Genomic DNA, 71,647 nt, shown 5'->3' with positions numbered 1-71,647 from the left:
AGGATTTAGCTAGGGATATATTTGTGGCGGGCCGGTGAGCACCCTTGGCACCTCCCCATTGGTGGGGAACTGGGGTCTTTCAGGAGCAGCAGGCTGCCGTTCGGCCCAGCTGCAAGGTCAGACGCCCTGGGTAGGGAACCCCTGGATAAGCCGGTCTCCCTCTGCTGCCGTTCGTCGGGTGGGGGAGCTTTTCAGGGGTAAACCACTCCACCTGGCCAAGCCAGGTCGCAGCCATTTGACGGATGGATCGCACCTGGGGCAGCGGGTGCTCGCCCAGACAGGTCAGGGCGGGGTCCCAGTGAATGGCCCCAGGGCCTGACCTGTACCGCTAGTTAGGCCCCTTGCCGTAATTGTGTTTTGCTGTTTCATTTAATAAAGCGGCCCATTTTACCCAAACCTTTGTGTCTGACTCTCATTCCAACTAGGGGGGCAATGGCATTGCTACAAATATACAAACTAATAGATACACTACAACAAACGTAATAAAAGGGAAATATTCACTTGAACACGCTACATATCAAGAGGAATAAGAAATTAGACATACATTACTGAATATCTGAGATTAATTGTCCTAGTTAAGCCTGAAGTTTCCTAAATGTTTCTAAATGTTCTAATTTAAGAAGGGGGAGGAGAAATTTTCACCTTAGACATGTTTGTGGCTCTGGATAAAAGTGTCAGTTTAGCCAGATTTTTATTTGGCATTTTAGGCAGGATTTGAGGTCAGTTTAGAAAAAGAAAGCTTGTTTTAGTGAGATAAATAAGCATCCTGTGAAGGGTCCAACATACCAATGGACTGTGAACAGGAGCTCTGTGTATTAAAAAGGGCAGCCTGGAACCTGAGAAGTAATCCTGTTGGCTGTGGTAAAAGGCTCCAGTTAAACCTTACATGTTAAGGAAAACTGTCTGGAGAAAAGGGGAACCAAATCTCCCCTCAGTTATTATTTTAGGTTAACAGAGGCTCAGTTTCAATGTATTAACTCTCATTGGGGAAACTCGTAGCCTCTGGGGGTGAAATTGAGACTCAGTTTCACTTTATATGCTAAAGTATTCCACCTCAAACCTTTACCCTGTTACACACTTTATTTCTGTTAAATAAAACGTTGTTTATCTCAATCTGTGTTTTGTCTGTCCAGTCAAATACCCATGAAAAAGGGATTTATACTTACCTCATAAATAATTACAACATTATTCCAGTAGGGTCTTCAGAGAGCATATAGTTTACCAACTCTTTAACCTAAGCTTGAAACTGCGGGTGGCTGGGGTTTAAAAAAGGGAAAAGGAGAGACGAGAGGGTAGGGTCGGCCATTTTAAGAACAGAACCTCTGCAGTTGTCTCAGAGCCTTCTTTAATAATAATAACTGCACTTACATACAGATCTTCTAGACAGATTAGTGCCCATTTAGAGCATTATCCCCACAATACACCTGGGGAGCTGGGGCTGAGGGGAATGGCTTACCCAAGGCCACCTACTAAACTCATCGCAGTAGTGGAATTCAAATCAGCAAAGTGCTGATTTACAGCCAAACCACTTAACCTTAAGGAACTTTTTGTTAGTAACATGATTGACCTGGGAATGAGTGTTGTACCTTCACTTAATGCAGCTATATTTCTCTGCTGCTAACCCTATGTACAAAGACTGGGGTCCTTCTGGACTTCCTGCTGCTCCTAAATTGCCAGGGAGAATTTTTAACCAGTTTTGGTTTGATCATCAGCTGTGCTCCTTGTCAGACAGAAGAGATCTGGCTACAGTTACTCATGCCTTAGTGACATCCTTACTAGATTACTGTAACAAAGTCTACACTGGGCTGCATTTGAAGAGTGTTCAGAGACTGCAGCTGGTCCAAATTCCAACAGCCAGAATACTGGTTGGTGTGAGCCACTGGGAATATGTAATTTCTATCTTGTTTCACATTTCCTGATTTTCAGTTTCCAAGCCCAAGGCTTATACTTCTGAAGGATCACTTTATCTCATCCAATCCATCCTGGTCACTGAGATAATCTTTGGAGGCTCTGCCCTGTATGAAATACACAGAATAACTACAGGAGAGCTGTTACTGGACGTGGTCTCCTTGCAAAAATATGATTTATGGGGGAATTAGCAAGCAAGGAAGACGACTATACGAGAGGTGGTAACTGGGATCTGTCACCTTTGTATACCAGGTCCCTTCTGACAATAGAACAAGCGAGTCTGGTGCTTAATATCAAACAATAACTTTTATTGAACACAAGAACTTCATGCACATGCACACAATTTACTGGGGAAAATAATTACACAGAGAGAGAGAGAGTCCTGGGAAATGTAGCCAGAAATTGAGAATAGACAGAGGGAGTAAGTATATCTACCTATCCTGGAGAGTAGTCCAGTCCATGGAAGAAGAGAGTAGCTTTGAACGCCAGCATCCTTGGCCAAGAGAGCAAGAGGCTTAGGGAAGTGACCCTAAGGGAGAAGCCAGAAAGCTTGCACGATTTGAATGAGGCCAGGGCTTACCTTTATAGGTAAAATGTGCCCTGAGGTGGGAGAACCCACCTAGCAGTCAGAACAAAGACTCCAATGGTCAGTTCCTGGGTTAGACAAAAGGCTTGATTGCCTTGATGGATAGCTTCCAGGGTGTGTGAATGCAGATGCAAAACTAGTTCTAGTGCTGCACAAAAAGGACAGTTTTCTGATGAAGTACACCAGAGCTAGGTTGTTTCTAGGGAGGGACCGCATTGTGCCAGGAACGACTGTCTATACTTATTAATGTCATTTGATTCGCTCCTCAATCATGGACAGGAGATCTTATCACAGAAGGAGGGAAAGGAATGTGCTAAGTGGGGGGTGACTCTGCGAGGCCTTTGCTGCACTGGACACCGGTGGGGCCGGGATGGCAGTAAATCCAATCAAGCCGCAATCACTCCACATTCCAAGGCATCATTCCTTGCGTGCCTGGTTCTCCCGGGCAGGATTTAGCAATGGCAGAGACTCTCTGGTGGCTATACAGTAGCCATTTTAAACTCCAGAGGCTTGTACACTTTTAATATTACACGCAGCTATATGAAACTGTTGTGCAACTGGCGAAGGCCGGGCTGACTGCTTACAGAGTGGTCCTTCTCTGTATCAGTACCACAATTCTAAAATGCCTTTCCAGCGGAAACTGACCTGCCCCTATTCATTTGGGTTCTTTGCTCTGTGCTGAAGACAGCCCTTTTGAGTGGGGCTTTAACGTACAATGACTGCTTATGCTGCAAGTTCATGCTACTGTCTGGAATTGTTCTTTTTGGAAAATTATCACTATAGCCCTTTGCTAGTTTCAGCTGGTTAAAACTAATACATAAGCAGGGGATGCACTTGGATTGCAGGAAAAATCCCATCCCCTCTCCCACTTACTGGCTGATTCCGCACACATTGGATAATGCACTTTCAATGCACTTTATCAATCGTTTGAGGTGGATTTTTTGTTCCACACACAAAAAAATCCGTTCCAAATGATCTATAAAGAGGATTGGAAGTGCATTATCCAACGTGTGCGGAATCACTCACTGACTGGGCTGCCTACTCTCCAGGACAGCCACTCACTGGCCAGCCTGACCGCCTGTTGTTCAGCCATTTCCTCTACATGGTGATTTTTTTTATTTTTTTAAGATTTTTATGCAAGCCTGAGATATATAAATATCTCCCTGCTCTGTACATGATCCCAGTGTGCAGATTTAATGATCTGCACACCGAGGCGGCCCAGGTTCAGAATCAGATATATGATTGGGACCTGCAAGGACTTGCAGAGGACATCTAATTTCCTCTTCCCCTACAACGTGCTCTTTCCCTTTCTTGCCCCCATAGCCTCTTCCCCCCTTCTTGCTTCCTCCTCTCCTTCCTCCTCACCTTTGTCTGACCCCCCCCGTCATCTCCCCGCCCCCGCCCCCCCCCCCCGGCAGCCTCTCCTCTATGGCCCAGTTACATGGTGCCAGCTGAGCCAAGCTCAGTTGCATAAGGAGGAACCTGCAAGGAATTACAGGTGGTACTTCACTTTTCCCTGTATCCCCTTCCCCACACTAATTCCTTTTTCCCTTCTCCTAGCAGCCTCCATATGCTCAGCTTTCCCTACATCCTTCTGTCCAAGTCCACTAAACTTGCCTTTTATCTACCCCATGTATTCCCTATTTTTCTTAATTTACTTCATTTATATACTGCCTTTCTCCACAATGCAGCTTACAACATTCTCCTTGCTTCCATATTATCCTTACAGCAACTCTGAGTGGTAGATTAGGCTAAGAGTGGGTGACTGGTTCAAAGTGAGCTTCCATAGCAGAGTGGTGATTCAAACCTGACTCTCCAAGATCCTGTTCTGAGACTCCACCCACAACATTGTTTCTCCCCCCCACTTGGCAGTGGGGTGTGTGTGCTGTTGCTGTTAAACAGTAGCAAGCAACTAAACCTAGCTGGATCATGCAAGTCATCTGGTATTAAGTTGTCCTGTGATTGTTTGTAGGCCCAGCTTCAAGAGGCCCTCCCTCAAAGGCCAAAACATCCCTGGAAATGCCCCTGCCCCCTCCCTCAGCCTTCTCCTGACAGAAACCAAGCCTGAAATACTAGCTAAACTGTTATGGTTTTCTAGCATCAGCCATTGAGGCAGCTGATTAAACCTACAGGTGCTCCTTTTATCAATTTGGGGGTTTTTTTAAGCCCACCAATGGATGACATTTTTTTTTTTTTAAGATTTCAGATTTTTCTGTAAACCTGGGAAATCTATCTTGCCTGTTCATGGCCCCTGTCTCCTTAAGTATCCTCAGATCAGGACCACTTGGTTATTAGTATATAAGATAGTACGCTGTGTATGTTATAATAGTGGTATATTTATATTGTTTTACATGTGCCATGACCCACCCTGGGGATTCATATTATGAAAGGGCAGGATGGAAAAGTTTTAATAAATAAATCAGTGCTCTGTCAATTCTTTAGAGACCTTGATTTCTTGTAGTACAGGATACAGTGTTTTGATTTGGATCTTGGAATACCATGTTCATTTCTCCTCTCTGCTATATTTACTGGGTCACTAATTCACAGGATTGTTGGGAACTCCTTGGAGAAGGGATGTGAAATGAATAAAAGTAAAATAAATAAACCTTCTGGCTTACCTATACATCTGGCTTAACTCTTGTAGATTTAAAGTTACCGAACTGCCAATGATGAACAGGCAAAATCATATTAATCAAGGCTCACAATTGGCTTGTTTTGTACATGCTAAAAACTCTTCATACACTGTGAACTTGTTCAAGTTATGCTACTACATGTTCAAATTATACACTGCATTATTCTTTATGGATCCCAGTCCTGTCCAAGAAAGACAGGTTGCTATCCATTTGCTTGCTTGTTTGCTTGCTTACATTTCCAGTGAATCGAGCAGCAATCAAGTTGCAAAATTAAATTAGATTACAATACACAATTGACCAATTTGAAAGTATTCAGATTTAACACACCCCAAAGTTAAAACACAAAGGATCAGCAAATTCTCAGCTAGAGCTGTGGAAAAGGTTCTCCCTCTACCAAATGCCCTCTGGAACAGTATTGCATTACATGCCTTCCTAAATGTAGCAAGGGAAGGTGCCTTCCTTGCTTTTGCTGGCAGGCTGCTCCAGATTACTGCACCCACCACAGAACAGTCCCATGATCTCACTGTGGCCCTGAAGACAGTATTAAAGGATGGTATCTTAAGGATGGTGATGTCTAAACAAGCATAAATACCACAAGGGAGTATACTAGGAGATGTGGCTCAATAAGTAGGAGGGTCCTAGGCTGTAAGAGGCTTTAAAGATAATAACCAATACTTTGGATTGGACCTGGAAGTGAATAGGTATCCAGTGCAGTTGACACAGCACTGGAGTTATGTGTTCTGTGCACCTTACCCCAGAGAGGAGCCTTGCTGCCACATTCTGTACCAACTGTAGCTCCTGGGAGGTCTTCAGTGGCAGTCCCACATAAAATGCATTACAGTAGTCCAATCTGGAGGTTACAGTGGCAGGAATCAGCATAGCCAGGTCAGCAAGATCTAGATAAGGGGCCATCTTATGAGCAAGATGTAACTGAAAGAAGGTGCTCCTAGTCCTAGCAACAACAATGGCCTCCTTATCCATTAGCTAGGCCAGATCTGGAGCATCCTCAAGCTCTTAACCTGATCTGCCATGGAAAGGTTAACTCCAGCTAAGTCTTGTAAATCAGTACGAGCCAAATATTCTGCCTTCCCAACCAGCATCACCTCCGTTTTGTCTGGATTAAACTTCAGTTTGTTTATTGTCAGCCGCTTGTTCACAGCCTCTAGATCATGACTTTCACAGTTGCGTCCAGAAGATTGGACAATGAAATATAAAGCTGAGTGTTATCAGCATATTGGTCACAAAGCTCCTGATGATCTCAGACAATGTCTAAAACAGATATTAAAGAACACTGGGCATAAAATGAACCCTTGAGGTAGCTCACATCAGGCCCTAGCTAGCTGACTCTGCTTCTCCTGTGGTAACTCTTAGTTACCTGCCAACAAAAAATGAGTAAAACCAATGGATAGCTGCCCATTTTACCCCAAATATTGATTGCAGTCAGTCCACAAAGATTTCACGAGCAACCGTATTAAATGGTGCTGATAGTTCTAACAATATCAGCAGAGATGGATTGCCCTTATCCAACTGTAAGCTAAGATCATCAACCAAGGCCACACAAGTACTGCTCAAGTCCCGAATCTTGGCCTGAAGCTAGACTGGAATCGGCCATGGGCATGTTCAGCACCTAGGCGTGACTATGAGCCACCATCTCCCTGTGAGTGGAACCCCAGGGCAGCTGAACTCCACCATAGCAATCCCCACACACCGTGCATGAGGATGAGCAGGGAGTGTTACCTGTGATGAGGCAATGGCTGAGGCAGAGGAGCCAGTGCCAGCAACGCCCAGGCCAGCGCAGAGTGAGCCTCAGGCGAGGAGTAGGCCACGGGAGCTGTCTGTGGTACTGGAGCACCCAAGGTCAGGAAGTAGTCTGTTGCCAACAGGGCCCAGCCCCGTGGGGGAGGCACGGCAGCAGCCCAAGAGGGAGGGGGCTGTCATGGCAAGCTTCCCCATACAGCTTCTGCATGCTCAGTCAAATTGCTTTCCATACTCTTTTGAGTTCTGCATGGTGAATGAGAGCATCTGCTGCAGAATTGACTTCTCTGAGTTTCTGTAGTTTTTCTCTTGTGCACAAGCCCCAACTTTTTAATATAATAATGTTAAAAGACTGCTTTTTTAAAGTGCAGGTTTTCTTCTGTATAAGCCCTGGCCCTGCCTTTCATCTTCCCCTTTATTCCCCTATGTCCTGTTACACAGCAATGTGTAACCACACCCTTTCTGCCCTTTCTTCCCCCACCCTCCTAGCCCTTATCCTTTAAAAACAATGTTATTTTTGTTTTGTGTTGTGGTGTGTACAAACTAACTTCACCGACACAAGCTATTTAGCATGACATTTTGTGCAGTTTTTCATGTATTTTTAGTCCAGTTTGCCCACTTCCCCTCCCCCCAACAATAACGTTGCAACATTGCAAAATTGCTGTTTTAAAAAAATAAATGAACAAAAACCCTTGCAACACTAGGGGAAAGAACGCTGCAATGGTTAACCAAAAAAGAGCCCTGAATCCTTCTTAATATTTTAAAGCTTCCTTTCCGAACACCTCACTCAATCAATACACATAAATGTTGTCATGGTGTGTCATGTGTTGTGTGTTCATGATAACTTCCCGAGTATGAAATGAATAATCTTATCACCAACAGAAACTATTTAGGATGGCGTTTTGTGCAGGGGTCTCTGTGTTTCCTATATTTTTAGTCCAGTTTTCCCCCTGATTTTTTTAAAACAACACTGCAACATTGTTGTTAAAATAAAATTAAAATCTGCTTAGTATTTTAAAGTTTCCCTCCAGAATGCCTCAGCCAATTAAAACACAGAGGTATTGTTAAATTCGGAGCTCAAATACCACCTTCCAATCATTGTACAGGATGGGGTAGAGGTTAACCACAATCCCCTCTAGCATCAAAATATTACAACATTGTAATGCATGCACACACACACACACCCCCCCGAGCAAACCACTGACATCGTCTTTCTTTAGAAAGGCTGCAGTGGGGCATTTTTCTAAGTGCAGAAATAAAAACTAGATGGTACTTTGACTCCCTCAAATGCAGAATTACAGAAGCCCAAAGTGGATCTGATCCTCGCAGGCTGAATATCCAGCAAACCCGCTGTAAGTGAGCATGCAGAAAAGCCCCTACAAAAGGTATCTCTACTCTTTTTTTCCAGGAAAAATTGAACGGTCCTTGCCAAAATATTAACCCATGAGTTACAAGTCTAACATATCTATTTTTTCTCTTATTGAGAGGAAACCTGGCTTTTGTCTCCTCTCTTAGCCCTTTGGACCAGGCCAAATATCAATAATCTGTTAACGATTAAAAGTTTCTAACTTAGCCCGCTGGTTTAACTCAGCATTTTGCCAACATAAAGCAACATCTCTCTAGCTTGGAAGAATTACAGTCTGCCAGCTGCATCCCAGGTGGTTGTGACATACAAAATTACCCACAGAAGTCATGTCAGCATCTCTGAAAAGAAACCCACCACGCAGCAAAAATTTATAAATGATGCTGTTCAGTACAATATGGTCTTTATGAGTGTTTGTAGGAAAAAAGGTGAAAGAGTTGAGCATATTTAGACTTGAAAGCTTTGTGGTTGACATGTCTGGGGCAGGCTTCCTACTCCAAAGCAATTCACAACAAAACAGATTAGCAGATTCTAGGACACTCGTTAAAATAAGTTTTAGTAGAATAAGTTGGGTTTAGTTAAGGATGGGCTGGACCAGTCAGACAGCCCCTCCTTTCTTTATTAACAGAGTGCTCCTTCTGAGCTTCAGTGCAGCAGCGTGGCCTAAACTAATATTTACCACACTATCTTACAAACTGCACAGAGAGCCTCTCTTTCGAGTTAAAGAACCAACAGTGGTTTATTTATTTAGAGAAGTACATTAACTTAAAGAGAAGAAGTGACTAACTAATCTAGCTAACTGGGACGGGTTCAGATTGATAACAGGCCATCTGCTTCATTTGTCCCAGGAGGAGATACCACGCTGCTTCTCCTGGTGTGTGCAGGGAAAAGGGAAGAAGAGAGAGGAAGGAAGGAAGTTCCCTTGGACTTCATTCTACCAATCAGAGAAAGTGAGTGATAGTAGAGTAGCCCGGAAGGAAACTGATACTAGCCGATCTATCTGTCTAACTCTACGGTTCTTGCTTTCCTTTTGTTTTGTTTGTAGTCTCGAAGGTCTGAGCCAGAGACATCACCAGTCCCTTTTTCTAACAGAATATACCTGTTTAGGGGGTAGTTTGAGGAAAGGAACTTCTTTAAAATGTACTAGATTATTATAACAATCTTTCAGGGGTATGAGTTATTTTGGTGAAAGCTCTCATTTTCTTCTGTTGAAATTTTGCATGCACTAAAGAGATTAGCATTGTTAATGTTTTCACACATGTAAAGTGCTTTTCCCATTTTCCTTAAAATATTTAGAAAAAAGATGAGAAAAAAATCCTTATAATATCCCCAATATAAGCACAAAATATAAAAAGGTGTATGTGTGCTGTGATGTCATTAGGGTTGCAAGGGACCTGGAGTCCCTCGACTCCCCAGGTCCCTGGAATCTCCCGGCAGGGGATTGGTAGCCATTACTCACCCCTGTGTTGTTCTTTGCACGTGCTCCCAGCTCACATGATGATGTCACTTCCAGGAGTGACATCATCACGCGGGGTCAAAGGATGCCCTGGGTCAAAGGGGGCTCTTGTCCTAGCCGGTGCAGGATGCTCTTGCCTGTATGACCGCCGCCCACTCTTGTTTGGTGCACATGGGCCATGATGGCAAGAGCAGGCGGCGGTGCACGAGAATGGGTGGTGGCAAGAGCGGCCTACTCTTGCAGCTGCTGCTCTCTTTCCCTGCTGCTGCCACCTGTTCTCACTGCTTTGGCCTCTGTGTGCCGAATGAGAGCGGGCCGCAGCAATGAAAGCAGGTGGCGGCAGTGGCGAGAGCAGCCTGCTCTTGCCAGTGCCATCTGCTCTAGCTGCCACCACCACCCACTGTCATGGTGAGGGAGTGCACGCCCCCTGTCCAGGGGTATGCCATGCCACCCAGGGAGGGAATGCCCCAGGAAGTGCGCCTGCCTGCCAGCCAGGTATGTAAGCACTGTGGGGAAAGGGTGGGATCAGGGGATCCCCCGCTGTGGGTGGGAGAATGGCAACCCTAGATGTCATCAATGATACCACCAATGATGCCAGCACCTTCTCTTGAAAATCCTGATTATTTCAGGCATGTTAGGAAGAAAATAAATCAACTCCAACACTGTAAAAATACAGAGGGAGGGCAGCCATGCAGAAGAAATGTGCCCAAACTGATTCCAATGCTTGTGGATCAATTGCCAAGAATCAAGAGCAAGGCATGTACGCAGAAAAGCCCTATTATCACAATTTTACAGGGAAACTAAGGTCGAGAGAGAGTTATTTGGCTGGAGCCACTTAGTGAAACCGCTGAGAAACCAAGTCAACTGAATACTTGATTTGTTAGATCAGGAGTAGTCAACTTGTGGCTCACAAGTCAGACCGGTCCCCAGTACGATGTCATCCTATATAATTTCAGTCAAAGTGTGAAAAAAAATTATTCACAATTTCACACCAAGCAGGCTCCTGTATGTATGTGTGAGCATGAATTTTGCTGGCATTCTATTGAAAACTCTCTCTCTCTTTCTCTACCTCATACTGCTTCTTAATTTATTAGTTTTAAGCAGATTACCAAATCTTAAAACTGGACCACATTTGAATGGTTGTGAAAAATCAATCCCCAGGGAGCCAGTGGGGATGAAGGTGGAGCAAACCTATCCCCACTCTCCCATATCTGAGACTTGTGAGGAGCCCTCTGAGGTCTGTAGGGCAGAAAGGCAGACAGCCAGAAGCCAAATGTATATAATTCAACTACTCCTTTGTTGCTGAGCATGAACCTGTATGACACCATAACATCTTTCACGGAACAACTTCATTGCTTAACAATCGGTTTCCAAGTTCAGTTTAAGGTACTGGCTATTTGAAAACTTCCATGACTGAAAGACTGCCTCTCCTGATACAACCCAATGCACCATTTTAAACGTGCCCAAAGCTCCCTATTGAATTTTCTTCTGTCCATCTTTCTCATTTGGACTCTACTACGAACTGGGAACTTTTCTATGCGTACCGGTTCAGATTTAAGGAGCACTTTATTCATAAGAACCTCCCCCTGCACTGCTGTCCTTTAGAAAGGAACACAAGACCAGTCCTTCAAAGGATTTTTTATTTTCATGTCATTAGTGCTATATATTGTTTTTGATACTGATCTGGAAATTTAATTTGGATGAAATTTTATTGTGGTTGTCATTTTTCATTTTTTTACATAACTACTGTAGTTTATTGGTCAATTACTCAATAAACTACTGTTGTTTATTGCCTATAGGCAGTTTATTCTAAGGTACAGAAAGTCAGGTGTAAATATTTTGAAAAAATAAATTTAAGATGATAGACATAAGGCTGTCACATTTGCAGATTTTTTATTCAGGGAAGTTAAGTTCTGAGGAAGCAGTTGTCCAAGCTCTTTATCCCTCATTCTTTTTTTCTAAATATTTCTGCAGTCTCATTTAGATTATCCCAGGTTTGAAGAGCTGTATTCATTTCATTGCTGTTCCTTTTTATGTCCCCAGCTGATGGCAATTGAATATATGGAATTGGATCCAGCCAGCTTTTCTGCTGGTGAAAAAGGAAGCAAGGATCCACTTTGAACACCTAAATTATTATTACAAGGATGGGATTCAGCAGGCCTTATAGGGGGCATCTTTTTTCTCTCCCACTATTTCTTTTTTCCCTTTTCTAAAAGCCCCCTTAGCCTCTCCCCCTTTTCCTGCTTCCTTCTGCCCTTCCTATCCACCAGTCACGCTCTCTTTAGCTGTCTTCAACATTCCTTCCTTCCCTCCACCTGGCAGCTTCTACTCACAAAAATTATGGTGCTGGCCGCTGGGCTGGACCCAGTTGCTAGTGAGGAATCTGCAAAGACTTGCAGGGGCACCTCACTTTCTCCTGTACTACCACCCCCCCCCCCACACTATTCCCTTTCCCTCTCCTCCTGACAATTCTCATATCCTCAACTTTCCTTGCTTCCTTCTCTCTTTCCCAACCACAGACCTACCTTTTATCTGCATCCAATCTTCAGTTATATTTATTATTCATTTCTTTCCATCATTTCCTGCTTTCCTCCACAATGGGGACCCGAAGCAGCTTACATCATTCTTCTCTCCTCTATTTATCCTCACAACAACCTTGTGAGCTAGATTAGGCTGAGAATGTGTAACTGGCCCATGGCTGATTGGTGATTTAAACCTGGTCTCCCAGATCCTAGTCTCAACCTCTAACCACTACACATTGGCTTTTGTGGGGAGGCTGTCATTGAACAGTGCTAAGCAGCTGGGTCTGGATAAGTCATGCTAAGGTGGTAGCAAATTGCCCAGTGGATGCTGCCTGGCCTGACGGGTGCTACCACAGAGAATGCACATGAATGGGCACTGGCAAATTTTACCTGTTTTCAGGGTGGTACCTTCAGAAGGCTTTGCTGAGATGAGCAAATCTTTCACAGCAAAACATAGCTGGAGAGGCTATGGCTCCAAATGCCATTAAGAGCTTTGCTGGTTATGCTGGGGATCATGGGACCATTGGATAAAAGCTATGGGGACAGGGGTTGCAGTAAGAATGAGAATGAGTGAAAAAGCTGGCTGGATCCATCCCATGGATCATTAGCACCTTTGGTAGTTAAGTGTTTTGTGAAAAGGCTGACATTTTGATAAGTTATGAGTGGCACAGAGTTAGCAAAATATCAACCAATTTAGGTTCCACTTTAAGGAACAAAATAACTTTGCTAGGGGTTATAATCTTTACACAAGCAAAGGGGTGGTGGTGGTGGTGGCACAAAACTGCATTCAGAAGTATTTAGTGTGGCCCAGAGTCAAATCTCAAGGTTCAAGTACAGCATGCGCATAAGGTATCTATTATATCTTTATTTTGGTAAAATGATGAGATGCAGATATCGGCCCAGCATTCAATACAAAAATTTGCCTTAATCTTTTTAGAAGCGGCCATATGCACAAATGTACTATTCTCAGATAAAATAAAGATGCAGTTAGAAACTCCTCCACAGCTAACCGGTGCAGATTACAGTAATCTGCAAATGAATCATTTTCACTGCTGGGAAAGTTTTTCATTTGACTATTGTTCAGATGACCCATGCCCTCTCTTTTATCCTCGTAGGTCCAATGACGCTAGTAGTTTAGGAAGCAGAATTATTCCTCAGTTCCATGCTCCTCAAGGAAAGCGCGAATGCCATGGCACCCCTTTGTACACAGCCACCCACTCCTTCCTGTACATCTGGCCAGAATTGTTACTGGGTTTTTTTCCGCACCTGGATGCTAGGAGGGAATGATTTCTGTGAAGCTGCATCATATCTAGCTCAATAATAGTGTGGAGATAAAAGGGAGAACATTGTGAAGTAGAAGATTTACAGTCTCGTTTCTTTTTTCACACGTCTTACGCTAAACTAGTCCAGTTATTCATGCTGTTTCCAATTATATGCATTGAGGTTCAGTAAGCTTACAGACTTGACTGAATTGTAGATGAAAGTCTATCCCAAGCTCTTTCCAGTTCATTAGGTTAGTAGGTTAAAGCATACCAGGTCACATGACTACAATGGACTTGTCAGTGAAATGATCAACAGCACATCTGGTTGCCTTTGACTTCCCCACCCTCCCTGTGGTTAATAACAGAGAAGACTTAAAACAGCCATCCAAGAACAAACCAAAGGCCTAGTGTTACAGGCCACTGTGTTGGTAAGAATAATCTGGGGTAGGGCACAGGTGCTCAAAGTATAGACAGGATGCGTCACACTCTAGCAGGGAGGGTCAATCTTGCTATGCTATCAATGCTACCATTAAAATAAAAGAAACACTTTTTATTAACTGTTTTCAGCAGTTAAGAAGTTATTTGAAATCCATGAAAAAATGGGGAGCTGCAAGGAATTGTAGAGAGATGAGAGAGCAAAGGAAGTAATTTGTGCCTTCCCTTCTGCCATTTCCCTTGCTGTTCTCTACTCCCCCCTTCCCACTCATCTTCTTACTTCCCCCATTGAGCTACCTTCCTCTTTCCTGTTTTTGGGCCTGGTGGAACAAAGCACCACCTATTGGGAAGTGTTGCTGACAGGAGTGACCCATTACTTCCTTTCTCCAACCAAACAGGGAGGTAAGGATTAGTTGGAATGATCTTATAGTTTTTTCAAAGAAGATGAGCGACTGAGGATGCACAGTTGCTCTTAAAGCAACCAGGGGCTTGCCTGGAAGCTCAAATAAGCCATCAAGCAAGCAAATTGCTCCCATTTTCCAGTTCATTTTCCAAAAACTGTCCAGAAGAAGATACAGTCTAGAGCTGCTTGTAACATCCTATGATCATTTTGGAAGAGGGTGGAGGTAGGACTTGGAGGCCCAAATACTTGTCATTGAGGCCCAAATACTTGCAAATATGAATGCTGTGCTGTCACAGGATGGCACTGTCAACAATATCAAAAGGCACCGAGAAGTGCAGAAAGTACTGTCTCCCAATCAGAAGACCACTGTAGAGCATTCATCAGGGCAACCAATGATGTTTGTCTGCCATGATGAGGGCAACAATCAGACTGAAATGGATCATCTTTATGACTTAGGGCCAAGCTACACATGACGAATGACACTTGAATGGCAAATGTATTTCTCCCTGTTCACTTGCCCTCCACTCAATCCACTTGCTGTTCAAGTGTCATTCATCATGTGTAGCTTGGCCCTTAGCAACAGGAGTGGACACGGTTGCCAAAATAGCCATGGAAAATGGCTCTTCATCTCCATTGGTCTGGTCACTGGAATGGGTCTCCTTGCAAGTAGGGGGAATTAGCAAACAAGGAGAAAGCAGTGAGAGGCAGTAACAAGCGAGAATCCCCACCAATGTAAACCACGTCCCTTCCCCAAGGAAACTGACCAGACCGGTGTCTTCCAAAACTTAGATTATTTATTGAAGAGGAAATTCACACAGAGCAAGAGGCAAGCATATAAAAATCACAGGCATACAAGAGTCCTAAGAAGAGTAGTAAGAAAATAGGGGAAAGATGTAGGATTGGGGAGATTGCTACCTATAAGAGGAATGGAAAGGTCTTCGGAGGAAGGTATGTTCGAAGGACCAGCGCTCCTGCAGAGATTCTCAGAGTGATTCTGAGGGTGATAGCCTAGGGATCCCAGAGTCCATCTTTAAGATGGAGCATAAGGTGGGAAAGCACTTCTTGCCCTCAAAAACAATAATTTAAAAGTTGTCTCCAGGAGAAAAATCAAGGCAATGGGTGTTTCTCCCCAAGAGGTGCTAGAAAAACAAAGTATTTGTCTCTGGAGGCAGCAGGTAAATAGCTGACATAGCTTTAAGTTTCTGATGTGGATCAAGGGGATGGATGAATGTTAATTCCTATTGCAGGGCATTTTTTCAGTGGGAACATGGTGGAACAGAGTTCCGGAACCTCTTGAAAATGGTCACATGGCCTCGCCCCCCCCCCCGATCTCCAGACAGAGGGGAGTTTAGATTGCCATATGCGCCGAGCTGCGCGTAGGGCAATCTAAACCCCCCTCTGTCTGGAGATCAGGGGGAGGGGCCACCAACCATGTGCCCATTATGTCCAAGGGCAACCCACTGAGTTCCACTACCTCTTTTCCCAGAAAAAAAGCCCTGTCCTAATGTAAAATAAACAAATCAAGGTAGAATAATAGTTCAGGATGATAGGATGGGGAGGATGATTCACTTTTTGATTAGGGTAGAGATGAAGGGAGATTGGAGGGGTGTTGTATGGGAAGTTCTTTATTATTAGGATTCCTGCATAGCTCCAGGGCTTGCAGATGAGCTACCTAGAGAAACTTACACTTATTAGTATCAGTGAGGATTGATGGCCCTTGATTGCTGGATGGGATTTTAGCCAGGGTTTTGGTACACAGGAGAAAGGGGGTGGGATATCTGAAGCGTGTTGTTTCCTCAAGCACCTCTCCTGTCAGGAATCTTGCACTTCCGCAGGAGGCGGGGAGGAACGAATTCTACTTAATCTCTCAGCATTTCCTTCTCTTTTTATTCATATTCTAGTATCCTGGGCAGGAGCTGGCAACGTCTTGCCCTGTCGGATGGCTTGCTACTGCGGTTGGCAGCACATTAGCTAGAGGGCTTATGGTTTTGCTACTCTAAGCGCTTATCACATAGTGGAGAGCTAGGCAGACTGCTCACAGTCCCATCCCTCATTCAGCAACACTGCCTTCTCTGGGATAGTTTCACCTGCTAATGGGCTAATATGCAAGTACAAGCCAGCAGCAGCCAGCCAGCATCATAGTGAAGCAGTTTTCTCCTGGAGGCCATAATGACAAACGTACTCCTGCTTAGAAGCTCCTTATCCGTTATATTTTAGTGATGACATTTGCTGCTCCAGCTCCACCATCCTCCGTCTCCCTAGTTGTACAGTCGCTGACTCCTGTTTGTACCTGGAGATTTGGGGGCGGAACCTGAGGAGGGCATGGTTTCAGAGGGGCATGATGTCATAGAGTTCCCCCTCCCCCCCAAAGCAGTCATTTTACCCAGGGGAATTGATCAAGAGATCAGCTGCAATTTAAGGAGAAGTGCAGGCCCCACCTGGAAGTTGGCAACCTTACCCAGTTGCCTGCTCTTCAAATCAGCTCTGCTGTTCTCCCCTGTATACTTGAATTGTCTCTCCAAGCACCTACTGATGCTTTAGTCAATCCGTCTTCAAATACCGATGTTTCATGCAGCTTTCCAACCAAAGTGTCGTTAATTTGTCTTCTCATTCATCCACTGTTCAATGTTCACACACGCACACCATTTCCATCATTGTTGTACTCACCTTCATTTTGACCCACTGACTGGATTGGTCTATAGGGAGCAATGCTTGAAGCAGTTTCCTTTGTTTGGTTGATTATATCTATTAATAGGACATCACTTTTTGATTGTTAGTTGGAACCTCCAGATTGACTCGAAGCCATGTTTTAAGCCCCAGGCTACTTCCAAGCAAGGGATGGAGGGAATTGAAAACATGGTCTGCACTTTCAGGGTGCACTTTCATCCCCGAGCCACTGCAGAAAACCTTGCTGCCTGCTGTTCCGATCCAATTCTCCATTATTCTCCCCTCCTGAAAATCTTCCCATAGATGGGGATCCCCATAAGGGATCTTGGACCAGGCTTGGCAGTGGTAAGCCCAGCTCGGGAGGCTGACAGACCAGGCCTGTGTTCAGGTGACGGGGGAGCCACACAGAGGCTACCGCCCAGTGTGACTCCCTTAACTGTCATCCCATGGTTTCCCCCTGCAGCGGGCCGGCTGGAGGGGTGAGGGGTCATCGCCTGGCAGGCGGGTCAGCCGATGCTGGGATCCGTGCCCCTACGCAGCCATAGCTCCATGATTCTGTAACCAATAAAGTTGTGGCCAATTTTCTCCAAAGAAGCGTCAGCGTGTTCTTTCCTGCCTGGTGAATTCCTGCGATTCAGGCTGGTCCCGCAAACATGGTCTGCACTTTCAGGGTGCACTTTCATCCCCGAGCCACTGCAAAAAACCTTGCTGCCTGCTGTTCCGATCCAATTCTCCATTATTCTCCCCTCCTGAAAATCTGGCAAACTATCTTTTTCAGAACTCATCCATAGCTCATCCCTGTCTTTTTATAGAACTTGGCAATGCTGTATTTCAGACAGTTTTTGTGCGATGTCTGGATGGACTGTGTGCTCCATGTTTAGTTCAAGATTTTTCTGCAAAGAAGGGTACACCTGATATTTGTATAAACATATATCCTGCCCCTAGGTGGGTCCTGGCCATTCCATACCATGAAAAGCATCAACTGTCCATTTCCTCTATTAAAGGGACAAGACATTTTTCTCCAGAACTGTTGGTAACTCTAGCTCCAGACCACTTCATCCTTAATGCTTCCCATTGTTTTTTTGTTCTTCAGTGCCTTTAACACTTCCCACTGTTTTTTGTGGTAGTAGCATTTCTCTAGTGCCTGTTCCGAGCTGTTCCATGCTGTTGTGGGAGCATTTTGGCATGGAAAAGATTAATAAAAGCATGGCATTTCCATGTTTTCATTTCTAAAATATTGTTCTCCAGTGTTTTTAACACATCCTACTGTTTTTGTGTTATCACTATTGGTTTACTGCCTGTTCCAGCCGTTCCGGCTTTTACCCAAATCATATCATATGAATTCATGAAGATCCATTTAAAATAATCTAGATCCAACTTTTACCCCCTCCCATTATTTTTTTATTAATTAATTTAGTCAATGTATAGGTTTCCTTTCTGCAATAAATGCAATCCAGTTTTGCAAGTACAAGAGCAGGTCGGGACTCCAGATGGAACTTAAAGACAACTTGGCATTACTAAAGTGACTCCCACCGACAGACCCTCAGCGCCACGCTCACGAGCCCGACCGCCGGCCCCGTCTCTATGATACTCCGCGCTCAGACTTCAGGCAAGACGCAAGTGGAAATGCGCCGCAACCAGCACTTCCGTTACTAAAGCGAAAGCTGCGGTGGGGAGTCGCTCTATCCCTGCATCTCTGTGATGAAAATTAGTTTGACAGTCTCATAGCTAAGATGCAATTAGACGTGTTAGTCTGTAGTAGCAAAATCAAAAAGAGTCCAGTAGCTCCTTTAAGACTAACCGACTTTATTGTAGCATAAGCTTTCGAGAATCACAGTTTTCGAGAACTGTGATTCTCGAAAGCTTATGCTACAATAAAGTCGGTTAGTCTTAAAGGTGCTACTGGACTCTTTTTAATTCTCATAGCTAAGAAACGGAACGGAGAGGCAAACCGTTCAACTTGATACCTGAAGTGTTTGTGCGATTGCAGTTGGACTGCATCCCTTTGGGACTTCGACCCAGCAGTCCAAGTGCCATTTCTCGCGAGATTCTTCCGCGGTTTCTGTGCTTCCCTAGGAGACGATCCTAAGCGCCGGGCTGCAGCCTCGTTCGTGTCAGAAATATGGCGGCGCCCAGCTCTGAGGCGCTGCAGCCCGGTGAGCGGCGGAGGAAGAATAGCCGGACGCTTCTCGTGCGGCACCTGCCTTCTGCGTTGTCGGCTTCGGAGAAGGAGGAGTTGCTGAGGCACTTTGGCGCTTCCTCCGTGCGAGTCCTCTCCGACTACGGGAGGCTGGTAAGGCGCGAAGCGCCTCGGACTACAGGGCTGGGGTGGGGGTGGGGTGGGGGTCTCCTCTGCGAAAGGGCGGCCGAGGTTGGGTGGCCTGGCTGCGGGGGCGAAGCTGTGAAAGTTTCTTCTCCCTGTGGGCAGAGATCACCTCAGCAGGACGGGGTTGTGCGCAGCCGTCCTCTCCTGTGGATGTCAATCTCCGAGTGGGGCCTGGAGATCTCCTGAAATTACTTCCGATCTCTAGGCGACAGAGATCAGTTCCTCTGGAGGAAATGGTTGCGGAGGAGAGATGATTATATGGCGTTATACATCGCTGAGGCCCCTCCCCAAACTCTACCCCAAAATCTGCAGGAATTTCCCCAGGTTTGAGTTGAAAACGCTATCCAGAAGGATTTTAAGCCTACTGAAATGGAGAGGTTTAGGCTGGAGGGATTTCTCATCGGGTCGCGCTGTTCGGATCCCCGTGTTTCCTTCCTGGCGGAGTTTTTGGGCCTTTAAATGTCTGCACGGCAGGTTTAACCTGGGAAGTATTTTATCTGCTATCTGCGAGCTGGGAAAAGGCCGCACAGGGCTGACCCTCAAAATCCAAATGGCACCCTGCTTGGATGGGTTGCGTCTCACCCATCAAATCTGCCTCCTTTAACGACTCAGAATTCGCTGCTTAGGGGGCTAAATATTTTCCCTTGCCTTTGGATACAGGAAATACGGTAGACTATATAGGGAAACCTATATCATTCTGCAAATGATAAATCCAAAATGATTAATTTGAAGCGAGTAATTTGTAAAAGTCTTTATATATACATAGAGAAAGAGATCAATAACTGACATGGGTTAGCATATTCTTTTGCTTACGCATTGAAAGGATTGTCTTGGTGTATGTAAGCACTCTTTTAAATTGCCCTGATTGTGAGCAGGTCAGGGTAATTTTAAAAAAATATTGCAAAAGGAGTATTGTAACTGCCTTTAAGTGACTTTGGGTTGTTAGGAGGATAGGACACAAGCAATGGGAATGATATCTTAGTGTTTCCAGATCTTGAGGTGAAGAACAAGCAGTGTACATCTACTAAGTTGTTGTCACTGAATCCATACACCAGAAAGAAAGACGCTCCTACAGTTCCTTGTGTTTCAAGATGCCTCTGTTTTGACACAGGCGTAAAGTTATTGTGCATTCCCACTCTTAGTTGAAGTGGCACAATGCTGCACCCTTCAGTGCTGGTTAAAAGGGCTGTGTTTCAGAGAATTGTTTTTAATTTTAATCTGTTCTTTTCTCAAAATTATTTTGGCTTGCCTTTCAGAAACACACGGCCTTCGCTACTTTTGCCAATGAAAATGCTGCCACTCAGGTGTGTATTGGAACTCTTATTAATTTTTTTAAACTACAGAAACAAAAGATATATGGCTGATCTTTACACACTTAAAAGTGTGAAGAACTGTAAACACTGCTGCAAGGAATAGGAGCATAGAAACAGAAAATAGGCTTGCTAGCAATTCTAGAAAACAATACATTTTATCTTGTTTACACACAGTTGGCCGAGTTTAGTGCTTGTATCACAGGACCAACCTCTGATACAGCCCTGCACAATTAAAGAGTCATCATGCAAAGGCAGCACATCTCCCAGTCCTTGGAAAGCAGCAAAAATGGGAGATGTATCAAGTTCCTGGTGGGTTGAGTTGGGGTATTGGGCAGTTAGTTGTACTACAGACCTGTTATAAAACATTATTTTAGAGCAAACAAAGATAAAGATAAATTAGAAAGATGGTTCCATGTTTTCCTGCCATTGTGCTTTTAATCAGTTGAGCTATTTCTACATTATGATATGACAGTACATTTTCTGTTTGCTTACTGCACATTCTCATCTGTGCCCTCGTGATTTCTCTTCTTGGCAAACTTTAGCTTGAAAATATTTTGGGCAGGCACCTGTATTTTTATGTTGAAACATTATAAAGTTTATGTTTCTGGATGGTGTAATATAAACAATTATTATGCTATTAAACACAGATTAGAGAAATGTAAGTTGTTCTAGTACCAATTTTTAGGCTACCCTTATATAAGTTCCAGTCCCTTTTTGAAGAACTAGCAGGATACAAATTTTATAGAGATTAAAACCTTGTTACTAGCAGTTTTAGTCATTAAGAGTGAGCAGAGGGAAAGTAAAATTGCTCCCCCCACCCCCTCCCAGAAGTGATTTTTAAGCTGGTCAGATCTGGGAAAAGCAAATTGCATGAGTGCTATATCCATCTGTTTTGAAATGCATTTAAATGTGACTTGATTTAGCTGAGTGTTGTGCTCAATTAAAGGCGTTATCAAGACTTCATCAGCTGAGCCTACTGGGCCACACTTTGGTAGTTGAATATGCAAAGGACCAAGACAGCATTCATGTCGTTAGCCAGTCTTCTGTCTCTGAAAAAGACAAAAGGTATTTGGATATTTATTTTAGTATACAGTAACTTTACATGTTTTATGAAGAAAAATTATTTAAATCCTTGTTAATAATTCTGTTTTGGCCAATTTGGCTGTATTTTTACATTCTGTGTCTTTTTTATTTTATTAATGTATCTTGCAATTTGTTAGGTACTGTAAGTCTAAAGAAATAAAATTGGATATAAAGAATTTAAATAAATTGTTTACAAACTATGGCCCTGGTGCTGAAAACACCTTTATGCATACAAAGATGAATCTTGTGTAGATTTTCAGGGCCCAGGGTTGGAGAAGATGCTAGTTTTTTCTTTGAGGAAATGATGTTTGATTCTTTGCAAAGTTAATGTAATGGGAAGAAAAAGGGCTGCTTTTCATAATGGGGAATGAAGCAGCATCAGATGCAAATGATCCTAAATTTGTAGAGTTGCACATCCGTGGATTAATTGTAGTGGTATCCTTACGAGTATATAAAGTATTAGTAATAAATTCGGAGACTTCTAATATGTGAAGTAAAGGAAGCTGAATAGGGGTTCAAAATCAGGAGCCAAAATTAATTCAGCTAATGACTTCATAGAAGTGATCTGATGTTCTTATGCTATATTATACTATTGCTTTGTACTAGGACATTGTTTAGTGTAATTTTCCAAATAGACAGTCTGGTATAATTTTCCAAGTAATGAACGGGCAACTTGCAGGGTAATCCTAAGTATTGTTATAACCTTCTAACCCTATGGTCTTGGAAGGAGGTAATTCTGTTCATGATTGTCCTTTTAGAAGTCTTACTTTGTAAATTTGGTAATCCTTTTTAAAAAGCATGTTGAAAATCCTAATACAATTATGCAATTTTATCTTGCCAAATATTTTTGTAATGTAATTGCTCTTATGTTTTTGTTTTTTAGTCTTGAAGAACCAGTCAAGGAAGAGAAAGGGAGGAAAGAGCTAGGTTGCCTCCAGATTGAAAATGGAATTGCTCCTAGCCATGGGTTAGTGCTTGGCTTCTCAGCATGCATACAAAAATATAATTGGATCCTAGTGCTGAAGTCCTTATGTGCTTCTATAAGCAATTGAATCAGAAACAAAAACCGTTTTATTTAATGTAAGAAAGTTGCATCCTTTCTGTTCCTGCATTGTAATTCAAGATGTGGATCTATTTGGAAATGTTTTTCAAGCCTGTTTCATCTGGCAATGAATTAAACTTGAGGTTTAGGTCCTTGAGTTACACATGGCATGTGATACTGCTTCATTCTGTTGCCCCACCAGGCTTTTTTACAGTGTTGGTTAAGGTGTGGAGGTTCTCAGATTCTTTCCAGAAGCCAAACACAACAGCCTTTGAGAATATTTCCTATCTGTGTATCAAGATATGGGCTGTAATTTACTATTGATTTTCCTATGAACTTGCACATAAGATGTGATTTTTTTTTAGTCTCTATGAACTGCATACTATTATACTATACTGCAAATTGCTGTTGAAGTTCCCTTTACGATCAAAAGTAGCTAACTCTTTAGACTTGAGGAGCATAGAGAAGTCTGAGCAGAAGATGATGGGACTATTTGCATTATTCTTTTGGTCTTGGCCATTAATATCTATTGCTGTGTTTTCCTGCAGAGTTTTAGGAATGAAATGCAGTTGAATCCCAAGATTTCAGAAGTTTAATGCATTTGTAAACATTTTGAATTGATCCCTTGTGAATTAATAGCCTTGCAAGTAAAGATCAAAACAAGTAACTGACTCCTGTTACAAAGCTTTGTGTATGTTTGCATTGCTTGTCTAAAAAACCCTAAGTACTTTGATTTGTTTCTCTCTTCCTCCTCAGATTAACTTTTCCTTTAAGCTCTTGTCTCAAGTACCTGTACCCCCCACCTTCAAATACAATCCTAGCCAACATAGCAAACGCCTTAGCAAGTGTGCCTAAGTTTTATGTGCAGGTAAGGATAGATTCTTTTTCCCTACTGGTCCTTGTATGAATTATATAGCATAATACATTATTTCAGAAGTGAATTTGCTTAGATTTTTATCACTAGTAACTTTATACTCAAATGAGTGTGTTAAATCAAACTGCTTTCAGTTTGTTTGTATTCTAATCTTAGCCTCTGTAACGTGTTTGTAGGCCCTCCAGGGCAGCTGGTTGAATACAGCATGACACAAGATGCTGGACCATATGCACCACTGGTCTGTTCCAGCAATATTCTTCTTGTGTTCTTACAGTCTTAGATTTTTCCCATATAATAGCAAGCTTGACTTTTATCCGTTTGCCAAATGGAATTACTATGCTTCCTGCTGGAGTCCACTGTGTCCCCTTATGTTTAGGGTGCATCCAGGAACTGTGCTGAGTACAGTTTGGGGTTCTGTGGTGGGAAGGGAGCATCTCTGAAAATTGCAGTCCTTCCCCCCACTTCTGGATGGTTGAAGTGGCCTTTCACTGTTTCTTTGTACCCTGCAAAAACAATTGAAATTCCATCAAATAAATCACATTGGGTAGATTTTATAAACTTTGTATGTTTTTACACTTTGCATAACTTACTGGATTTGCAGAGGGGTTTTTTTAGTCCTAGTCTCAGATTTCATTCTAATGAAAAATGTTCTACCCTCTGGGTTGGATTATATGAATCTCTTTAGCTAGCAGTGGAGATATCCTCCCAAGTCTTCCTCAGGGGGAAGAAGCATTTTGACCCAGATGGGCTGGTTGGTAGGTTCCATCCTTAGTGGAATGGGTTCGTGGGATTCAGACTCTTCTCTATAAGTATCTTTAAACCATTATAGAAATCTGTGTAGTATTTTTGGTGGTGTATAAAATACTTAAAGTAGCAGGGAATTAAAACATGAGAAGTGATCTCTTGAGGATTGCTGGCAAAAACTGGTGTTTTGTTTTTAGGTTTTACATCTTATGAACAAAATGAACCTTCCCCCTCCCTTTGGACCAGTTACTGCACGCCCTCCATTGGTACAGTATTTTGAAGGGTATTGTTAGTGAAAGCAAAACATTGCATGTCACTTAAACATACCATTGGGGACTCTAAAATCTCATGTCCAGATCTAAGGAACTGCTCGGTCTCACAGAAGGGTCTTGTATGACCTTAGTGAAATTTTGGCAGTTCTTTTCCCTGTGTCATACCACAAATTGCTTTTGAATTTCCTCATTTTCAATAACAGTTTGCCATGTGGTGTTTTGATGGGAGTAGGAGGAGAAAAATGTTAAGTCTAAAGCCCTTTGAAAAGTTCAGATTTACAGTTATGCATGGGGAAAGTATCTGAATAACACAAAATAAATAATGAGAATTGTGACAGATGCAGCCAGTAATTGTGCCTTCAGCATCTACCAAAACGCAGTGCCCTGTTCCTGTCTTCCCACTAAGGCCAAATCTGTACTTCTCACAATAGCAGTAGGTGTTCTTTTCTTCTGTTGCTACAGTGCTGAGAAAACACCCTGTGCCTGTGTAGTAGGCTTCCTTCTCTTGGCCTCCTCCACTTCCGTGGTCTGGCAATGAATGTTGTTCATGGCAGTGGATAGGCTAGCAGTGAATTTTATTACTTAATTGACTTTACCCAAGTATACCCCCATGAGTACTGAAATGACTTTTTCTTTTGACTTAATAAGAGTCCTGTGGCCTTGAATGTTACCCTTTTGCATCGCAAGTTAGTAAGTGGTGACTAATGCCCAGCAGTATGTTGTAATGCATAATATTTTATTCCTAGTTTATGGTGGAAGGCCTCTTGTAGAACAACCTTGCTGAAGCCAAGCAGATCCAGGTCTGGTTGGTGCATGGAGGGGAGATCACTCGGGGAACATCACACATGCCATCTTGAGTTACAAAATGGTAGAAAGGAATGATGGGAATGTAATACAGGCTAGAAGAAAACAAATACTGTTTGCATTTAGAACATTCTTTGCATTTCAGTCTTTAAATGTAGTTGGCTACCAGAATTTTTGTAAAAAAGTGTCCCTTTGTTTAGTATGAAGAGTATATTCCTGCACCCTTGCCACCTCCCCCAATTCCACCTTTGCCTCCTGAACACCCTCCTTTGCCTGAAGAAGACAGTCAGGATTCAAGCAGAGATGAGTCAGAATATGAAAGTGATGATGAAGAAGATAAGGAGAGGTTAGTGGTCTTCTTTAGAACTGTGCCTTTATTTCTTCTGAGATTAAACTCTTCAGTTGAAGAGAGTATATAATGTTGATGCTTTGCAACCTAGAAGTAAGCCTCATTCAGAGCATGGGGACCTGCTTTTAAAGGTATCCATTTCAGTGCAATGTTCCCCCTCTTGTCTGACTTTCTGCTAGGATGAGGGAATATTTTATGTGACTAAAGGTGCAATCTGAAGCAGAGTTTCTCCAGGCATTGACATAAGTGGGCTTAGACTGGAGTAATTCCGCTTAGGATTGCACTGTAAGACTAGTTTCTCGTGTCTCTGTGTTTTGCACAGTATAAAACATGAATCATAGGGTTGGAAAGTACCTCTTGGATCATCTAGTCCAACCCACTGCATAATGCAGGAAATTCACAAATACCTCCCCCACCACCCCACATACACCCAGTGACCCTTATTCCATACCCAGAAGATGTCAAAATACCATCAGGATGCCTAGCCAAACTGGCCTGGGAAAAACTGACCCCAGCCTTACCCTGGGCATGTAAGAAGGGAACACGAGAACTAGGCACTGATGTAACCCTTCGTGCCCTGCCTTTCATGATCTGCCTAGGTTTACAGAATAAGCATTGCTGTTAGATAGCCATCTAGCCTCTGTTTAAAAACCTCCAAAGGAAGTGCCCAGGAAGTTCCATTTAATATGTGATTGCCAAATGGCAGACTGACGTATAGTTCAAACCTGTGCTGAGTTTCTCTAGTCTAAGGCCATTAGAATTAGCCTGGGGTAATGCTGCCTAGGATTATACTATAGTTTTATCTGTTTATAAGCAAAAACTTAAATACATTGTTAAATGTTAACTTTAATCAAAACTGAAGCTTTTAAAAAAATTCTGGTTATTTTAAAATAGTTTTAAGTATTTGTTAAAGCATCTCCAAACCTCTGAAAAATTCCCCTAGCCAGTACTTCAGACTCTGGATTACACAGAGTCAGAGAGTTTAGCCAGAAAAAATCAGGAGGAAAGACCATGTCTCTTACTTCAGTGTGGGTTATTATACAGCGCAGTCCTAAAAACAGTTACTCTAGAGTTCAGACTAAGCCCATAGAAGTCAGTGGACTTAGACTGGAGTAATCTGTTTAGGATTGTACTGTTAGTCTATGAATCCCTTGGTAACGGGTCTCCAGTTCCAGGTTTTCAGCCAAAACAGCTCTTCTGTTGCATCTTCAAGCCTGAGGAACTGCTCATATACTTGTGTGTGCACTGGGGTTTCTTTGACAACACTCTTCCCTGAACTTTGTCACATAGTCCTGCATAGACTGAGGCTAAAGGGGCAGTGACTGTGGCTGCTTCTTCTCTGCAGTTGTACCAGGTTGTTCTTAAGACAGTGGACACTTAACCAATCATTGGAAGCCTTAGTACAGGAAAAGGTGTGAGGAGAAACTGTATTTTAGTTTATGTGAGAACCAGGTATTTGCCAGAGAAATCTTCCTTGAACATTTAAAAAAAAACTGGAGACAGATAAGAGGTAGGCTGTTCATAGCAAGAGATTTTGTCCCAAGAATGCATATTTTTTCTTCTGAAAATAAGTGAAATACTTTTCTTTGTTAATATTTAGATACGCAAAACTGATGGAACTAGCAACCCTTCAACCCAAGCGACAGATACCTTCAAAGCAGCATCGTGTAAGAAAAAAGAGAAGGCTAAAAGATTTATTAAATGCTGCCCTACCTGTTTCTCACAGGTACAAATATAGGAATTTAATATATAGTACTGCCATTTGATGACTCCTATTTTCCACCCTCTTAATGATAACTTTAAGTCCACTGTCCAAAACCAAGTTTGAAAAATGAGAAATACCCAGTGGATAAACATTCATAAGATTACCAGCCATTGTGATAAAACATAACATTATTTTGTCAGAACAAGGAACGACAGAAATATCCTTCTTGTATATATCTTAACTGCAAGGAATTGAGCAACCCCTCTGCAATAATTTCATCTCCGCCTTTTAATTCTTCCTGGTGAAAGATACTTAGAGCTTTATCATTTCAGATCCAAAAATTTTCTCATATGCTGCATGTTGTCTTAAACGGTTCTTCAGCTGAGTTTTTGTGTCTTTTGTACTTGTATTTGCTCAATTTGTGCAAATATGACTTTATATACTCATGTACACTAATTGGCAATTGTGTTCCAAACCGGAGTCACAGAATTTTAGTAACACTGAAGCTTAAAAGTATTATGAAAAGATTTTGAAATTAATTGGAATAGAAGTTTATATTGGTTACTTTCCAAAGTTACATTGCTCAAAATGTTTTATGGTGAACCCAAAAGTTCCTAAATGATTTTGACTTCTTAAAAAAGAAAGCAGGCAGCCTAAAAGCTGTTGGCTTCTATAAAACATAAGATACTCTTTTAGAAAGTTGTAATCTTTCAGGTATCACTTTATGTGGAGCAGTAGTTTTGTACAAATATTTAAATGAGCTTAATGTTGTTTTTAAAACAGTAACTTGCATCCAGCACTGTCACCTTCGGATGTGTTTGAGCAGTCGCAGCCGCTTGGTCTAAAAAAAATTGAATTTCACATTTCTGCAGAGGTGCCAGCTACAGTTCAACAAAGTCTGGAGAAAGAGCAATTTAATGGTATGAACTTCCATTGATACATAGTTTTAAAGTCAGTATTGGGAACTGGAATTGCATAGTAGCTAAGAGACTGTGGTATGAAAAGGAGCTATGGAAAACCAAGTCCTTCACTCAAACCATTAGACTCACTAAATCAGTCCTGTCTCCGGTATTGGAGTCCTTTTAAGGTTGTTACAAGGTAAGAGGTTGGAGTCTTATCATTTTCCCCATTGGCACTTGCACATTTTCCCAGTACCCCCTACTGATGAAAGTGCACTTACACCAGAGTAACACGTGAACTTTGATCCAGCCTAATGTATATGAAGGACTTTGTCAACTAAATCACTCTGTGAGTGATTATTAATTTACAGTTATTATTCATACAATTTTCTGTATCATTTAGTAGGGTCACTAGAATTTTTTAAATTTACATTTAACACTCACAGTTGGATACCCTGATAGGTTTCTGAACTGGGGGAAGGGGTGGATTTTTGCCAGTCTCCCCCTTCATGTTGTTTTTGTTGTTTCCTGTCCCCTAGGAGCAGCATTTCAGGAATCATTTTGGGCTGTAACGGCAGGAGGAAGGCGATGAAATCCCATTCTAATGATAAAAATGCCTCTCTTCTTATATGCTAGTGTAGCCTTTTGTTTCTGTATTGCATGGCTTCATTGTAAACTTCACTGATGGTGGCTTCAAGCACATTTAAGTCTGAAGTCAGTGAGACTAAAGCATGTTTAATTCCGACAATTCAGGTGGGGCTTTATATTTATTGGGATTGCATCTGCCTCTCAGTTGTATTTCAAATACTTGTTCTAATGTGTTTTCTTGTAAATAACTATGTAGCAGCTGATGAAATATCAAATGCAGGATTTGGAAAAATCTTCCCTGCTCCTTGTTCCAATCCTAAAGAGGAGGTGGAAGAAGAAGACGATGAAATACCTTCAGAATTCATTTCCAAAAGAGAGCTAGAAAAAGGCAGAGTTTCTAAAAGAGGTGATTCTCTAATTGTTAAAATATGGTGTAAATGCTAGCTTTTTTGCTTTTTTTAGTTAAAAATACTGAGTCTGTTTGGACACATTGTTAAACGATAATATAATCCAAACCTTGGATCTTTAACAGCCTCTTATACTGTGTGTGTATGTGTGTGGGGGATAATTTAAAGAAAAACATTGTCATAGAAATACAGATTACCAAGTATCTGATTGTCTTTCTATGTTCAAGAAATGGGAACACTTTCTGTCTTCAAAAATTATGAGCCAGGAGATCCCAACTGTAGAATTTATGTGAAGAATCTGTCTAAGCAAGTTCAGGAAAAGGTAAGTAGGAGCTGAGCAGACAAAGTTACCTAGTGCTTGTTTCTCAAAGGTTGCTAACTTCTGCTGACGTTTTTTATTGTTTTAATCCCAGGATTTGAAGTTTATTTTTGGAAGATATGTTGACTTTTCATCTGAAACTGAACGTATCATGTAAGTGAAGACTCTGTAACTTTTTTAGATTGGGCAGATCTTGGTTAAGAGAGCCTGGTGGTATCTCTGAACTTTGCATATGCCCATCTACTTAAGAATGAGGGTAATAATAAAAATAAAAATAAATAAATAACATTTGATTTATGCACTGCCCTTCAGGGCAACTTAACACCCACTCAGAGCAGTTTACAAAGTATGTTATTATTATCCCCTCAACAATAATCACCCTGTGAGGTGGGTGGGGCTGAGAGAGCTCTGAAGAGCTGCGACTGCCCCAAGGTCACCCAGCTGGCTTCACGTGAAGGAGTGGGGAATCAAACCCGGTTCTCCAGATAAGAGTCCCAGCACTCTTAACCACTATACCAAACTGGCTCTCAGTATAGTCTAGACATGATTATGTGAAGGGCAGAGAGGAAACAAAACATATGGATTGAAAAGAACAAGCAGCTTCAGGAAGCAGGCAGTGTAGGAGTTAAAGAAGCTAGTGAACTTGTGAAAGGAGGATTTTGGACCAAGAAGTTTGAGAAGAAACAAGGAGGCTGCAAAATAAATGAGTAAGACAGTGAATTGGAAAGGGAGGAGAATAATGTAGGACACAAAGGATATAAGAAGCAAGGGTCAGAGGAAGCAGTAACCTTGGCACTGCATCTACAGGCTTTCCATTTTATACCACATTGTCAAGCTAAAGTCAGATTATATATCAAGTGGTAGTGGCTTCAGAAAGCTGTGCCAAACTGCACTTGACAGTAGGTTTTCTAGGTGCAGCAGTCAGAGAGCTGGAAGGGAAAGAGTTAACTCTTGCTTCGACTAGAGAGCTTGAGTGACAGGCTGCGCCCTCCTCTCTAACTGGTCAGTTAGAACCTGGCTGAAGGGATGACAGTTGGATTTTTGACAAGATTGGTCAGCGAGAGAGTTTGTGCGTGAGTGTGATAGGTTCCCTCTGGAATGAGGGAAGAGGAAACTTTTGCCTAAACGGTAACATCACTGTCCTGAAGAAGAAGAAGAATTCTTGGTATAAGTGTCAGCAGAAGCTGAAACCTGCTCGACACAGATCCCATAGAACTGGGAGTGTGTTTTGGAAGGGTAGTAAGTTAGACTCCATTTCAAGCCAAAAGAAGAAGAGTTATATCTTCTTCAGAGAAGGAGATTAATTTCTGCCCAGTTTCTTAAAGGGAGTTTTGGCTTTCAGGAGGACCCCTGGTCTGTTGTAAAGGGAAAACAGTTTTAAACTAACTTCACGAAACCTGAGCTGTCATAGAAACTGTGAAAAAATATTACTGCTGTAACTCAAGGATTAAGTAAACCACTTCTTACAGCTAAGAACCAAGAATATAAGAAACAGCTTCAAGGAAACTATTTTGCCTGTTACTCAAAGAGTATTCTCTACTACCAACAAAATTTCACCTCAGCACTTTGATTTCAAGACTACTCTTATTCAATCCCTACCGTTAAATAAAGCTGTTATTTTTTTGTTTAATGTTACAGTCTTTAGTGCCGTTTCCAACAAAAAGGAAGAGGGCTCCTGCTTTTCCCCATCAAGTTCCTGGGCTGGGCTAAAAAGCCAAAATTATATATGCATGTCAGGGTGGGACAAACAAACTTTCAAACCACAAAGATTAAAATGCTACTTGGGGCTGCTCAGCCAAAGCAGGCAAACTGAATTTTGGCAGGAAAATTAGCCTCACGGTGGAGGATTGAAGGGGGGGGGTGGTTGCTGTCATAAAAAAATTGAAAAATACTTACTTTATTTTTATATCCAGAGTCTTGCAGGACCTTGGGATTGAGCAGGCAATTTGCACACTGAAGGTTAAAAGGAAGAAAAGGACCAGTGCTAGTGCCCTGCTATAAAGCAAGGTTCTTCTAAGTGGCTCTGGAATAAGTTCTACTTGTATTCCATCTGTTGGCTGCATGAATATAATCTAAGAACTATTTAAAAAAATCATCACAGCCCCTTCCCGTACATTTACTTTTCCATCTTATGGGCCAGATTGAACTGACATTTTTTTTCTCTCCCTTTTTTAATCTTAGGTTTGATATACGCTTAATGAAAGAAGGCCGGATGAAAGGACAAGCGTTTATTGGGCTTCCTAATGAAAAAGCAGCTGCAAAAGCTTTGAAAGAAGTGAATGGATATGCTTTGTTTGACAAACCCATGGTGGTTGTATCCTTTCCTAAAGCCTTTTTTCCTTTGACTTTCAGTCAAGTTAGTAGTTGTTCAAAATCTTTCTATCTTATTCACATCCAGAGTATGATTAGGGTTATTTTAGATAGTTATTACTGTTGTATCTTACAGCCAATTCAGACATTTTTACATGAAAGTGGCTAAAACTGCCATATTGAGGAACCTCTAGTTTGAAATCGCCACTTGTCCTTGTATGAACCTGTTACCTTGGAACACTTGAAAACATATCTTGGGTGATAAGTTGTGGTTTGGGGCCCAACTTTCACTGGGGTCACTTTCAAATATGCCATAGTTCTGATTTGAAGCAGTGTTGTAAATTACCCATAAGCATTTGAGTTGGTTTTTAAGTAGGAAAATAGTCAGGCAAGCAAGGAAAAAATGTCTAGGCTATGAGCATCTTTTGTAATGTCTGAAAATATAGATGAGGTGTGCCTTGGAGAACTTCCAAGTTAAGATCTGTATGCAGTTGTTGGGGCTATTGTTTTCATGCACTTATCATAGTTGCACATCACTATGTAACAGTGTTTCATATTTGTATTTTAACACTGAACTAAATATAATCAGTGTATTAACTATGTTAGAATGTAGCTCAAACCATACTTCCAATAATACGTTTTACAAAATACATTAGAATATCCAATCAAGAGCACAGTATGTGTTAACTTATGAATTGTTGCTCATAAGAAAGGAGACAATGGCACATAAGGAGAAAATCAATTGGCAAACTTACAGATAGTTAGAAATTATTTAAATAATTAAAACATTCAAAATTTATTCACCTCAGAATATAACTCAGAACAGGATTCATTCCTCTCTGGTCTTTGGATGTATTAACATAAATGTGTTCTTTGAACATTTTCTCTGTTGCCTTGTGCTTGGCATATCTGCCTTTTCCCAGAGAGTTTGATATACAGCTTTTGAGTAAATAGGTATTAACTTGACAGCCATTTTACTTTACCATTTGCAAATATTTTTTGCTACATGAATTGAGCATTCTTGCTAACTACTGCTGCTTGGTCTAGGGCGTATTTTCCTTAATAAAATGCTAGCAATTTGCTCGTTCAGCAAGACCAAAGCAGGATTCAAAAGATGATAAAAAGAAAAGATAGGAGAAGAAAAAACCCTGAAGGTAAGTGACTGTAAGAGCCCATGTTATCTGTAATTATCTGCCATTTATAGCCAAAAGACACCCCCAACCAATTCTATAGAACATGGATGCATTCATCCATTTAGATGCACACTGGAAATACATGTAGCAAGCGATTTACTTAATTACCTTTAATGTATACCTTTTCTTTTTAATGTAGTCAAGGATTTTCTTCAAGCTAAATTTTGGAAATAAGTGGCATTGCACCTTCGCCTGCTAAAATTTATTTTCTGAAGCAAGTTTCCAAACTCATTAAAAAATCACTTGCCACCAGCTTTATTTAAAATATGCCATGAAATGATCAAATGTCCAATGGCATTTCAGCAAATAATTTTTTTAGTTAATGAAGCAGTTGACACTTTACTTTGATTTTTGTTACCCAAAACCTCATAAGAAGTTTGTTTTTTGCGTATATTTTAGCAAGGACCAGAAGAGAGTCTTCAGCTCTCTTCTACCCTTTAGTAGAAAGGAAATGACTTGTACTGTAGAATCATCTTCATTTTAAAATATAAGATGACTTCAGTATGCTGTGTACCTTAATGTAAGGTCATGAGTGAAAGCATCTGATGTAAATTTTTAATGCATGTATTAATCTTAAATCCTGCTTCCCCAAAATTGCTTAAGATGGGGAACACAATTATAATGATCAGTATAAAAGGCAAAAAAAAGGCTGTCACATTAACAGGGAGCAGCCCATGTAACAGCATAAAACTACATCAGATTCTGAAATGCTTATGTAGAGAGAAGTTTCATTAAGGTACCAAAGGTATTGACTAGGGCTGTGCTATTCGGGTTTCGCTTCGGGTAAAGATATCCAAAGCGGATCCGATTCGGAAAGCTTCAGTATTCCCGAAGCAAAGCTTTCCGAAGCATTTGGATATGCTTCGGAAAGCTTCAGGGCTTGTTTAAAGGGCCCCGCCGCTGCTTGCCAGCAGTGGTGGGGCCCTTTAAACATCAACCCCCCCCACCTCCCCTCCCACTTCCTTGCAGTGGCTCCGGGCCGGCTCTGCTGCCGCCCGAGCCTGCGGGGTGGTGGGGAAGGCCGGAGCCTCCAACTCTTCCTGCCCCTCAAATGGCCATGGCGTGCTGGTGGCTGGAGGCCATTTGAGGGGCAGAAAGGGCCGGAGGAGGCAGAGAAAGCCCTTCCTGCCCCTCAAATGGCCGCCAGCCACCAGCACGCCGCAGCCATTTGAGGGGCAGGAGGAGGCGGCTCCGGCCTTCCCCACCACCATGCAGGCTCGGGCGGCGGTGCAGCGGCAGCAGAGGAGCCGACTGGCTCCAGGCCGCGCTACCTTGTGCCGCTGCCGCCGCCACCATGGCGGCGGTGGCGGGCCGCTGCCTAGCTGATGACCCTCCTGCCGCCAGTAAGTCAGTGGGGGTTGGAGGGGTCTCCCCAGGGTTTGGTGGGGGTGGAGGAGTCTCCCCAGGGGGGTGGGGGTAGTGGGGTTGCCCCAGGGAGGGTGGGGGGGTGGGGGGGTTTCCCCCCTTCGCTTCAGTATGCTCCGAATCTTTACGGAGCATACCGAAGTGATTTGGGGGTATTCTGAATCGGTCTCCCACTTCGGGTAAACCCGAAATGGGAATACCGAATATCCCCACCCGTGCACAGCCCTAGTATCAACCAAATATTTTTTTCCCTTCTAGAAAATCAGCAGCAATTAAGTGATCTTTTTTTAATTAAAAAAAAGTTTTGTCACATATGTATCGTAGATAAAAGCTGAAATGAAAAACTGTTAAATTTTTACAAACCTTGAGCTAAGCACTTCCAGATTTCTCATAACAGTGGTGCAAATGACTCCCCCATAGCCTCCTTGCTAAGTATTTAAAAGTGTGACTATGGTCTGGCAATACTAAAGAAGCCAAGTGTACTTGATCAATCTGTTTAAAAAACTACTGATTAAGAATAATCCGCCAAATATTGTGGCTGAGTAATCTTGTTTCTATGAAATTTGACTGTAAAAGATCTAAATTTCATACAGTAGTCTTACAAATGCTCCTCACAAAACTGCAATATAAGGCTGTGTGTTCAAACGAGGCCATGTATTTTGCTGTAGCTGCAAACTGACTGATTTTTTTTCTTCAGTATGTGCACTAACTAAACATTTCTCATCTTTATATGTCAGTTTGTGAGTTAGAATTGATGCTTACTGTAGATGGAAGTAGGTGGAAATCAGAGCTAGCACAAGTTGATAATCATGCTTAAGTATGACGTTTGTATATTACATTATCCTGTATGTTGACTTCTACAGCCATGTATCCTATGTTATGATACAACTAATGGCAGTGCTGTGTATGTTCATTGATCCAAGTATTGCCGATAACTTTAATACACAACACTTCACTATGCATTTGTTCAGCCATCCTATGGCAAAATACTGGCAATCCTTGTGCCAGACCTACAGGGGAAGAATTCAACGTAGTACCAAAGGAGGATACAAGAAAATAGCTACACTTCATGTTTTATATCTTCATGTTCTTGTTGGAGTGCAAAGAAAGCAGGTGTAGCTTCCCTAAGTAGGTGTAACTTTCCCAGTGAGCCTCTTCCCTGCTGTCACTTACTACAGTTTTGCTTTTCTGAAAGCAGTTTTTAACACCCAAGTTGGGTTAGACAGAAGAGTTGGTGCGGGAATATATCAATCCAGCACAAATGTGGAAGTGCTGGGTAGCTTCCTTCAGAGGCAACCATGTTGGAAGACAGTGATGGAGAGAGAAGAGCAAATGAAAGTAATATCCTCTAGAAATCTTGCTTGTCACCTGGTAGTGCTTCCTTATTGACATTTCTGGCACCTTATTGGCTCTCTTTTCCCAAATGATTCCATAGCCCCCAATCTCCATACTTTGCTTTTTTATTTGCACTAACACAGTAATTAAAACATTTATTTGGTGTGGCATTGGATCAATTGAACACATTAAATCTGTTTATGGTGAAAAGATTTTAAAAGTTAGCTTTTAAAAATAGGCAGTTTAAAGAATGAAAGAGCTGTACCAGGGAATCAAAGTATTAAACCACATTCTACTGTTCTTCCTTAGAAGCATTCCTGCGTAAATACTGCAGTAGTACTGTGTCATGCAAAGTGTATCCTTTCTTGTTGTATCCTTTTACGTAATTTTTTTTCTACAAAATAATTACTCTTCTAGTATTGGCTTCAACAGTAAACATCTCTAATACTAGAACTTCACAAGCTCAAATGTCCTAGGGACAATTTAATGATTCCCATCTATTTAACAGGGTGTCCACATATATTTAGCCTTAAAATGTAATATTTTAATCTTTTATATTAAGCAACACAGATTTGGTAACCAGATCATCAGCCAGTATAAATTGCTCTGCTTACGTCGGTAGAGTTTTAAAAAAATTTATACTAACTGTGGTTCTGGCCCTGAATTTGTGTTTAAAGTTCTTTATTGCACAATTTCACGGTGTTCAAAGGGAGAAAAATGCAGTCTTGACATTAAGATGCTTATGTGATACTTTCCTTCTCTGAGTAGGATTTACATATCAGCTGTTTTTTAAAATGTTTCCTATAGAAGAAAGGGACCAGGTACTGAAGCAGTATTTGCTTAACAGACTAGCTAGAAAGTAATATTTTGGTTCTGTCTTTCCTCATTGCCCATCAGAGGACAAAATTACTACTGTATGCAAGTGAAATCTTGCAAGTCCAAAAACACTTCTTCACTGATTCTCATTATCTGAACCTTTCAGCTGCCCACTGGAGAGGTGTGTGTGTGTGTGTGTGTGTTTTAATGCACCTTTAAATCATTCCAGGTTCGTTTTGAATTCCATGTCTTTCAAGTTCATTCGAGCTCTAGGAGAAGACACCTGGTCAGCTGGATTATTGAACAGTGCGTAATATTTCAAATGCATTTAAAAACCCAGTACAGTTCTTCAGTCTTAGCTATATATGTTCTTTTAAACAGTGACCTTCCAACAAGTCACACCGCAGATGTGAAAAAGTGTAATTTCATTAAACATGTAATAAATTATTCATTCTTGCTTTTGTGTAGTTCTTTTTTCCTAAACAAACAAGTGCTAAACATGTACAAGAATGTGTTAACCATATACACACACATTAATATAACTGTATATACTGGAACCTGGCCTTTTAGACTGAAAAGGACAGGAAATAGTCCAGTAATCAATATCTTGGTTCAGTAGAAGATTCTTCGTGCCAGTGCCACTGCTGCTCGAATACATCCATGTGATCCAACCTATTTTTCCAAAAGTCTGACCAGTGTATACAATCGTCTGGTTAATATATCAGCAAAACTATGATGGGTGAATAAAGATGCAGGCAATCATCATGCGGAACATAGAAAAGCTTTCTTTTTTGACTTTACTGCCAAATAAAATTGGAAAAGATCTGTGTGTTCTTCCTATGCTTAGGTACTCACTCAAGTTTTGAAAGATAGGGGGGGTGGGATCTAGCTAGTTTTTCTGCTGAATCTTGCCCAGTTCCCCTCCTTACTGTAGCCCCTGTCGCACATGGATTTTTCTTCCAGGCGAGTTCTGGAAGTCCAAGCACAGCCTTTTTAGGTGTTCTTTCCTCCCCCCCCCCCTTTTTTTTGCTGGCATCCAACCCCACTCTTGTCTCAGTAGAAACTTTTTAGAGCCAAGACTTCCATCCAGTTAAGGTTAGAGTTTGGATCATACCAAAGTGGTGGTATAAAGCTCAGTTAATGGGGAATTGGGGGGTGGAGAAGTATTGTAAAAGGGATTAGATGAAAAAGTGAACTAGGAAAGAGGCTTTCATCAGATTCTTTGGCAGAGCTTTTTTGTACCATTGCGAAGTCCCTCTGAGCCAGGCCTTGTTCATATTCTACATCTAATACTTGGCTGGATTGTGCTCTACAGCTGAAGTTCCAGCATAGTCCTGTCAAACCTCTTCCAAAAGCCTCAAATGTCAAATGAGCACTTCATAAGTGAGCTATTGTTACAAGGATTGATAGCCATTGTTTCTTCTGCTTCATCACCAAAGGTCAGTCTATTGTACTACTAGTTGCCATACAGGGGTTAGGCAACCCCAGCACATTGGCTAACACTGGCACACCAGATCATTTTGCTGGATTTTTGCCTAAGCAACTGGCAGCACTGCTGGGGCCAGTGGTGCAGGACAAGGCAACAGGCATGACTTAATGTTTGTAATTGTCTCTTGGACCCATACAGCTACCAGCCAAGTCCAAGGCAAATCTCTGAGAGGCTCCTAGTGCCTCTTGGTCTTGGCTTGTTCTTGAGCTATTTGATCAGTTGCATCCTTCCCTGTTCCTCTCCTCCCCTCCTTCCCCATTTTTGCTGGAACACAATCATCTTAACAGATGTTGATAGGGATTGCCTACCCCTGGCTTAGGCCATTCATTCCCAAATGAATAGGGTATATCAGTGTGCTGTGTGTGTGGCTGAAATGAACTGTGCACAGTGAAGCTCCCTGGGAAAATAAACTTGGGATATATATTCTTAGGCCCAATTTAGTCAATAGCTGTGAGTACATCAATGGCTTAACTTTCGTACAGGATGTATATTTTGGACTTTTTAAAAACTGCAAAATACTGCTTAGAATGTCTCCCCCTCCCTTAAATTATACCAGTCCCTGATTTTTATTTTTACAATTTAGTGGTACAAAGTGACATCACATACATGAATATTTTTAAAAGTTCTCAGGAGCTGCCAATGAAATATAGCTTTATATTATGTGCCAGAGTTACAATGCTGTTATCTGCAATCACTCTTGTAAGTAAAACTGGTGGTGGTGATAGGGATAGCTCTTTATATTCAGATATAACTTAGAAGTATACATTTCTGCCAATCACAGAAATGTATACTTCTAAGTTATACAGGTAAACCAACCAGATTGGGCGTGGGGAATCTTGGGGAAAGAGCTGTGCTAGGTAGGCAGGGTTCTTGGAATATCACTTTTTTTTCTTCTAAAACTGCTGTTATCACACATTTCAAAACACTTTTTTCCTCCAGTTCTTTGATGGGTAAACAGGAATGTGTTAGGTCAGAGTTCTGGGCAGATCAAAACTATGAAATAGCCCTACATTCTACCCCAAATAAAGTTGCCAATTCTGGTGTGAGAAATTAGTGAAGGAGGGCGGAGTTTGGAGAGAAAGGTCAGTGGCCATGTGATACCTTTGAGTTTGCCTTCCAAGCTATAATTTCCCAGAGAGGAACAGCTCTTGCGGTTTTTCCCAACTTTTTTTGCCGTAATCCCTAATTTTTCAAATCCATACCCCTTGTGAAAATGTAAGGCCAGAAAAAGATGGTGGGGAAGGAATGCAGTTCAATTACTACTAAATTATTGTCGCTTGTCAATATTCTGTAACAAATCAAAATGAAAACATACACAATAGAACTTGTGGGATTTTTTGAATTTTTTGCAGTATTTAAAACATTTTATTTATTCCTATCTTCTTGCTGAAATCCTTGACAATGTCCTGCAGAACCCCAGCTTTATAGGTTGAAGCTCAGCTGTATTTCCAAAAGAAAATCTTGCATATTCATCTAACATTTAAAAAATCTATATTTGGCGTTCATAGCCTGAAGTTATCCTTTCATTCTCTCTCACTATTCATGGCAAAGGATCAATTCAGTAAATCTCCCAGAAAACAGCAATGACCAGTTGTCCTAATACGCTTACGTAGACATAATTTTTTTGTGAGTGAGAACCCCCTCTAGCTCACGAAAATGTATACCACAATAAATTCTTTAGCCTTTAAGGCGCTATGAGATACTTTTTGTTTTGCCTGCCGCTGACTAATACGGCTACCCTTCAGAAGTATTTCAAATAGCTGAGGAAAAAAATAATTACTGCGAAATCGTAACGAAGCCCCGGAAACAAAATTGAGTCAACTTCAACTGTGTGTCTCTTGCCGTCTCCTTTGTATATTAACCATCCCACCCAAAACTTACTTATTTTATTTTTCTGGTGGGTAGCCGTGTTAGTCTGCAGTAGAAGATTTGGGTCCAGTAGCACCTGAAAGACCAACTTTAAGGTGCAGCTTTCTGGACCCGAATCTTGCTTTTCTACATTCGAGGGATTATGAAAGTTTGCTTGAATTGTGCCACGGGATTGGTAAACCAGCCACTGAAAGTAAAGACGTTTGTTTCTTTTTTAAATCTGAGCCAAAATGTTTTGATTTCAAGAAGCGGCAGCGTGAGGGGAAGAACCCCCACAGTGAAGTGAGGACAAAAGTAAGAAGCCTGGAAGATCTTCTTAACAAAACACTAGAGGGCAGCAGCCAAAAGCGAATGCCCTGAATCGTCTCCCTGGCGCTCCATTTGCAAAGGAGGTACGTCATCCTTTTTGCAATGATTGGTTGCCGCTGTCAGTTCTCCGTTGAGTTTCAGCCCCGTATTGACAAAGGTGAACTTAAGAGATGCACGGAAGAGGCTGGGTAGCATGTTATTACACGACCAGGCACGTATGTATCTCATCCCCAGATGCAGTTTTTCTCCTCAGCTAGACGCAGCTCATTTTGCATTTAAGGAAAACAAAATATTTTCTTGCTTAGGAAGAGGGATTGTTAAGGTGCAAGCAACTGAAGCAAGCCGCTGTTTCAAGAGTTAAAAGCACCTTTCTTCTGGCAAGCTGATATTCGCTTTCTGCAGCTCCAGATTAATAAAATTGATTTAAGTCTCATACCAGAATTTGTTTTAATCATAGTGTTAAGCCATTGAATTTGGTAGAGTCTACTTTGCTTGCTTATTTATTTATACCTTGCTTTTCTCCCTAATGGGGACCCAAAGTGACTTACATTATTTTCCTCTTCTCCGTTTATCCTCACAACCTTGTGAAGTAGATTAAGCTGAGAGTGGTGTTACTGGCCCAAGGTCACCCAGTGAGATTCCTTGGCAGAGAGGTGATTCAAACTGGAATGTCCCAGAGCCTTGTCCAACCCTCTAACCACCAAACTATGTTATCTCTCTATTTCTCAGGTGAGCATGCTTTAGGACGATTGGGATCAAGTTTTCATGTAAGTCGTTCAGAAAAGAGTTAGCCCCTGCAACAAGCTGGACCAGCCACTCAGCCTTAATTCCTAATTTATACACAAATGTACAATCAACCATGCTGACTGTTTCTCCCCTTCTTCCTTGTGAACATAAGCTATAGGAATTCTGATATTCTTTCCAAATATTGACCAGCTGTTTCACTACCAGGGAACTAAGTGAGGTACTGGGGGCCCATTTAATTTCAATATACTTGTATCCTAAGGCAAGTTCAGTTCTGAGTAGTGTATATACAGTTTGGCCATTTCAGAAAGTTAACCTCTCATTGGAGTGGGAACATACCTTCTATTCCTGGTGCCATTTGCCCTGCTATAGGAGATGCAGGCCGCTGCTCTGGATTTTATTTATTAAAATATTTATACCCCATCTTTCCCTTATGACAGTTTACAATTCCATAGTCAAAAGCATACAAAACACAGTAAAACCCATTAACCTCCTCTGTCAAGGAAGAAATAAACATAATATTGATAATGATAATAACATTCAATTTCGATACCAGAGCCAGTTTGGTGTAGTGGTTAAGAGCAGCAGGACTCTGGAGAACCGGGTTTGATTCCCCATTCCTCCATTTGAAGCCAGCTGGGTGACCTTGGGTCAGTCACAGCTTCTTGGAGCTCTCTCAGCCCCACCCAACTCAGGGTGATTGTCATGAGGATAATAACACACTTTATAAACTACTCTGAGTGGGCGTTAAGTTGTCCTTACAGACAGTATAAAAATCAAATATTATTATTAGTTGGTAAGTGTGTTTTATAAAGACTGTTTCAGTTGATTAAAGGCCCTAAGAACTGCTTTGTTCCTTTTGAATTCTCCTTCATGTGTAAGTAGTCACATCCTCTGAGTAAAAGTTGCCTCTGGGTGACCAGGCTGTAGAACTATAGCAAATTGCAAGAAGTCTAATTTTCTTACAGGCCTGTGATTTTTATAACCATGTGTAGACAGATAAGCTAGTAAACTTTTTATGGGATTATTTGCAAAACTACTCCAAAGACAGATGTGATTCAAACATCATGAAACGTTCTAAAATCTTCCCTTTCTGCCTAATTCAGGAAATAGTATTCATCTTGCCATGGGAAAACATAAAAAGATAGCCTCATAGTATCAGGAGACATAAAAATGAATTCTTTGGCCAAGTTTGGTCAAATTTACAGAGTACACAGTGCATTAAACAGTTCATAGAATGCCATTTGTCCCTATTTAGCTGGATATGCAAGTACCAAAACTTGATTTCCACTCTGAAAAGGGTTGTGTCAAAATTGTTCCTTCCAAATAATTTTGCTTCCAGTTATGACTGAAATGCATGGACAGCTGGTGGCAACAGTCTCTGGCAACCTGCACAATATAAACTGGCATGTTCTGCAGTGAAACAGGTTCCAAAAAGAGCACATCAACTCACAGAGAGAGAGAGTGTTTTTTGTCTTCTAGGATTTGTATTTAAAGCAACAGGAGGAAGATTGCTTAATAATATACAGCATGAGTTTTGTTATCTGCTGATCTACCTAAATGGCATATGGGCTGGAAGCTGACTTCCATATGCGTATCTTTAGCTGAATGATGAACCTTTTGTAAAAACAGATCCTGTTTATGCTCCTCCTTTTGCTGATCCAGGGCCTGTGTGTTGACTCCTTTTTTTTTGAAAAAAAAAGAACCTCAGGGGGACCAAGATCCAGTTTCTACCCTTCCTTTTTCTTGCTGAATTGTAGATGATCAGGGGTGCAGCATTTTTCAATAGGCTCTATGCCCTCTCTTAGAGTCTCTCTACACGAGACACCTTGGCACATGTTTGTCAAGTGTAGGGAGATACAATGTTAGCCAGGAAGCATAGTTTAAAAAGACAGAGCCAGTGGAGATCGCTCCTCAGAGGATTTGTTTAATTTCATCTTTGCCTCCCAGAAGGCTCTTGTCAGTTTCACCTCTCCAGTCTAAAACTGTGTGGGATCGCAAACAGAGGGCAGTGAGGAGTGGAAATGGGCTGGAGCTGCCTTCCAGAGCCAGGCTTCAACCTGGAGACGTTATAATGGGCTGAATTTTCCCTTCTGGCATTTCACAGCCCCTTCACATGGCTCTGGTGTATAACGTATCTCCCGACACGTATTCTTCACATGTCAGATGTCTCATGTAGAGAGACTCTTAGAAATTGGTGTTTGGAATGAGGTGTTAGGGTCCTCATTCAGTGGTACATATGTGAGGTGGGATAATCAGGAGTCCAAAAGTTTTCTGAGGTTGGGTGTGTGAGAACTATTTTTATGCTGTTTAGGGAATGTGCTGAATCTATACACTGGGCCTCCATCCTTCCTAGCTGTACTATTTATTGTAACTCTTTTCTTAAATCCCAGTTGATAGCATGTGTTGAAGAAAAAAGTACTGCAACAAACTGATTTTTCAGTATCGGTAGGAACCACTTGTTCCCCTTTCTTGTACTTTCTTTCAGAAGCGTAAAATCTCTGAGTTTAGATTCACTGTTAGGGTTGCCAGCAACCCCCTGGGAAACTTGGACTGCGTGTGACTCAAACAGCATCCTGCAATGTCATTTCTGGCTGGCGAACTAGAAGTGACATCACTACATTATGGGGACATTATGAGTTTTGGGGAATCCTGGAGTATTTTATAATGTGGTGACATCAACTCTAGTTATACAGCTGGAAATAGTGTCGCAGATGCTATTCTGGTATCTCCGTTTTTTCCCATGCTACTCAGCGGAGCAAGGACAGGCAGTGAAAGGCAGGGTGGAAGTTCTGTCCGTAGCAGGCATTTGGAAATCCTCTTCAGTATTAATCTAGCACTAGTTCATTTCACAGATCAAATTGAAATGAAACTTTACATTGTGCATGTATATAAATGTACGTGTATATAAATGTTTACAAATTAATGTCCAATTTAGTTAATACATGTAAAGTCTGGGTTAGCCTGTTCTGCTTGCCTTGCAAAACTTTAGTAGAACTGGAAACAGATTCTGGAGCCGAAGCTTTCCGAACAGTATTCAGAACTTTCAGTCCCATCAGTCAAGCTTATTGCCTTGGTGTTTGCAGCAACCACTCTGAGCCCCTAAAACTAGGGACACTGACAAGCCTGGAGGAAAAGATCCTGTACTTTTAATGGAAGCTTAATGTGTGGAAATGGGTACATGAAACTTATATCACCTGGTAAATTCATCCTATTAATCCTATTAAGCCTCTATTAAAGGGACAGACCATTTTTTCTACAGGCAGTTGGCAACCCTACCTAAAACTTGGAGTCTCAGGTCTGTGAGAATTCTGACTTAAGTGAACTAGATTTCACCTTGCTTAAAATGTACTTTCTGTTCTGGATAACTCTAGTCAGGCCTGATTGAGATACAGGCGTATATTTAAGAAGCCCAAAGCTTCATGAAACCTACCTCATAGGGCTGTTGTCAGGATAAATGGAGGAGCAGAGAATGATGTAAGCTGCTTAGGGTTCCCATTGGGGAGAAAAGTGGGATATAAATGAAGTAAATAAAATTAAAACAAAGATCTCTGCACAGGTGGTTGGTTCTGTGTGATGCTCCCTGAATAAAGTGTGTGTGTGTGGGGGGGGGGGGGGGAACGACCTGAAAGAGTTTAAGAAAAACTGGCTTGAATGAGAGGCTGTGGCAAAACATCCGCAAAACTTTAATATATGTTTACGTTTTATTATTTGTCCCCTTAGGACTATAATATGATCAGCTTATGCTTTTCAGAAGCTATAAAATAGCAGTAAAAAGAAAACTTAACCTATACTAGCTTTGTTGAATTTCTACCTGCTGCACAACCATTTAAAACCCAGAAATCACGGTCTGTATTTTTATGTATTAAATGGGGGGAAAGTGTGGCGTAGTAGAGCTTAGCATGTCAGGACAGGGCAGATCCTGGTTAGGCTTGCCAACTGCATGGAGAAACATATCGTGTCCCTTTAACAGATGCTTAATAGGATCTTATTTATCTCTGCATATAGAGTTTGATAAATGGTTGCTGAGATCTCACAAGGCTATTTTGTGTCATCTCCTTTCGTTAGGTTGCACATAGCTCCAGCAAACGGTTTAAAAAAAACCAAACCACCCCCCTCCATGAAAATTCTCCTTATCCCTGAGCGCCTCTCCTTTTGGATTGTGTGATCAGCACATGGCACCATAGCTAGCATTTGAGATAGGAGGTATATGTTGATTAGGATTCAGGTAGTGGAAAACACATGATTTCTCCTCTTTCAAACTGGGAAGAGCTTGACAGAGAAGGGGGAGCTTCCCTGAGCCTAATAATAACTTTGAGCTTCCTGCTTGGATGTTGCCTGCTGTTTAATGTAGGCCTAAGACAGACGGACCGTGAGACTGGAGACTGTACTCATCAAAATATCAGAACACCTTTGCAATTCCTGCAGCCCCCAGTTCATCTCAGGTGTAAGTACTGCCTGACCCAGCAGGGTGCTCTGCTCCCCGCAGCAGGGCTTCCCTGTCCTGGCCAGCTGAGGAAGAATAATGAGACTTCCTGCACTGACTGTCGCTCTTGTCTACTGAAATGCACTTTCAGTCCCATCAGTCAAGCTTACTGCCTTGGCGTTAGCAGCCGCCGCTCTGAGCCTCTGCCTGCTCTCCTCAGCTCTGTAGCAACAAGAAGGCAGCTGCTGAGCTGCCTGACAAAAACCTTCAGGAGGTAGGTGTGGGCCATTTTAAGTTCATCCTGTCCCCTGCATCTCCGTGGCTGGTAGTGGCACACACTTGGCTTCAACAACTAGTGGCTGAAACAGTTTGCTGTCTTCACCCTCTTTCTATTCTATGTGAGGGAAAGGGAAGGACAGGAAACTCAGGTTGCTGTTAGAGGCGACGTTACTATGGGCCTGCTAGTGAACTCAGTGCAGCTATCCATTGAATAAAACAAGCACATTTGATTTCATCTGTTTGGGACTATTGTGTAGATTACAGAGAGCACAATAACACTTGTTTTCAAGTATCGGGATCACTGAAAATGTCTCTCTGTAGTTCAGCTTCTTGGAACAGTTGCTACAGTGTGCTTCCTTGCTATATTATAGGTTCTCTTCCAGTAACTTTGTGTGTGTGTGATGTGTTGTCAAGTTGCCTCCGACCTGTGGCAACCCTATGAATGAAAGACCTCCAAAACATCCTATTGTTAACAGACTTGCTCAGATCTTGCAAACTGGAAGATGTGGCTGTTTTTATTGAGTCAAGCCATCTCCTTGGGTCTTCTTTTCCTACTGCCTTCCATTTTTACTAGCATTATTGACTTTTCCAGAAAGTCTTGTCTTCTCATGATGTGACCAAAGTATAAGCCTATTTTCATCGAATCATAGGGTTGGAAGGGACTTCTAGGGTCATCTAGTCCAATCCCCTGCACAATGCAAGAAATTCACAACTCCCTGACTCCCCCCAGTGATCCCTGCTCCATGCCCAGAAGAGGGAAAAACACTTCCAGGATCCCTAGACAAACTGTCCTATGGAAACTTGCTACCTGACTCCAAGATGGCAATCGGCATTACCCTGGGCATGTAAGAAGAACACGAGAACTAAGCACTAATGTAACCCACTCTGCCCTCCCCCTCGTGATCTGCCAGGTTTTATTTTGTCATTTTAGCTTCTAGGGAGAATTCAAGCTAGCTTTGAACTAGACGGCCTTTTTGGCCATCATGGTACCTGCAAAACTCTTCTCTAGCACCACATTTCAAATTAATCAATTTTCTTCCTGTCAGCTTTCTTCATTGTCCAACTTTCACATCCATACATAGTAATGGGGAATACCATAGTTTGGATTATCCTGATCTTGGTCCCCAGAGAGACATTTTTATCTTTAAGGATCTTTTCTAGTTCCCTCACAGCTGTCTCAGTCTTCTTCTGATTTCTTAGTTACAGTCTCCCTTTTGGTTGTTGTGGGTTTTCCGGGCTGTATTGCCGTGGTCTTGGCATTGTAGTTCCTGATGTTTCGCCAGCAGCTGTGGCTGGCATCTTCAGAGGTGTAGCACCAAAAGACTGTGACACTGTGACACTGCTATACCTCTGAAGATGCCAGCCACAGCTGCTGGTGGAACATCAGGAACTACAATGCCAAGACCACGGCAATACAGCCCGGAAAATCCACAACAACCATCGTTCTCCGGCCGTGAAAGCCTTCAACAATACAGTCTCCCTTTTGGTTGATGATTGAGCCAAGGAATAGAAAATCTTGAACAATTTCAGTTTTCTCATTCTCAACTTTAAAATTGTATATTTCTTCAGTAGTCATTACTTTCGACATTCAATCCAGTTTTGGCACTTTCTCCTTTAACCTTCATCAATAGTCGTTTCAAGTAATCACCATTTTCCATCAGTAACATGGTGTCATCTGCGTATATCATATTATTCATTCTTTCCACCATCTTTCACTCCACCTTTACCTAAATCTAATCCAGTTTTTCTGGATATAAATTGAACAGATAGGGAGATAATATACGTCCTTGTCTGACAACTTTGCCAACTGGAAACCATTCTCCCCATATTCTGTCCTAACAGTAGCCTCTTATGCAAAGTGCAGTTTGTGCATCAACACAATAAGATGTGGCCCATCTATTTCTTTTAGCACCATCATGATACACACAGTCAAAAGCTTTGCTGTAGTCTGTAACGCACAAACTGATTTTCTTCTGCAATTCTTTAGTGTGATCCATTAGCCATTATAAATTTGCAATATGATCTCTAGTGCCTCTTCCTTTTCTGCATCCAGCTTGAACATCTAGCATTTCTTGTTCCATATATGGTAAGAGTCTTTGCTGTAGAATTTTGAGTATCACTTTGCTTGTGTGGGAAATTAACATGATAGCCCGATAGTTGCTGCACTCTTTGGCATCTCCTTTTTTTTTGGAATTGGAATGTAGACTGAGCGTTTCCAATCTGTCATTGTTTTGTTTTCCATATTTGTTGACATATTCTTGTTAAAATTTTGATAGACTTGTGCAGCTCTCTCGCCTTGTGTTGGTGCTGTAAAACAAGATGTTTTTTTTAGGTGTTTCATCAATAAAATGTGCTTTGCTGTCCAATAGGAATGCAAAAGGCTGTTGAGATGGATGTCGCCACTTGCCAAAGGCAACCTGAGGTGCCTGCTTCTCCTGCTTCTAACAGTCTTGGGACTTTGCTGGACCCGATACAAGTTGAACCCAACAGTCAAGAAGACATCTATTGTCCACCTCTTTGAATGGCGTTGGAATGATGTTGCTCTTGAGTGCGAGCGCTATTTAGCACCAAATGGATTTGCTGGAGTTCAGGTTAGTACGCTGTCCTGTTCAGAGATGGTAGTAATATGAGAGCCAGTTTGGTGTAATGGTTAAGAGAGAGAGTGTGTGTGTTATGTACCATCAAGTCGTCTCTGACCTATGATGACCTTATGAATGAAAGACCACCAAAATGTCCTATTAACAGACTTGCTCAGATCCTGCAAACTGGAGGCTTCTTTTATTGAGTCAAGCAATTTCGTTTTAGGTCTTCCTCTTTTCCTACTGCCTTCTGCTTTTCCTAGTGTTATTGACTTTTCCAGAGAATCTTATCTTCTCATGATGTGACCAAAGTACAATAGCCTCAGTTTTGACATTTTAGTCTCTAGGGAGGATTCAGGATTGATTTGATCTAGTAGCCATTTATTTGTCTTTTTGGTTGTTCATGGTATCCACAACTCTCCTCCAGCACCACATTTCAAATAAATCAATTTTCTTCCTCTCAGCTTTCTTCACTGTCCTGTCCAACTTTCACATCCATACATAGTAATGAGGAATACCATAGTTCGGATTATTTTGATCCTGGTTCCCAGAGAGACATCTTTATCTTTAAGGATCTTATCTAGCTCCATCACAGCTGCTCTTCCAAGTCTCAATCTTCTTCTGATTTCTTCATTGCAGTCTCCCTTTGGGTTGATGATTGAGCCAAGGAATAGAAAATCTTGAACAATTTCAGTTTCCTCTTTGTCAACTTTAAAATTGTGTAATTCCTCAGTAGTTAAGAGTGGTGGGACTCTAATCTGAAGAACCGGGTTTGATTCCCCACTCCTCCACTTGAAGCCAGATGAGCGACCTTGAATCAGTCACTGTTCTTCCAGAGCTCTCTCAGCCCTACCCACCTCACAGGATGATTTTTGTGGAGATAATAATAACATACTTTGTGAATTGCTCTGAGTGGGTGTTAAATTGTCCTGAAGGGCGGTATATAAATTGAATATTATTATTATTATTTGAGCAAGCCTCTATCCCATTTTTGTCTGGCTAAGGAAGGCAAGCCAGTCCCTTTCCAGTCCCTTTTTATAGATGTGTGTGTGTGCCTTCAAGTCACAACCGATCTATGATGATGACCCCAACAAGAAATTTGCAAGGCAAGTGAGGAGCAGAGGTGGTTTGTCATTGCGTTTCTCTGCAGAGTCTTCCTTGGTGTTCCCCCATCAAGTACCAATCCTGCTTAGCTTCTGAGATCTGTTGAGATCAGGCTATCCTATGCCATCTTTCCTTCCAGTTCTTTTTACTTGCAACAAATATTCTCCTAGGTTAGCATATGAGAGACAGAGATTGGTCAAATGTCAGCCAGCCATTGCAGAGTGTGGATTTGCGCCCAGGTCTTCCCAATCCTAGTCAGTCATTGCAACAACTACAGCAAACTGGTGGTTTTGTATACTCAAGCCCTTCTCCCCACTATGCTTACAAGGCACTGTGTGAGCCACTGATAAGCACAGGTAAATCAATGCAATCTCTTTCTCTGCCCTCCCCCTTCATACAAATCAGACCTCTGTGCATATGGACCTTGTTGTCGTTCCCTCACTAATGAATGCTCCCCCTCCAGCTATCTATTTTACTAGAGTTCAGTTAGTTTTAGGCAGGGGATTAAATATTAATAGAAATAGCAAGCACAGATGGAAACTTCATCCACCTTTTAGACACAATGAAGTTTACAAAGCAGAACTGTGCACACACTTTGCTAAAACAATCCAGAACTGTCTGCAGAAAAAGGGTGGATTAATTGACTTGGATAAACTATATACATTAAGGCATATATTTGCTCATCCCTCGTCATTTATTTTGCTGCTTCAGAATGAGGTGGGGGAAAGAGCAGAGTATAGAAGCCTACCCAATAACTGCTGGAAATCATTGAACCGCCTCTTCTCCCCCAAATTACACATGAGGCTGGGCATCTGCATACAGATTTGTCTGTCTATTTTTATGCCACCCTTTATGCATAGAGCTCAGGGCAGCATTCATGGTTCTGTCCTTCCTTGTCCATTTTGTCCTGCTCAGAACAACTCTGTGAGACAGCTTGGGTTGAGAGAGAATGATTGACGTGAGGTCAGCCATTGAGCTTCATGCCTAGGTGGGGGTTTGAACTCTGTTCTCCCCAGTCCTAGTCTAACACTTTGACTTCTACTCTGCAATGACTGTCTGTGCAGTCAGTTTACAAGACATGTGATTTAGCTGCAAAAGCAGCTATGATGAAGGGGCAATATGGATTGTGAGCAGAGTTGCCAGGCCCCCTTACCTTCCCAGCAGGAGGAGGGGGCCCCAGCACTCACTTTATATTCCTTCTTCATGCACACGCTCCACAGCAGGCCGATTGGGGTTCCAAACAGGCCCGGTTCGGCCTGTTTGGGGCCCAAATTGGCCTGCTGCAAAGCGCGGGAGCACTCCTGGGGCAGAGTGATGATGTCACTCCTGGGAATGATGTTGTCTCGCCATACTGGGGGGAGGAGGGCTGTTCCTCCACCTTTCTCCCTTGCTGGCGAAGTGAGTGGTGGTGGAGGGTGGTAGTGGGGTATCCCCCATCCCCACCAGGGAACGGCAACCCTAATTGAGAATATGGCCCTGGGGAAGGAGAGGGTACCCCCCCCAAACCCACGCACACTATTTCCTCAACTGGAAATGCCCCTCCACCAGACTGCTTTAAGATCTAGCAGGGAAAAAAGAGGATAAAACCTGTATTTCCCCCTCCCAACCTAGGGAGTGATTTCAGATTGGGGCAATGAAACCCATGGGGAAGGAGTTAACCCCTGTTTGCCCAATTCTGTGTCCTGAACCATATTTTCTATCTTGGCAGCTACTTTTTTCAACAAAATTAAACATCAAAACAGATCAAAGCTCCCTAGCATCTCATGCTGTGTTATTCTGAGTTTTCAGTAACAGTGCTCACTCTCTTAAATCTTCCTTTGTCATCCTAGAAGCTAGAAAGTGAGTTAACAAAAAAAATCATACTTTCTGGATGGTGAATATTGGAGCTTGTTTGATTTGATTGTGTACTATGTACAGGCCTAAACTATTTAACATAACTCAATTTCCTGATTATGTGTCATGCATAACTTATTTCTGGGATGACCAGTTAAGTGGGGCTGGGCCTCTTGTCTGACCTTGCCTGACAAGTTGTCCCTGCCAAATTTCCTTCTATACAGCTCTTAAAGGTAGAAGATCCCTGCCTGCCTTTTCATCTGATCAACCCAGGCTGATGTTACCAGGGTCATCTGGTCAGTTGGGCTACATAAACAAGCAACAGTCCTCAGTCATGTCCAGATGAACAAAACTTTCCAGACATTTTCTTCAGTGCTTGTCAGCCAACTAAATAGTTTTAGTGACTGAGTATGGTCATGGTAGATATCTTTTACTGGTGATTAGCTTTCAAGTAGATTTTTGACAATAGGTTCTTGATATTACAGAGGCCAAACCTGAGCCTGGGTGAGGGTATGGTTGCGTGCAGGTGTGCGTGTGTCTGCCAGTCATCAAATCACAATTGATTTATGACAACAAGTGAGAAGCAGAGGTGATTTGCCTGTGCCTTCCTCTGCAGAGTCTTCCTTGATTGTCTCCCATCCAAGTACCAACCCTACTTAGCTTCCGAGATCTGATGAGATCAGGTTATACCATGCTGCCTTCCCTCCCCTATAGGTATGATTAGGTTTGGCATTTAAGCTGTCATGCATTAGACTCCTTCCAATAAATGAGTTCTTGCACATAGCAGTCACAAAAGTAGTTCACCAGATCATAGTTAAGACCAACTGAGGAATATGGATTTGAAGAAAGGGATTTTATATACCACTTCTGTGCCTTTCAGTATTACATGCCTTGCACTTTTTCTATGCTCAGGAGTTAATGTAGTATTTGTAATGCAACCTGTAAGAATATGACATTTGAAACAAGAAGACCAAAGAAGAATGTGCTTGTAGAGATGCACCTATAAAAATATTACACATACGTTATATTATCCTATAGGATTCCAATAGAAATCAATACAAGAGAGCCTTTTGTAGAAACTGATTTATGCAGCAAGCTGGGTCGGCCACCTGTGGCATTATCTCCCTCAAGGCTGCAAAAGAGAGAGAGAGAGAGTGTAGAAGTGGGGAAACATTCCTTTTTGCCCACGGACCTCAGTTATCTGAAGGCCCCAAGGCTGCCAGGATGAGACTCCTTGGCACCGTCGAAGGTAACAGTGGCAAAAGGGAAGTGGGCAAAAGGGGAAGATGTCCTTCCAAGGGGAACAAGCGCAAGGACAAGATAAGGGGCTGCAAAATTTGGAATTCCCCCAAGTAGGTAGCCAACCCAGAAATTGCATCTTCCAATCAGACTGACCCTAGACACCTGTGTCAAAGACTACGAGCCAATAAGATAACAAATATTAGAATATTGTAATATTATTATAATTAACCTGAGGGTATTAATTGCTTTGCACTTCTATTGTAGCTTTGATGAGCTTTGGACACAAGGAGACCACCTACTCCTGTGTAAATTGCTTCTCCATTGTTTAAATTAAACAATCTATTCTGCTTCAATTCAACAGGACTCCGTGGTATGTGTCTCTTATTGTGATTGGCGAGAGGGACACCCTAGGGCACAAGTTTGTGCATAACACAACTATGACACACGCTCATTTCAGGTTAGAAAAGTATACAATACTTTTCCACCCAACTTGTGTCACTGAGTATTCTTAGACAGAAAGGGAGTCAGTTGTTCTATAGTGCTTCAAGTCACGTCCTTCTGTGTGCAGTTGTTAAAAATTTGGGATTTCCTTCACTACAATGAGTCTTCTTGAGTCAATACAAGTAAAATGGAGAGAAATGAAACTGCACATAGCCAAGGTGTTGGGGTCTAAGTGACACCCATATAAATAAAAGTTTTAATTGAACAGCAACACACTGAACAACACATTAGCTGCTTTATGATGATGCACCTGCTAAGATAAGACGTTATTTTTAAAAAGATATTGCAATTCTGTGACTGCAGCTTGAACCTAAGAGAGCATTTCTGCCTGCAACGTGTGACTTTCTCGCTTCCTGCTGTAATCCCTTGTCCCCCAGGAGCAGCTCTTCAGGGAGTATTTTGCAGTGGGGAGTGGAGGCAATGAAACAGACAAAATTTATCCTGCCTGCTGAAGCAGTCTGTTGGATCTAAGCTATAGAAATTAACAATTTGGGGCAGAGTGGGGTTGGGGTCACCACAACACTTAGATACGGGTCTGGATCCAAATACTCCATTCAGCAAAGTTTGATGCCTGCCCCCAGCTTAAGTGCCTCTTCATCCAATGGGAGAACCCATTAATTTGGAGGAAAGCTTCTTAGGTTGGAGGAAGGCTTCAGACTTTGCTGAAGAGAGCGGAGGGACGCAGGCCGCTAACTGTATGTTCCCATCGTCACAAACAATAAACCTTCTTACAAATCCATGTTTTTGTGTTCAATTTCAGCCTTTGCTAAGTACACCTTGTTGTTTTGTTTAAAAGTGAGTAATTTGAGGTTTATCTGACCCCCACCCCCCACCCCAATATCCAATTAGTAAAATGTAAAACGGTTGGCATTTTCGTCAGCTCCTTCCTTCCTTTTCTTTTTGGATAGATAGGTTTCTCCTCCAAATGAAAATCTTGTAATTATGAGTCCTTGGAGACCCTGGTGGGAAAGATATCAGCCAATCAGTTATAAGATATGTTCACGTTCTGGAAATGAAAATGAATTTAGAGACATGGTCACCAGATGCAACAATGTTGGAGTAAGTATCTTTCAGTGCCTTTACTGATTATAGATTAGCATGGGACAATTTATTATTTTAGACATACCAACTAGAAGATAATCTTTATATTGAATTATCTGTGGTGAGATATTTAGCTTACTCAGTACTCTGCATAAAATTATTCTTAGGCTAACAGTCCTGTAATTTTTCAGTATCTATCTTTTAAAATTGGTATTACATTTGCTATTTTCTAATCCTCTGGAAGGTAGCCAGTTCTGGTGATGTTGTATATTTTTGTTAGTAAATTCCTTAAGAATCCTCAGTGTATCTCATGTACTTTCTAGTTGACTCAAGATTTACAATACTGTTTCTGAAAACACTAGCTGTAGCCTCCCTCTGTTTTCTGTAGTGAAACTGATGCAAAGAATTCATTCAGTTTCTCTGCAATCTCTCTGTCTTCCTTCAGCAATCCTTTCACTCCTTTGTTGTCCAACAGGCCACCTGCCTTCTTGGGTGATCAACTGATTATTTAAAGAAACTCATGTTGTTAGTCTTGATTTATTTAGCAACGTGCCTCTAACATTCTCTTTTCATTAATCTAACTCTGATACATGTATCTGCATCAGGTTCGTATTTATGTTGATGCTGTAATCAACCATATGTGCAGTTCTGGGGCTGGTTCTGGCTACCGTGGAACTTGTGGGAGCTATTTCAGTGCAGGGGACAGAGATTTTCCTGCTGTCCCATACTCTAACTTTGATTTCAATGACCGGATATGTGAAACAGCAAGTGGGGACATTGAAAATTACAGTGATCCTGTGCAGGTAAGCTTTGCAACACTAATATTTCAACCTTCTGTTTTTAGGAAATGATTGTTATTGCTGCATGTTGTGACTGTTAAAGTCACATGTTTCCATATGTATTGCACACACACAGCGGGTCTCTGAATAATAATATTGGATCTCCATGGGGAAAAAAAAGCCACCCACAGCAGGATTTGTGCAAAGTGGCGCTGCTGTTCTATTGCAGGTCAACACAGCTATCAACCTAAAACATGCCTCCCAAGGCTCCTTCATCTAGAGGAAGGCTTTAAACTGGAAGTCCTACTTTATAAAAGTGCATATCCATTTTTGCAACTGTGAGGTCAGTATGAGATTAAGTGGAAATTTACATACATTGACAAGTTTTTCATGTTCTTCTGGTTTAGTCCACATACCTCTTCTCAAACACCTTCTCATACAGTGAGTGAAAAACATTCCCTATGAAACTTGTCTCCATGAGAAGGGATTTCAGAAACCCCTCTATGTATTTGTCATCATGCACTCTGAATAACACACTTTCAGTCCACTTTGCAACTGGATTTTACTTTGTGAAATGGGAAAATCCACTTGCAAACAATTGCTAAAGGGTATTGATAGTGGACTGAAAGTGCATTACTCAGTGTGTATGAAAGCAGCTTTCATGTGTCAGCTATAAGCCAAAGCAAGTGGGTGGGTCGCATCAGCTTCTAGGCAGATACAACTTTCTCCCCTGGGCCAGAATAGATACCATCTTCTTACTTAAGGCTGATACAGTAGCATGCAATTTATTTACAAGGGTGGTATAGTATTAACTGTGTGGTGAAAAGAGATTTGGATTAATAACACAGACTAATGTGCGCATTGGAGTTCAGTTCAGTGTTGTGTGATTTTCATCTGAATGTTTGCGCTTACTGTTGAAGAGGATTACATTTCGAGTGACAAAATATGGCATTTCATCTCATGCGGCTCATTCACTCATGCAAGTTGCCACTTGATGTCATTATGTAAATTAGCCTTAAGTTCAACTCTGCTGTGATTACTGAGAGTCGGCATGGGTTTCTCAAGAACATGTCATGTCAGACTAACCTTACCTCTTTTTTTGAGAAAATTACTACCTTGCTGGATCAGGCAAATGCTTATCTTGATTCCAATAAGGCTTTTGATAAGGTTCCACATAATATAAAATGTGGTTTGGATCCTGTTACTGTTGGGTGGATCTGTAATTGGTTGACAAATCGCATCCAAAGAGAGCTTGTTAATGGTTCCTCATCCTCTTGAAGAAGAGTGACAAGTAGAATGCCTCAGGGATCGGTCCTGAGACCTGTTCTGTTCAACATTTTTATCAGTGATTTGGATGAAGGAATAGAGGGAATGCTTATTAAATTTGCAGATAATACTGAATCTTAGAAGCTAAGCAGGGTCGACCTTGGTTAGTATTTGGATGGGAGACCTCCAATGAAGACCAGGGTTGCAGAGGCAGGCAATGGCAAAGCACTTCTGTTAGTCTCTTGCCCTGAAAGCCCTGCCAGGGGTGGCTGTAAGTCAGCTATGACTTGAGGGCACTCTCCACCACCACCACACAAAATTGGGAGGGATAGCAAATATGGTAGAAGACAAGAGTCAGGATACAGGATGATCTTGACAGGCTGGAAAATGGGCAAAAACAAATAAAATGAATTTCAACAGAGATAAATGTAAAGTTCTGCATTTAGGTAAAATAAATCAAATGCATAATTATAGGATGGAGGAGACTTGTCTTAGCAGTAGTATGTGTGAAACGGATCTAAGAGTCTTAGTAGACCATACACTGAACATGAGCCAGCAGTGTGATGTGGTAGCTAAAAAGGCAAATGTGATTTTGGGCTGTATCAAAAGAAGCATAATGTCCAGATCCCGCAAAGTGATGGTATTGCTCTACTCAGCTCTGGTTAGACCTCACCTAGAGTATTATGTTCAGTTTTGGGCACTGCAATTTCAGAAGAATATAGACAAACAGGACCATGTCCAGAGAAGAGCAATGAAGATGGTGAGGGATCTGGAGACCAAGTCCTATGAGGAAAGGTTGAAGGAGCTTGTTATGTTTAGCCTGGAGAGGAGATGACTGAGAGGTGATATGATAACCATCTTCAAGTATTTGAAGGACTGTCATATAAAGGATGGCATGGAGTTGTTTTCTGTTGCCCTAGAAGGTCGGACCAGAACCAACGAGCTGAAATTAAATCAAAAGAGTTTTCAGCTAAACTTTAGGAAGAACTTCCTGACAGAGTGGTCCCTCAGTGGAACAGACTTCCTCTGGAGATAGTTGGCTCTCCTTCTTTGGAGGCAGAGGATAAATGGCTATCTGACAACAATACTTATTCTGTGAACCTAGGCAGATCATATGAGGGAGGGCAGGAAGGGTTACATCACTGGTTAGTTCTTGTTGCCCCTTGTTACATGCCCAGATTTAATGCAGATCGCCACATTGGGGTCAGGAAGCAATTTTCCCCAGGCCAGTTTGGCTGGGGATCCTAACAGTGTTTTGCCATCTTCTGGGCATGGAGCAGGGATCACCGGGTGTGTGTGGGGGGGGGGGGGAGTAGTGATTTTCCTGCATTGTGCAGGGGGTTAGACTAGATGGCTGTGGAGGTTCCTTCCAACCCTATGATTCTGCTGTGTTTTATTCAGTAATCATATTGAGAAATTATACCTTTACTGAGAATAGCTTAATTTTAATTAAAGTGTTTTAAGTGTATTTTAATGAAAACATTTTAAAGGGAGCTCTTAACTATACTTGACTGGGAGAATGCAAATAATTTTGGACAGAGGGAAGCTGTTACAAAAGTTGTGAAGATTATATCTTTGGGAAACTAAATTAATGACAACTTGTTCTATGTGCATAGGTTCGCAACTGTCGCCTGCTTGGCCTTGTTGACCTCACACAAAGGAAAGATGGAGTGCGTTCAAAAATAGCTGACTATATGAATCACCTGATAGATACTGGTGTTGCAGGGTTTCGAATTGATGCAACCAAGCATATATGGCCTGAAGACATAAATGCTATTATAAGCAAACTAAATAATCTAAATACACAGTGGTTCTCCCGAGGTTCACGACCTTTCATCTATCAGGAGGTAATTGTCCTGTTATTTATTATTATTATTACTTGAGCTTTTCAAAATTATCATATTAAAACTACACTTTGAACTTTCTCCTCATGCTGCTCTGTGAGGTCCAGAATTAGAAACCATCTAATAAAATACCAAATGCTACATTTGGATAACTTAGAAAGGTGCTAATATTTTATTTATTTTTATTTATTAAAACCTGTATATCTTGCCGATGCAACTTGTATAGAATTTATGGGACACTTATACCAGTATAATCAAGAAAACAGAAGTCACCAGAGAATAAACACAGGCTTGGATCTAGCAATGAGCAAGCAGAAATGTAAATAGACGTAGCACAGTTACAAGGTTTAAGCAACGCCCAGCTCATTTCTCCCTATATACTACAGAGCCCAGAAAATGGTTGCACGAGATTTTGCACAAGCAGATATGTTTGACTTAGTGCAGCCTTTTTCTTCTGCTTGTAGGTTTGACTCTTTAAATCTTAAACCCTGGATACTTTGTTGGTCTCTAAGGTGCTACTGGACTCAAATCCTGCTTGCACAAGGGCCCTAGTGCAAGCAGAGATTTTGTGATGGATCTAGTCCGCAACCCAGATGCAGTAATAGAATAACTGGAAATCAGTTTTCAAAAGCTTAGCTAAAATGTACGGGCTTTGATCCTTCCAGATTTTCTACTAGGGTAAAGTGTAGATGACTGGGGAAGGCAGTGGCAAACCACCCCATAAAAAGTCTGCCAAGAAAACGTCGTGATGTGACGTCCTCCCTTGGGTCAGTAATGACTCGGCACTTGCACAGGGGGGACTACCTTTACCTTTACCTAAGAGGTAGAAGGGGCCCCTTAGGAATTCTGAAAAGGTTTTGCTGTGTATCATGATAGATGAAAGTCATGCAGAGAGGACTGAAGGGTGAACTGGTTCTTGACATTTTGGTCATAATGGGCTGACATTTATCTAGTCACATTGGAGATAGACTAACATTTCTAGAAATAAAATGTGATGAGCCAAATACAGTAAGATATTGATGTTCTAATTCAGTACACTGACTTGTTTCAAATAGTGTTAAGACTATGAGTAATACCAGTGTTCCAGCAAATTGCAATCACATGGTCATTATCCTTTCTCCATTTCCTTTCTCACCCTTCCCCACCCACTTGTCATCTTTTTCCAGGTAATTGATATGGGTGGTGAAGCAGTCCGAAACAAGGAATACTTCAGAAATGGTCGAGTGACTGAATTTCGATATGGTGCACAACTTGGGACCGTCCTCCGTAAATGGAATGGAGAAAAGATGGCAAATTTAAAGTAATTGACTTTAGGCACAGACTGACCACATGGAGGCCAGAGTTTAGATAACTCTGTGCCTGCAAACAGAACTAGAATACTGCATATCTTTTCTCCCTATCCCCCATTCTCTTCCTTGGAATGAGGAGTCTCCTGTCATTTGCAGCAGGCATGAGATTTGAGATTTGGATGTAGTACTCTACATTTTGCAGTTCCTCAGCACATACACAACAAGACTGATTGAATTTCCCCTCATCTGTTAATTTGGTTGCTAAAGTCTTGGATATGTTGAAATATATTTTGAAGAAAATTTTAATAATTTCTTATGTTTAGGAACTGGGGAGAAAACTGGAATTTGATGCCTTCTGACAAAGCCATTGTATTTGTAGATAACCATGACAACCAGAGAGGACATGGTGCTGGTGGAGCTTCCATTCTCACCTTCTGGAACCCCAGGTAAGGTCCAAATTTCCAAATGTATCATAAAGGACCAGTAGAGTCAGCAGTGATGTCGCTTTGTTCTTTAACATCCTCCTGTCACTTTCCAGAATATGCCCTTTGTTAACATGGATTTTGTGCTGGCTTATTTTCTCTGTTTCTCATCTGTATTTGGTAAGAAGTATCTCTGCCATCCATTTTGCAGACTATACAAGATGGCAGTAGGCTTTATGCTCGCTCATCCCTATGGCTCTACACGAATAATGTCAAGCTACAAGTGGCCAAAGCATATCCAGAATGGAACGGTAACTTCCGGCAGATTTACAACACATTTCTGGCTGTTAGTTGATTTCAGTTATGTATCACTGTTTAAGACTTAGGGCTAGTAACTGCACTTTGAAAACAGACTGAAATATTATAAAACATTCTGGCCCCAATACAGAGGAAGTTTCTTGTAGTAAAATATCAGTGATATCAACATGTCCAATTATTCAGAATTAATCTATGTGGACTGTATGCATGTTTAGCTCTCTCTGATTGAGGTCATTTATCACAATGAATCATGAGCTGCAAAACATTTGTCTGCTGAAAGAAATCTGGCCATGGCTTCCACAAGAATTGTCTAACAAACCTCTGTAGAAGAGGGGAATTCTAAAAGTATTATTTCAGCATGTAGCTTATGATTCACATCTGTGATGTGCTGATTTCCAGAAACATGATGCAACTCATTGTGTAAGTCAGCTGCTCTGTAGGAGACTCATGTGACCTACTCAACCAACCTTCAGCAGCATCATGGGGGGAGATTGTATGTATGGTCAAAGTGGTCAGTCTGGATAGTGAACTTTGCAGACTGACCACTTTCCAGAACTTTTTTCCCCTCAAACTCCTTCAGGCCAGTGAGGAGAAGTTCCATCTTGGCTGCTACAATGGAAAAATCAGTGGGTAACTGAACTCCCATTAAAAAGCTACATAGTGGCATAAGGCGGAGGTAGGACCTGAAAGCAAGAAAACATGGAGCAAGTTGTTACCAGATGTGAGCTGATATTAAGAGAACAGTTAATATAAATAGTAATAAGAACATGTCATCTTACTAATGTAATTTGTAAGTGTTAGCCAGAATTAGTGAGATGTGTCCACTTTGGTAAATTTCATTGAAACGATCTCTTTTGACTGTAGGGAAATAAACTTTGTCTTACATGTAAATTAACATCCAGTTTGAATTATCTTGACCAACAAAAAAAGGACATTTTTGTGTCCTTTTAGAGCTCCTGTAGAAGACCCTGCTCATGTACTTTTAGCCATTTCATGTCTAAAGCTGTACATTGAAACAGCTTGATTTTCACCCATGATTTTTCTGCAAGGATCCATCTGCACCTTGTTCTGCTTAGGTGTCACTGGTGTCCAATATTTACATTGCTTTAAACAAACAAACAAAAGATGATAATTAAATTTTGCTAGAATTTTAAAATTCAGGATTTTTTTCCAGAAGTTCACTGAATCTTAAGCCCCTGCAATAATTAGCTTAAGACAGTGATAAGGAACCAATATATCTTTAACACCCAGGACTGTCTTTACAGGTGGGCATGGCTAGGAATTTATATAAGCTTGGATGTGTTGTTGAGATAGAATGTTATGTTCTTATAATAGAAGAATTAATATAAATAATAGGCCATAACGTTTCAACATTCTAACACATACATAATAAAATACAGCTATCTACAAAATATAATTATTTCTAGTTACCTACTAAAGATTATGAATATTATAAAAAAAAACATATCCTTAACAACATTTTACAGTAAAGTTGCACAGATATAAAGACTGAGTTTGACTGAAATGTCTAAAGCTAGAAGTTTTTTAAAAAAATGGCTTCCAGAATCTGGCAAAGAAAGATTTTTGTAATGTCCTATTTCTCAAGCACACAACTTCTACTAATTTGAAGGCTTTATTAAGTCACTATTTGACTTCCAAATATTGCATATTTTTCAGCTTTAAGCCGTTTTCATTTTAGCAACTGTAAAGGGGTCTGAAATCATTACTTTATGCATTGGTCTGTTACATAATCTGTTAAGACACCCAATAACAGAGGTTTAAGAACTTCTGGGATTTTAAACCTTGTCATATGATTTATTTCTTCGAAGATTTTCTCCCGAGAGTCTTAATAAATGGACATCTCCATCACATATGCTTAAACTTGGTATCTTTTGTACCACAGTTCCAACAAAAAGATACTGAAACATTTTTTTAGAATTAATAAGATGTCAAAGTTGAAAATATTGAAACCATTGCATCATTACATTCATCTATTCAGTTAATTAAAGAAATACATTGCTTGTTTACTAGTGCAATCACCATTAAGTCAATTTAACCAAGGCTTAGTGATCTTAAAATCTTTTTCTACATATAAAAGAATGCTGTGGAGAAAAAAAATTATTAGACTTAAATGTTTCTTTAATTTATCCCACACATTGAAAATCAAGCGTTACGACATATTAAGCATATTTGTGGAGTTTTTGTTTAACCTGCCTTGTATCTTTATTACAGCTCTCCCTTATGTAGCCTTAAACTTTTACCTCAGGACACCCTGGTCAAAACCACCACCACCCATATACACAGAGCTTCAGATGTTCTCTGCTTTACCCAGGCTGAGGCTTCTTACCTCACAAACACTTTCCCCTTGGGATTTGAATCTCACCACTAACACCACCTGTGGTGTTTTGTGCCTTTTGTGTAACATAACTCCCTGACTTCATCAGAGTTCCCAAAAGGTTTTTATTGACACCAAAGGCTTTTGCCTTAGATCTGTTATTTTAACTGGTGTTTTGTTACAGATTTATAATATGACAAAACAGTCAGCGCTTGGGGGTGGCTGTGAGGTAAAAAAAATCTATATTTCATATGAAACAAGTGTTTTGCTTTTCTGAAAGTAGAATTTATTTATAAGTATGTATGCATGATACTTGTATGTTGGTTTCAGAATATATTCATAATCTTGGTGGTTTGGTATAGTCACAGACCCAGTCACAAAAAACAATTTTCCCTCAGTCCTTCACTTACAAAATAATTTTCTCATCCACATAGATACAGGCTCTTTAAGGTTCCACTCTGATTACCTGACCTAGACAGAAACCTTGAACTAGACAGAATAACCTTTCTCTGAGATGCACACAGACTGATTCCACACAGTTTGCATGACTCAGCTAGAATGAACACTTTCTCTCAGCACTGACTAAAAACTGCAGTTCACTCCATCCCCAAGCAACCAGCCAATCACAGCTTCCTTCCTGCGCTTCTAACCACAGGAAACATATATTCAAAACCCTCATCAGTACACAGAAATGAAACACAAAAATGTATTTTACATGCAAAAAAATACAATATTTTACAAGCTTTTCTATAATTTTGTGAGTGCCAGGGTAAGGAAACTAATAGTGATTTCAGTGGTCTTAGACTGGAGTAACTCTCCTTAGGATTTCACTGTAAATGTATCTTCATCACACTCTTGTTCCCAACAGTACAGTGGTAAGTTCTATGTACAAAACCAGTAGTAAGAGATAACGAGTTTAACTTTCTGGTACTATTTCATGATATTAGGACAGAATAAGCTTTCTTTCTTTCTTTCTTTTCTTTCTTTCTCTTCTTTCTTTCTTTCTTTCTTTCTTTCTTTCTTTCTTTCTTTCTTTCTTTCTTTCTTTCTTTCTTTCTTTCTTTCTTTCTTTCTTTCTTTCTTTCTTTCTTTCTTTCTTTCTTTCTTTCTTTCTGGTAATGTAGAGGGTGTAGTCCTTTGTATCTATTTAACCAGATTAATTTTGTGAATTAATTTTTGCCATTTGGTTAGATAGTGTAACTGAGACACTTTCATCTTTAAACAAGAAAAGATTTCTAGGTAATACTATCATTGTAATGTTACTGTCCTTCCAAATCAAGAAGTTTGTACTAAATAATAACTTGCCAGTTTTAAAATCTGAATCCATTATCTCACATAATTATCTTTTATATAAATCACATTGGGTGATAGCCAGATACCTAAACAACATACTAGTGCTATGGCTGAATTAAAACCGTAAACTCTGTAGTAATCTTTTTACCCGAATCTAGATTTAACCTCATCAGATCTGCTTTTTATCTTACTTATTTATAACTGAGATAAGGTACCACATTTCTCAAAGCATTGTGAAATTCTTCTTAATGTATAGTATCCTTGATGGTGGAGAGTGCCCTCAAGTCATAGTTATCTCCTATGGTGACCCCTGGTAGGGTTTTTATGGCAAGAGACTAACAGAGGTGGTTTGCTATTGCCTGCCTCTGCAACCCTGGTCTTCGCTGGAGGTCTCCCATTCAATTACTAACCAAGGCCGACATTGCTTAGCTTCTGAAATCTGATGAGATCAGGCTCTCCTGAGCTATCCAGATCAGGGCATATTATCCTTAAATATTAGGAAAATGTCAGCTGCATACAGACTGATTTTTTATTCATCATTTTCCAGTTGGACCCCTTCAGTATCCTGATTAAGCCTCATAATCTCTGCTAAGGTTTCAATACTGACAGCAAAAAGTAATACCAAGAAGAGACATTTTTCTCTTGTCCGTTGAGAGACAGCATAAATGGAATATACATTGCTTTACTACTTTGCCCCCCCCCCCCAATAAAGCTTCTAAACAATTGTAAATAGTGTTAATAACGTTTGAAAAACTAGAGGCTTGAGAGCTGCTGTAAGACAGTGGTTAAGTAGTTGGACTGCAAGTCGGCACTCTGTATGTTTGAATCCTGCTGCTGCCATGAGCTTAGCTGGTGGCCTTGAGTAACCCACTCCTCTCAGCCCCAGCTCCCCAGCTGTATTGTGAGGATAATAATAACACTGACTATGTTCACCGCTCTGAATGGGTCACTAATCTTTGTAGAAGAATGGTATATAAGCACACTGTTGTTGTTGTTGTTGTTGTTGTTGTTGTTGTTGTTGTTGTTGTTGTTACAATCTGTGTTAAAGGACTGAAGAATTTGAAATGTAAACAGATACACATCCTAGTCACCATGTTATAGATAGTACAAAATGTGCTAATCTCTGTATTTATATCATTCATAACAAGGATATTAACAACTGGGTTGGACCACCAAGTTACAGTGATGGATCAATTAAACATGTTTCAATTAATCCAAACGGCACTTGTGGCAACGGCTGGGTTTGCGAACATCGGTGGCATCAAATAAGGTAAGTAACAGAAAACACTGTTGTACATCTGACACTAGTGCAGTCTATTGATAGCAACTCTGCTTCTCCAAGCATTTAGGATTAAGATCACAAATGCTAGTTTCACAAAAGATGGATATATTTTAACTCATGGTGTCTCTTTTGGTTTGTTTCCAGGAACATGGTAATATTCCGGAATGCCGTCCATGACAAACCTATTGCATGGTGGTGGGACAATAGCAACAATCAAGTGGCATTTGGACGAGATGGCAAAGGATTTATTGTATTTAATAATGATGACAGGTATTGTGTTTGTAGGAATGAAGAATCTCAGAAAGTACAACTAGTATGCAGCAATTCAAAATAGCTTATTTTGTGTCTTAGATTATGGTTCATTGGAACCTATACAGGACTGATTCAAACATAACACATTAGATTAACTTGCTGCTTGTTTGTTACATGTTTACTGATGATTATTTGTGTCACTGAATAGGAGGTGCACATCTATAAATCCATGGCCAGCATGCACAGCCATCTTTGTGTTTATGAACTTGCTTTTTTCCTTCAGTTGTGATGATGCTGATTGAGAAATGCATGGTGGGCCAGTACCTAGTTCATCTGTCATGTAAATGTGAGCTGGCCAGCTAATATAAAGCTGTTCTTTAAAGATGGTCCTGTATCTACCTGCTAGGTACAGCTTCTCCCTTCACTTTAACATTGATAGGAAAACTAGGTCCCATTAAACTTCCTCCTGATAGTAAAAAAACAGGAGCCTCCCTTTGGACATAGTTTGGCAATTTTCAATAGATCAGGGGTTTCCTCAAGTAAATATCAAAGCAATGTTTGATGTGCCATTTACAGGCTATTCATGCAAAACGTTATAGTAAGTGGAGCTGGACTCAAAAACTGATTAAAGAATATAGTATTTGAGATATCTACTGTTGCCAAGTCCGGCTCTTGGGTGCCTTTATCACTCCAGAATGTAGATGGAGAATCACGTTTTTGAATACTACCCCATGTTAAAATCTCCTGTATGGAGAAAATTAGTACATCAGGGGAAAGTTTCTAGCCTAACTACCTTGTCCAGATTCCAATTTTTATATGATCTGCTTTTTAAATGAAGACAACATTCAGTAATGCGATTCTTCTGCCACCATCTCCAGTAATCTGTAGCAGTATATAGTAGCATTCCGTTGAACGGGAGTCTGCAGAGAGAAGTTCAGAAGGTGCCACTTCTACTAATACAGGATTATGACGAAAAAAGCTCCACTTAATTTTTTCTCCTTATAACAAACAAAGGCACAGAGGTCCTTGTCAGTCCAATAGTTAGCAATTTAAGTTATAAAAGCATGAAGGAGTTAAAATAGATTAGCAGAGAGCAAGTTATTGAAACTGGGCAAACAGTTGGCAGTTGTTTGGTTTTAATTTTGCAATTATATAGCTATCTCCCAAAGTTCTCAGAGTATTTACAATTAAAGTATTTTGCAGAGTGAAGTTTAGCACATCGGAGGAGCCAACATAGATATTATTAATGATTAAGCGGTCCTGTTATCCTGGTTAAGAGTTTGGGAGCAGGTTTTGAAAGTTTTGAAAACTTCAAAATCCTGGTTAAAAATCCTGTTCAAGTGGTCACCAGGTTAATCTTTGGTCTGATTAATTTCTGGGCTGAAGATCCCATAACTGTGTTTAAGACAGAGGAGACAATTCATTCTGTCCAATCTCATAATACTTAAGAGTATCAGCATGGGACCTAGAAAGCAGAATTTGCATTTATTTGCCATAGATTTAGAGGTGCTGGGGCCAGTACTGCTCAGGAAGTGACTTTACTGTTACCAGTATCTCAGCATTGCTGTTTGTCTCCCTCGTTGCCTGAATGGATTTATGGCCCTCTAATAAATTAGCCAAAAGAGCCCCATGGCACAGAGTGGTAAGGTGCAGTACTGCAGTCCAAGCTCTACTCATGACCTAAGTTTGATCCTGGCAGAAGCCGGGTTCAGGTAGCCGGCTCAAGGTTGACTCAGCCTTCCAACCTTCCGAGGTCAGTAAAATGAGTACCCGGTTCCCTGGGGGTAAAGTGTAGATGACTGGGGAAGGCAATGGCAAATCACCCCGTAACAAAAAATCTGCCAGGTAAACATTGTGATGCGACATCCCCCCATGGGTCAGTAACGACTTGGTGCTTGCACGGGAGACTACCTTTACCTAATAAACTAGCCATGCAGTAATTTTTACCATTTCAGGAGAACGTGCTAATTGATCTACAGGAGGCCAAGTCAGTCCAAACCTTAACTAGTGTGATCATGTGATCAGCCATTTAGCACACAAGAGATATTCTAGGTTAAATACATTGATAGAATCAAAATTATTTCATCAATAATGACAACATTTTCATTTTCTCACAGGAATTTGTCAGAGATGCTATCAACTGGCCTCCCTGCTGGCATTTACTGTGATGTCATTACAGGTCAGAAGGAAGGCAACCAATGCACTGGGATTCAAATTCATGTTGCTGCTAATGGCATTGCAAATTTTCACATTAGTAGCCAAGCCAAAGAGCCATTCATTGCAATTCACGTTGAAGCCAAACTGTAATCCACATAATTTTCTCTCTGTGTGTGTTTTGTTCTCTGTGCATTCTAAAGCTAAATAAAACACAACCTGTTAATTTATATCCAAGACTAAATATCATCTGTGAGAAACCATGCTTATTTCTTTTACTGATCACTTCTGTTGTATGTTTAATTCATCCTAAGGGCATGAGGGGCCTGCTGTGTCATATCCAGGGACCACTGAGTCCAGCAGCCTGTTTGCAATAGTGGCTAGCTCAACGCCATCCAGAAAGCCCAAAAGCAGGCATGAAGACAATAGCTATCCCATGCTTTTGTCCTCCAGTAACTGCTTGCCTCTGATAGTGGTGGTTCCATTTCACTGTCAATGCTATTGACAGACAGGCCCTCCATGAATTGTCTCATCTCCTTTTAAAAGGAATCTTAATCAATTACCTCATCTAGTGGCAGTAAATTCCCTGAAGTGAGTATGCATTGAAGGGAGAAGTTATTTCTTTTGTCTTTCATGAACTTATTGCTGGTCACTAACTGGAGGAATCTTAAGACCAATTGTTTCAGAATGGTAACAGGCTAAAAGAGAGTGTGTTGACCAGAGGTAGTTGAGGAAGGCTTACTTCGAGCAAAGAGTTGCTAGGTCTAGAAGGTCTTTGCTGTGGAACATGTACATCTAGGGGGTGTTGTAGTAGGTTCCTCCCCACCTAGAAGTATACTTGTAAATGCCCTAAATTTAATTAAACATTTCTGTAATGCTTTTCCATAAAAACGCATGAAGTGGAGTTCAGTCATAAAAACAACAATAAAAAACAAGACAACAATAAAAAGCAAGACGAATGCTGCAAACCAACTGTCAGATATACCCAGTGATAGAAGACAGCCTTAAACTTGGGTTTCAAAATTCAATAGTCCCAATAGACGTATTATTATAAGCTTCCGCCACCCCCTGTCTATTTAAGTCAAAATTAGGCTTGATGAACAAAGCTAAATAGAAAAGAGTCCAGTGGCACCTTTAAGACTAACCAACTTTACTGTAGCATAATCTTTCGAGAATCACAGTTCTCTTTGTCAGATGCAGTTCTCTTCGTCTTACCCTCCATGCATCTGACGAAGAGAACTGTGATTCTCGAAAGCTTACGCTACAGTAAAGTTGGTTAGTCTTAAAGGTGCTACTGGACTCTTTTCTATTTTGCTACTACAGACTAACATGGCTAACTCCTCTGGATCTACGAACAAAGGAATTATCCAACAACAACAAACAGAATATAGAAACCAATCACAAAAGTTAGAAACTGTCTCATTCTACTAATTACGTTATCTGGTAGACAACTGAATTTCCAAATTCCTGTCATAAGCCCTCTAATTCATTCCCTCTAAATTTAGCATCCCAGGGTAGTTTCCCTAAGCATCTGAGTTTTAAGTGTTCAGATGCTCTAAGAAAACTACATTTCCCACCATGGGATCTGGGATATTAATGCTCCAAGTGGAAGGGAAAGGAGAGAGTTATTTCCTGTCTCAGACAGTGTGGAACTCTGGGAAGATTGTGGGTGAGTGTGAGGAGCTGGGTAAATTCACATTCTGAACTCTCTTGTATTTTAGCGAAGCACTACTCAGATACTTGAATGCTGGCACCATATCTGCAGGTATTGAAATAAACGCAGCAATCAGCACAGCAGGATACTACTCTCTGAATGTTTTCTGAAATAAAAACGTAGAAAGTTGAGCATTGCGTGGACTAGGTGAACGTCTTAGAGCAAATCATAACGGCCTGAGTGGGTCTTCTGAAAAATTCCTGTTTTGCTTTATCACCTTCCTTGCTCTCGTAGTGATCTACAGAAAACCTAAATGCATACGTGGGTCCCTCAAGTACTCTACTTCTATTTCTAGGTAACATATCTGACTGGTCACAATACAGATGAGCACTCTATTTGATACTTCATTAAAAGATCAACCCATGGTTCCTGCTTAAAGAAGTTTGAATAATTAGATCTTTACACACTCGGGAAGAAATCAACAATACGATCATAGTCTAACATTTCATGTACATCAGTGATTCTCTCTGGATAAACAGATCCAGACTGGTCTATCTTACCAGTCATGAGCAACAGGATTTTCTTGGGTCCACTTATCTTTTGAACATAGTCATAAACATACCAACACAGCATCTCACAAGAAGGATCTGTGATTTACAGTCACAAGGCACTTCCAGTACACAGCACCATTGGGTCCTTACAGCAGGTTCCCAGGTATTCACCAATATTCCAGTAGTTTCCTTAGAACACCTGAGACTACAGAGAATGCTTTTTTGTCTATGTGACTTCCTGAGCTCAGTGCCTCCGAATTACTCAAATTACTTAGTCTCAGAGTCCTTAGGTTGGTGTGGAGAATTAAGTCTAATTGACTCATATCCTGAAGTATCCAGTAAATTAGCATGTTCTAGGCCAAGGACAAAATAAAACTGGAACATTAGCAGCTACTTCAATACAAATGACATGGTTGTCGCCTACTTCTGAACGTGATGGTAACACTTTTCAATTGTTACCGTTCTGATATTCAAGCTGTGCATAAGTGCTAGCCGCAAACCTCATACATGAGGTCACAATTTTATGTCAACAAACAGAGAACTCACAAGGACTTGCAGATCCAGAACTTGCTGGATCCAAATGCCAGGAGGATATCTATTGTTCACGTCTTTGAATGATGTTGGACTGATGTTGCTCTTGAATATGAGCGTTATTCAGCACCAAATGGATTTGCCATACCTGAAGTTCATACACTCTCCTGTTCAGAGATGGCAATATTACCATCACATTTTTGTCTGGCCAGGGAAAGTAGGCAGATGGTTTTCCCCTGTATCGTTTTGCCCTCACAACAACAACCTTCCTAGGTTAGCCTGAGAGAGAAGATTGATCCAAAGTTAGTATATTTCATAGCAGAGTAGGTATTTGAACCCAAATATGCAAGGGCTTAGTCTTGACACCCTGAGAAGTATATCATAGTGCCTCTTTTGTTGAGGGGGGCATATATATCCCCAGATAAGTAATTTAGCAGCAAAAGGAGCTGTGGTAAGGGATTGAAAAGTTTTCAGGGCTCTGACAATGGGGGGAGGGGGTTAACATTTCCTCCATGCTGTTTCCTCATATCATATATGCCCCTCCATGGATCTGCTTTAAGCTCCAGAGAGGAAAAGGTGGTGTAGTGCTGGTACCTGTCATTTTCCAATCCCAACACTGAGGAGTGATTTCTGACAGGGCAATGGCATTAAAGGAAGTTTACTTCTTCCTCTCCAGTACTATGGCCCTGAACAGGGCTTTTTTTCTGGGAAAAGAGGTGGTGGAACTCAGTGGGTTGCCCTCAGAGAAAATGGTCACATGGCTGGTGGCCCCGCCGCCTGATCTCCAGACAGAGGGGAGTTTAGATTGCCACTGAGCGGCATGGAGGGCAATCTCAACTCCCCTCTGTCTGGAGATCAGGGGGAGGGGCCGCCAGCCATGTGACCATTTTCAAGAGGTTCTGGAACTCCGTTCCACCGCATTCCAGCTGAAAAAAAGCCCTGGCCCAGAACCATATTCCTAGCCCTAGCATCTGCTTTTTGCAGCCACGTTACATCTATGGGGATCCAGATCAAAGCTCCATACCAATTTCATTTTATGTAGTATTACTATTTCAGTAGCATTTCCCACACTCTTTTAAACCTTATTTTGTAACCTCGGGCTAGAAATGCAAATAATTTTAAAAAATTAAAGCTTTCAGCATGCTCTGAGCTTGTTTAGTGTAATTGGCCTGAACTATTTTACAAAACCATATTTCCTGATTATATATTTTGCACCAGTTATTTCTACCTTGACCAGGTAAAAGGAGGACAGAAACTCCTGCACTTTTAATGGTCGGGTAGAAGAAGGAATTCTCAATCCTTGCACCTGCCATATTTCCCTCATTCAAGTTTAAGCATGTTGATTTTGCCATGGTCATCTAGTAGAGAGATTTCAGCCTTATAAGCATAACCAGCTTTCATTCTGCACAAAATCTTGCAGTACTTTTCATTAAGGGTATCAGCCAACTAAAGAGTTTTTAGCTCATCAATCCTCCATTTTTGAACTATTTAATGGATTTTATATACACCATTAAATGTAATCAACCT

At 41.2% G+C, this 71,647-nt stretch overlaps 2 protein-coding genes across 4 annotated transcripts; both read left to right on the top strand.

The window, feature by feature from the left end:
* Positions 1–19,067: 19,067 nt before the first annotated feature.
* Positions 19,068–37,191, top strand: RNPC3 (RNA binding region (RNP1, RRM) containing 3). 2 transcript variants are annotated; one of them, XM_054981504.1, is made up of 15 exons: positions 19,068–19,283; positions 20,573–20,620; positions 21,576–21,694; positions 22,596–22,679; positions 23,511–23,622; positions 24,570–24,638; positions 25,649–25,794; positions 27,398–27,523; positions 28,286–28,422; positions 29,246–29,395; positions 29,624–29,718; positions 29,810–29,868; positions 31,897–32,029; positions 33,100–33,179; positions 36,964–37,191. In XM_054981504.1, the coding sequence occupies exons 1-14, from the start codon at positions 19,113–19,115 to the stop codon at positions 33,157–33,159; spliced, it is 1,509 nt and encodes a 502-aa protein (XP_054837479.1). In that variant the 5' UTR covers positions 19,068–19,112; the 3' UTR covers positions 33,160–33,179; positions 36,964–37,191. The 2 variants fall into 2 exon arrangements, with proteins under 2 accessions (XP_054837479.1, XP_054837478.1); XM_054981503.1 differs by having other exon boundaries at positions 36,228–37,191.
* A 3,345-nt stretch (positions 37,192–40,536) lies between these two features.
* LOC129330134 (pancreatic alpha-amylase-like) lies at positions 40,537–67,592 on the top strand. Of its 2 annotated transcripts, XM_054980072.1 has the most exons (12): positions 40,571–40,616; positions 41,131–41,168; positions 48,220–48,441; positions 54,022–54,168; positions 54,756–54,953; positions 57,812–58,042; positions 59,206–59,339; positions 59,652–59,774; positions 59,962–60,061; positions 64,845–64,966; positions 65,123–65,248; positions 67,348–67,592. In XM_054980072.1, exons 1-12 carry the CDS (start codon positions 40,595–40,597, stop codon positions 67,535–67,537), a joined length of 1,653 nt encoding a protein of 550 aa, XP_054836047.1. In that variant the 5' UTR covers positions 40,571–40,594; the 3' UTR covers positions 67,538–67,592. The 2 variants fall into 2 exon arrangements, with proteins under 2 accessions (XP_054836048.1, XP_054836047.1); XM_054980073.1 differs by lacking the exon at positions 41,131–41,168 and having other exon boundaries at positions 40,537–40,616.
* The last annotated feature ends 4,055 nt before the right edge of the window (positions 67,593–71,647 follow it).

Source organism: Eublepharis macularius, chromosome 5 (assembly GCF_028583425.1).
Source record: "Eublepharis macularius isolate TG4126 chromosome 5, MPM_Emac_v1.0, whole genome shotgun sequence".
NCBI lineage: Eukaryota > Metazoa > Chordata > Lepidosauria > Squamata > Eublepharidae > Eublepharis > Eublepharis macularius.
The sequence above is the reverse complement of the archived record's forward strand: the minus strand, read 5'-3'. Positions and strand labels throughout refer to the sequence as shown.

Bases quoted from the DNA above. Each gene is read 5' to 3' on its own strand.
- RNPC3 (XM_054981504.1), top strand. From the start codon at position 19,113: ATGGCGGCGCCCAGCTCTGAGGCGCTGCAGCCCGGTGAGCGGCGGAGG. The intron at 25,795-27,397 runs GTTAGTGGTCTT...GTTAATATTTAG, and splicing joins GATGAAGAAGATAAGGAGAG to ATACGCAAAACTGATGGAAC. The intron at 27,524-28,285 runs GTACAAATATAG...TTTTTAAAACAG, and splicing joins GCCCTACCTGTTTCTCACAG to TAACTTGCATCCAGCACTGT.
- LOC129330134 (XM_054980072.1), top strand. From the start codon at position 40,595: ATGTTATTACACGACCAGGCAC. The intron at 41,169-48,219 runs GTAAGTCGTTCA...GCTGTCCAATAG, and splicing joins GATTGGGATCAAGTTTTCAT to GAATGCAAAAGGCTGTTGAG. The intron at 54,169-54,755 runs GTAAGTATCTTT...TATCTGCATCAG, and splicing joins CCAGATGCAACAATGTTGGA to GTTCGTATTTATGTTGATGC.